The following is a 72,089-nucleotide window of genomic DNA, read 5'->3' as shown; positions in this document are numbered from 1 at the left end:
GTCAATGCCTTTAAGTTCCGGTATCGCACAGTCTGCAGTTAGTGCGGAGGATGAATGGGAATAGGGTGAACCAGTGAGAAAATAGCTGTAGCGGTTTCAATGGGCACATGTCACTCTAATTGCACATCAGGAAGAAGAATTAACCAAAGGCACAGCAAGGCGCCAAAGAAGAAGAATAGGGCCTGAAGAAATCCTGTGGATATGAGGAAGATCACAAAAATAAGAGCTGAAAAATGGAGGTAAGGGCCACTGCAATTCACAAACCTGCAGAGTTATAAAGGCCAACTATTTTCGAAAAGTATACTGAGGTAAGGCTATGAAGAGGCACTGACAGCAAGGCAGAATTGCAAGAAACCGATTTCAGGAGATAGACTGGAATTGCATTTAAAGCATAGGAAAATAGGCAGAATGTCCACAACGATGCACTTGGCCAAAAAGGGCGTATGCGTTTTTTCCTGAATTTATTCAGGAAATAACGCATACGCCCTTTTTGGCCAACCAAGCAAGCTTGCAAAGGAAATCTGCACTACAATGAAGTCTCACTGCCCCCCATCAAAAGGGCCATCTGAAAAAAGTGTAAAATCCAGAAAGGCAGGACAGTCCATGGAGAACTGGGAGCCTTGTTATGCTGATGGGCGGGATGTAAATTGCCAACAGCCACTCTGGAGAAGTGTATGGTGTTTCCTGAAACATCTAAAAAACAAAGCAAGAGAGCCTAGGGCACTTCCACTTATGGTCCTATAGCTTAGGGAAATTAAAATCAAAAAGACACAGCCACCCCAAAGTTTGGGACAGCTCTGTTTACAGGAACCTTGTATACGGTACAAGTTCAATATCGCAGAAAGCGAAAAATGGATAAAGAAGTTGTGGTACTTACGTACAATGCAATATCACTCAGCAATGAAATCTATGACATCAGGCCCATAGCAGCATAATGAGTGGATTCAGGTACGATGATTCTAAGTGAAATAAGTCACACAGAAAAAGGAACATCATAAGATATCACTACTACACGGAATGTAAACTTGGCTACACAGAAACTGAATTACAAAACAGAACAGGGTCTCAAATGTAGAAAACCAACTTATGCTTGCTTAAGGGGAATGGTGAGTTGGGGTGCTGCATGAAACCAGAGATTGAAATTGCCACAGATACCGTTGCATAAGCCAAATATGTAATAGACAAGAGCTACTCCTTGCTCAACGAAGAGGACACAACACGCCATATTAAATGCCTAAGAATAGACCTAACTAGTAAGAATCTTAAAACATATGGATTTATATGTCTCCGAAAGAGAATCAAGAATGTGTACAGTGGCATAAGCGTAGCATTGATAGGATTGGTGAGGTTCAGTGAGCAAATGCAGACCCTTTGAAGTCATACTGCATGGTACCCATTCCATGGGTCTCAACACTCCAGGTTTAAGGGATTCCTCCTTCAGCTAAAACATGCATGTGGAACCCAGAGTATGATCCAACGTGTGATCGGGAAACGTGTTCAAATGTGTCTCAGTTTTCGTCCCCTGGTACTCAGGTGCAACATTCCAGAAGCTTTACTAACACTCTCCCTACGTGGAGAGTCAGGGCCTTTAACCTCCTGTTTGGCACATTTTGCAATTTCTGCGGAAAATGAACAGGAATTGGGAGAACTAATGAGAGACTAGCTGGAGCTGTCTGGACGGGCAAATTTAACTCTCATTTCCCACCAGGAAGAGGAATTAACCAAAGGCTCAGCATGCCATGCCGGAACCACACTAGGGCCTGAGGCAATCCTGCGGTGTTGCGGCCAGCTCACAAGAAACCGAGTTGAAGAAAGGAGCTCCGGGGCCCTGTAATTCACAAACCTGCAGAGTTATAAATGACAGCTATCGTCCAAAAATATATTGAAGTAAGGCTGCCAAGAGGACTTGAAAGCGGGGCAGAATTGCAGGAAACCGTGTTCAGGAGGTAGACTGGAATTGCATGTAAAGCATAGGAAAAGAGGCAGAACGTCCACAATGATGCACTTGGCCAAACAGGGCGTATGAATTTTCCTGAATATATTCAGGAAAAAACGCATACGCACTTTTTGGCCAACCAAGCAAACTTGCAAAGGAAATCTGCACTACAATGAAGTCTCACTGCCCCCCGGTCAAAAGGGCCATCTGAAAAAAGTGTAAAATCCAGAAAGGCAGGACAGGCCATGGAGAACTGGGAGCCTTGTTATGCTGATGGGCTGGATGTAAATTGCCAACAGCCACTCTGGAGAAGTGTATGGTGTTTCCTGAAACATCTAAAAAACAAAGCAACAGAGCCTAGGGCACTTCCACTTATGGTCCTATAGTTTAGGGAAATTAAAATTAAAAAGTCACAGCCACCCCAAAGTTTGGCATGGCTCTGTTTACAAGAACCTCGTTTACGGTACAAGTTCAATATCACAGAAATCGAAAAATGGATAAATAAGTTGTGGTACTTACGTACAATGCAATATCACTCAGCAATGAAATCTATGTCATCAGGCCCGTAGCAGCATAATGAGTGGATTCAGGTACGATGATTCTAAGTGAAATAAGTCACACAGAAAAAGAAACATCATAAGATATCACTAATACACGGAATGTAAACTTGGCTACACAGGAACTGAATTACAAAACAGAACAAGGTCTCTAATGTAGAACCAACTTATTCTTTCTTAAGGAGAAAAGTGAGTTGGGGTGCTGCACAAAACCAGAGATTGTAATTGGCACAGATACCGTTCCATAAGCCAAATATGTAATAGACAAGAGCTACTCCTTGCTCAACGAAGTGGAATAAACACCCCATATTAAACGCCTAAGAATATACCTGACTAGTAAGAATCTTAAAACCTATGGATTTATATGTCTCCGAAAGAGAATCAAGCGTGTGTACAGCGGCATAAACGCAGCAGTGATCGGATTGGTGAGGATCGGTAAGCAAATGCAGACCCTTTGAAGTCATATTGCATGGTACCCATTCCATGGGTCTCAACTCTCCAGGTTTAAGGGATTCTTCCTTCAGCTAAAACATGCATGTGGAACCCAGAGTATGATCCAACGTGTGATCGGGAAACGTGTTCAAATGTGTCTCAGTTTTCGTCCCCTGGTACTCGGGTGCAACATTCCAGACGCTTTACTAACACTCTCCCCACTTGGAGAGTCAGTGCCTTTAACCTCCTGTTTGGCCCAGTTGGCAATTTCTGCGGAAAATGAACAGGAATAGGGAGAACCAATGAGAGACTAGCTGGAGGTGTCTGGACGGGCAAATTTAACTCTCATTTCCCACCAGGAAGAGGAATTAACCAAAGGCTCAGCGTGCCATGCCAGAACCACACTAGGGCCTGAAGCAATCCTGCGGTGTTGCGGCCAGCTCACAAGAAAGCGAGTTGAAGAAAGGAGCTCAGGGGCACTGTCATTCACAAACCTGCAGAGTTATAAATGACAGCTATCGTCCAAAAATATATTGAAGTAAGGCTGCCAAGAGGACTTGAAAGCGGGGCAGAATTGCAGGAAACCGATTTCAGGAGGTAGACTGGAATTGCATGTAAAGCATAGGAAAAGAGGCAGAACGTCCACAATGATGCACTTGGCCAAAAAGGGAGTATACGTTTTTTCCTGAATATATTCAGGAAAAAACGCATACGCCCTTTTTGGCTAATCGAGCAAGCTTGCAAAGGAAATCTGCACTACAATGAAGTCTCACTGCCCCCCGGTCAAAAGGGCCATCTGAAAAATGTGTAAAATCCAGAAAGGCAGGACAGGCCATGGAGAACTGGGAGCCTTCTTATGCTGATGGGCGGGATGTAAATTGCAAACAGCCACTCTGGAGAAGTGTATGGTGTTTCCTGAAACATCTAAAAAACAAAGGAACAGAGCCTAGGGCACTTCCACTTATGTTCCTATAGCTTAGGGAAATTAAAATGAAAAAGACACAGCCACCCCAAAGTTTGGGACGGCTCTGTATACAAGAACCTCGTTTACGGTACAAGTTCAATATCGCAGAAAGCGAAAAATGGATAAAGAAGTTGTGGTACTTACGTACAATGCAATATCACTCAGCAATGAAATCTATGTCATCAGGCCGGTAGCAGCATAATGAGTGGATTCAGGTACGATGATTCTAAGTGAAATAAGTCACACAGAAAAAGAAACATCATAAGTTATCACTAATACACGGAATGTAAACTTGGCTACACAGGAACTGAATTACAAAACAGAATAGGGTTTCAAATGTAGAAAACCAACTTATGCTTGCTTAAGGGGAAAGGTGAGTTGGGGTGCTGCCTAAAACCAGAGATTGAAATTAAAACAGATACCTTTCCTTAAGCCAAATATGTAATAGACAAGAGCTACTCCTTGCTCAACGAAGTGGACTCAACACCCCATATTAAACGCCTAAGAATATACCTGACTAGTAAGAATCTTAAAACCTATGGATTTATATGTCTCCGAAAGAGAATCAATCGTGTGTACAGCGGCATAAACGCAGTAGTGATAGGATTGGTGAGGTTCGGTAAGCAAATGCAGACCCTTTGAAGTCATATTGCATGGTACCCATTCCATGGGTCTCAACTCTCCAGGTTTAAGGGATTCTTCCTTCAGCTAAAACATGCATGTGGAACCCAGAGTATGATCCAACGTGTGATCGGGAAACGTGTTCAAATGTGTCTCAGTTTTCGTCCCCTGGTACTCGGGTGCAACATTCCAGACGCTTTACTAACACTCTCCCCACTTGGAGAGTCAGTGCCTTTAACCTCCTGTTTGGCCCAGTTTGCAATTTCTGCGGAAAATGAACAGGAATAGGGAGAACCAATGAGAGACTAGCTGGAGGTGTCTGGACGGGCAAATTTAACTCTCATTTCCCACCAGGAAGAGGAATTAACCAAAGGCTCAGCGTGCCATGCCGGAACCACACTAGGGCCTGAAGCAATCCTGCGGTGTTGCGGCCAGCTCACAAGAAAGCGAGTTGAAGAAAGGAGCTCATGGGCCCTGTAATTCACAAACCTGCAGAGTTATAAATGACAGCTATCGTCCAAAAATATATTGAAGTAAGGCTGCCAAGAGGACTTGAAAGCGGGGCAGAATTGCAGGAAACCGATTTCAGGAGGTAGACTGGAATTGCATGTAAAGCATAGGAAAAGAGGCAGAACGTCCACAATGATGCACTTGGCCAAAAAGGGCGTATGCGTTTTTTCCTGAATATATTCAGGAAAAAACGCATACGCCCTTTTTGGCCAACCAAGCAAGCTTGCAAAGGAAATCTGCACTACAATGAAGTCTCACTGCCACCCGCTCAAAAGGGTCATCTGAAAAAAGTGTATAATCCAGAAAGGCAGGACAGGCCATGGAGAACTGGGAGCCTTGTTATGCTGATGGGCGGGATGTAAATTGCCAACAGCCACTCTGGAGAAGTGTATGGTGTTTCCTGAAACATCTAAAAAACAAAGCAACAGAGCCTAGGGCACTTCCACTTATGGTCCTATAGATTAGGGAAATTAAAATCAAAAAGACACAGCCACCCCAAAGTTTGGGACGGCTCTGTTTACAAGAACCTCGTTTACAGTACAAGTTCAATATCGCAGAAAGCGAAAAATGGATAAAGAAGTTGTGGTACTTACGTACAATGCAATATCACTCAGCAATGAAATCTATGTCATCAGGCCTGTAGCAGCATAATGAGTGGATTCAGGTACGATGATTCTAAGTGAAATAAGTCACACAGAAAAAGAAACATCATAGGTTATCACTAATACATGGAATGTAAACTTCGCTACACAGGAACTGAATTACAAAACAGAATAGGGTCTCAAATGTAGAAAACCAACTTATGCTTTCTTAAGGGGAAAGGTGAGTTGGGGTGCTGCCTAAAACCAGAGATTGAAATTAACACAGATACCTTTCCATAAGCCAAATATGTAATAGACAAGAGCTACTCCTTGCTCAACGAAGTGGACTCAACACCCCATATTAAACGCCTAAGAATATACCTGACTAGTAAGAATCTTAAAACCTATGGATTTATATGTCTCCGAAAGAGAATCAAGCGTGTGTACAGCGGCATAAACGCAGCAGTGATAGGATAGGTGAGGTTCGGTGAGCAAATGCAGACCCTTTGAAGTCATATTGCATGGTACCCATTCCATGGGTCTCAACTCTCCAGGTTTAAGCGATTCTTCCTTCAGCTAAAACATGCATGTGGAACCCAGAGTATGATCCAACGTGTGATCGGGAAACGTGTTCAAATGTGTCTCAGTTTTTGTCCCCTGGTACTCGGGTGCAACATTCCAGACGCTTTACTAACACTCTCCCCACTTGGAGAGTCAGTGCCTTTAACCTCCTGTTTGGCCCAGTTTGCAATTTCTGCGGAAAATGAACAGGAATAGGGAGAACCAATGAGAGACTAGCTGGAGTTGTCTGGACGGGCAAATTTAACTCTCATTTCCCACCAGATAGAGGAATTAACCAAAGGCTCAGCTAGCCATGCCGGAACCACACTAGGGCCTGAAGCAATCCTGCGATGTTGCGGCCAGCTCACAAGAAAGCGAGTTGAAGAAAGGAGCTCAGGGGCCCTGTAATTCACAAACCTGCAGAGTTATAAATGCCAGCTATCGTCCAAAAATATATTGAAGTAAGGCTGCCAAGAGGACTTGAAAGCGGGGCAGAATTGCAGGAAACCGATTTCAGGAGGTAGACTGGAATTGCATGTAAAGCATAGGAAAAGAGGCAGAACGTCCACAATGATGCACTTGGCCAAAAAGGGCGTATGCGTTTTTTCCTGAATATATTCAGGAAAAAACGCATACGCCCTTTTTGGCCAACCAAGCAAGCTTGCAAAGGAAATCTGCACTACAATGAACTCTCACTGCCCCCCGGTCAAAAGGGCCATCTGAAAAAACTGTAAAATCCAGAAAGGCAGGACAGGCCATGGAGAACTGGGAGCCTTCTTATGCTGATGGGCGGGATGTAAATTGCCAACAGCCACTCTGGAGAAGTGTATGGTGTTTCCTGAAACATCTAAAAAACAAAGCAACAGAGCCTAGGGCACTTCCACTTATGGTCCTATAGCTCAGGGAAATTAAAATCAAAAAGACACAGCCACCCCAAAGTTTGGGACGGCTCTGTTTACAACAACCTCGTTTACGGTACAAGTTCAATATCGCAGAAAGCGAAAAATGGATAAAGAAGTTGTGGTACTTACGTACAATGCAATATCACTCAGCAATGAAATCTATGTCATCAGGCCGGTAGCAGCATAATGAGTGGATTCAGGTACGATGATTCTAAGTGAAATAAGTCACAAAGAAAAGAAACATCATAAGTTATCACTAATACATGGAATGTAAACTTGGCTACACAGGAACTGAATTACAAAAGAGAACAGGGTCTCAAATGTAGAAAACCAACTTATGCTTCCTTAAGGGGAATGGTGAGTTGGGATGCTGCATAAAACCAGAGATTGAAATTAGCACAGATACCGTTCCATAAGCCAAATATGTAATAGACAAGAGCTACTCCTTGCTCAACGAAGTGGACTCAACACCCCATATTAAACGCCTAAGAATATACCTGACTAGTAAGAATCTTAAAACCTATGGATTTATATGTCTCCAAAAGAGAATCAAGCGTGTGTACAGCGGCATAAACGCAGCAGTGATAGGATTGGTGAGGTTCGGTGAGCAAATGCAGACCCTTTGAAGTCATTTTGCATGGTACCCATTCCATGGTTCTCAACTCTCCAGGTTTAAGGGATTCTTCCTTCAGCTAAAACATGCATGTGGATCCCAGAGTATGATCCACTGTGTGATCGGGAAACGTGTTCAAATGTGTCTCAGTTTTCGTCCCCTGGTACTCGGGTGCAACATTCCAGACGCTTTACTAACACTCTCCCCACTTGGAGAGTCAGTGCCTTTAACCTCCTGTTTGGCCAAGTTGGCAATTTCTGCGGAAAATGAACAGGAATAGGGAGAACCAATGAGAGACTAGCTGGAGGTGTCTGGACGGGCAAATTTAACTCTCATTTCTCATCCGGCAGAGGAATTAACGAAAGGCTCAGCGAGCCATGCCGAAACCACACTAGGGCCTGAAGCAATCCTGCGGTGTTGCGGCCAGCTCACAAGAAAGCAAGTTGAAGAAAGGAGCTCAGGGACCCTGTAATTCACAAACCTGCAGAGTTATAAATGACAGCTATCGTCCAAAAATATATTGAAGTAAGGCTGCCAAGAGGACTTGAAAGCGGGGCAGAATTGCAGGAAACCGATTTCAGGAGGTAGACTGGAATTGCATGTAAAGCATAGGAAAAGAGGCAGAACGTCCACAATGATGCACTTGGCCAAAAAGGGCGTATGCGTTTTTTCCTGAATATATTCAGGAAAAAACGCATACGCCCTTTTTGGCCAACCAAGCAAGCTTGCAAAGGAAATCTGCACTACAATGAAGTCTCACTGCCCCCAGGTCAAAAGGGCCATCTGAAAAATGTGTAAAATCCAGAAAGGCAGGACAGGCCATGGAGAACTGGGAGCCTTGTTATGCTGATGGGCGGGATGTAAATTGCCAACAGCCACTCTGGAGAAGTGTATGGTGTTTCCTGAAAGATCTACAAAACAGAGCAACAGAGCCTAGGGCATTTCCACTTATGGTCCTATAGCTTAGAGAAATTAAAATCAAAAAGACACAGCCACCCCAAAGTTTGGGATGGCTCTGTTTACAAGAACCTCGTTTACGGTACAATTTCAATATCGCAGAAAGCGAAAAATGGATAAAGAAGTTGTGGTACTTACGTACAATGCAATATCACTCAGCAATGAAATCTATTTCATCAGGCCAGTAGCAGCATAATGAGGGGATTCAGGTACGATGATTCTAAGTGAAATAAGTCACACAGAAAAAGAAACAACATAAGATATCACTAATACACGGAATGTAAACTTGGCTATACAGGAACTGAATTACAAAGCAGAATAGGGTCTCAAATGTAGAGAACCAACTTATGCTTGCTTAAGGGGAAAGGTGAGTTGGGGTGCTGCATAAAACCAGAGATTGAAATTAACACAGATACCTTTCCATAAGCCAAATATGTAATAGACAAGAGCTACTGCTTGCTCAACGAAGTGGACTCAACACCCCATATTAAACGCCTAAGAATATACCTGACTAGTAAGAATCTTAAAACCTATGGATTTATACGTCTCTGAAAGAGAATCAAGCGTGTGTACAGCGACCTAAACGCAGCAGTGATAGGATTGGTGAGGTTCGGTGTGCAAATGCAGACCCTTTGAAGTCATATTGCATGGTACCCATTCCATGGTTCTCAACTCTCCAGGTTTAAGGGATTCTTCCTTCAGCTAAAACATGCATGTGGAACCCAGAGTATGATCCACTGTGTGATCGGGAAACGTGTTCAAATGTGTCTCAGTTTTCGTCCCCTGGTACTCGTGTGCAACATTCCAGACGCCTTACTAACACTCTCCCCACTTGGAGAGTCAGTGCCTTTAACCTCCTGTTTGGCCCAGTTGGCAATTTCTGCGGAAAATGAACAGGAATAGGGAGAACCAATGAGAGACTAGCTGGAGGTGTCTGGACGGGCAAATTTAACTCTCATTTCCCACCCGGCAGAGGAATTAACGAAAGGCTCAGCGAGCCATGCCGAAACCACACTAGGGCCTGAAGCAATCCTGCGGTGTTGCAGCCAGCTCACAAAAAAGCGAGTTGAGGAAAGGAGCTCAGGGGCACTGTAATTTAAAAACCTGCAGAGTTATAAATGACAGCTATCGTCCAAAAATATATTGAAGTAAGGCTGCCAAGAGGACTTGAAAGCGGGGCAGAATTGCAGGAAACCGATTACAGGAGGTAGACTGGAATTGCATGTAAAGCATAGGAAAACAGGCAGAACGTCCACAATGATGTACTTGGCCAAAAAGGTCGTATGCGTTTTTTCCTGAATATATTCAGGAAAAAACGCATACGCCCTTTTTGGCCAACCAAGCAAGCTTGCAAAGGAAATCTGCACTACAATGAAGTCTCACTGCCACCCAGTCAAAAGGGCAATCTGAAAAAAGTGTAAAATCCAGAAAGGCAGGACAGGCCATGGAGAACTGGGAGCATTGTTATGCTGAGGGGCAGGATGTAAATTGCCAACAGCCACTCTGGAGAAGTGTATGGTGTTTCCTGAAACATCTAAAAAACAAAGCAACAGAGCCTAGGGCACTTCCACTTATGATCCTATAGCTTAGGGAAATTAAAATCAAAAAGACACAGCCACCCCAAAGTTTGGGACGGCTCTGTTTACAAGAACCTCGTTTACAGTACAAGTTCAATATCGCAGAAAGCGAAAAATGGATAAAGAAGTTGTGGTACTTACGTACAATGCAATATCACTCAGCAATGAAATCTATGTCATCAGGCCAGTAGCAGCATAATGAGTGGATTCAAGTACGATGATTCTAAGTGAAATAAGTCACACAGAAAAAGAAACATCATAAGATATCACTAATACACGGAATATAAACTTGGCTACACAGGAACTGAATTACAAAACAGAATAGGGTCTCAAATGTAGAAAACCAACTTATGCTTGCTTAAGGGGAAAGGTGAGTTGGGGTGCTGCATAAAACCAGAGATTGAAGTTAGCACAGATACCTTTCCATAAGCCAAATATGTAATAGACAAGAGCTACTGCTTGCTCAACGAAGTGGACTCAACACCCCATATTAAACGCCTAAGAATATACCTGACTAGTAAGAATCTTAAAACCTATGGATTTATATGTCTCCGAAAGAGAATCAAGCGTGTGTACAGCGGCATAAACGCAGCAGTGATCGGATTGGTGAGGATCGGTGAGCAAATGCAGACCCTTTGAAGTCATATTGCATGGTACCCATTCCATGGGTCTCAACTCTCCAGGTTTAAGGGATTCTTCCTTCAGCTCAAACATGCATGTGGAACCCAGAGTATGATCCAACGTGTGATCGGGAAACGTGTTCAAATGTGTCTCAGTTTTCGTCCCCTGGTACTCGGGTGCAACATTCCAGACGCTTTACTAACACTCTCCCCACTTGGAGAGTCAGTGCCTTTAAACTCCTGTTTGGCCCAGTTTGCAATTTCTGCGGAAAATGAACAGGAATAGGGAGAACCAATGAGAGACTAGCTGGAGGTGTCTGGACGGGCAAATTTAACTCTCATTTCCCACCAGGAAGAGGAATTAACCAAAGGCTCAGCGAGCCATGCCGGAACCACACTAGGGCCTGAAGCAATCCTGCGGTGTTGTGGCCAGCTCACAAGAAAGTGAGTTGAACAAAGGTGCTCAGGGGCCCTGTAATTCACAAACCTGCAGAGTTATAAATGACAGCTATCGTCCAAAAATATATTGAAGTAAGGCTGCCAAGAGGACTTGAAAGCGGGGCAGAATTGCAGGAAACCGATTTCAGGAGGTAGACTGGAATTGCATGTAAAGCATAGGAAAAGAGGCAGAACGTCCACAATGATGCACTTGGCCAAAAAGGGCATATGCGTTTTTTCCTGAATATATTCATGAAAAAACGCATACGCCCTTTTTGGCCAAACAAGCAAGCTTGCAAAGGAAATCTGCACTACAATGAAGTCTCACTGCCCCCCGGTCAAAAGGGCCATCTAAAAAAAGTGTAAAATCCAGAAAAGCAGGACAGGCCATGGAGAACAGGGAGCCTTGTTATGCTGATGGGCGGGATGTAAATTGCCAACAGCCACTCTGGAGAAGTGTATGGTGTTTCCTGAAACATCTAAAAAACAAAGCAACAGAGCCTAGGGCACTTCCACTTATGGTCCTATAGATTAGGGAAATTAAAATCAAAAAGACACAGCCACCCCAAAGTTTGGGACGGCTCTGTTTACAACAACCTCGTTTACGGTACAAGTTCAATATCGCAGAAAGCGAAAAATGGATAAAGAAGTTGTGGTACTCACGTACAATGCAATATCACTCAGCAATGAAATCTATGTCATCAGGCCAGTAGCAGCATAATGAGTGGATTCAGGTACGATGATTCTAAGTGAAATAAGTCACACAGAAAAAGAAACATCATAAGATATCACTAATACACGGAATGTAAACTTGGCTACACAGGAACTGAATTACAAAACAGAATAGGGTCTCAAATGTAGAAAACCAACTTATGCTTGCTTAAGGGGAAAGGTGAGTTGGGGTGCTGCATAAAACCAGAGATTGAAATTAACACAGATACCTTTCCATAAGCCAAATATGTAATAGAAAAGAGCTACTGCTTCCTCAACGAAGTGGACTCAACACCCCATATTAAATGCCTAAGAATATACCTGACTAGTAAGAATCTTAAAACCTATGGATTTATATGTCTCCGAAAGAGAATCAAGTGTGTGTACAGCGGCATAAACGCAGCAGTGATAGGATTGGTGTGGTTCGGTGAGTAAATGCAGACCCCTTGAAGTCATATTTCATGGTACCCATTCCATGGTCCTCAACTCTCCAGGTTTAAGGGATTCTTCCTTCAGCTAAAACATGCATGCGGCACCCAGAGTATGATCCAACGTGTGATCGGGAAACGTGTTCAAATGTGTCTCAGTTTTCGTCCCCTGGTACGCGGGTGCAACATTCCAGACGCTTTACTAACACTCTCCCCACTTGGAGAGTCAGTGCCTTTAACCTCCTGTTTGGCCCAGTTGGCAATTTCTGCGGAAAATGAACAGGAATAGGGAGAACCAATGAGAGACTAGCTGGAGGTATCTGGACGGGCAAATTTAACTCTCATTTCCCACCAAGAAGAGGAATTAACCAAAGGCTCAGCGAGCCATGCCGGAACCACACTAGGGCCTGAAGCAATCCTGCGGTGTTGCGGCCAGCTCACAAGAAAGCGAGTTGAAGAAAGGAGTTCAGGGGCACTGTAATTCACAAATCTGCAGAGTTATAAATGACAGCTATCGTCCAAAAATATATTGAAGTAAGGCTGCCAAGAGGACTTGAAAGCGGGGCAGAATTGCAGGAAACCGATTTCAGGAGGTAGACTGGAATTGCATGTAAAGCATAGGAAAAGAGGCAGAAAGTCCACAATGATGCACTTGGCCAAAAAGGGCGTATGCGTTTTTTCCTGAATATATTCAGGAAAAAACGCATACGCCCTTTTTGGCCAAACAAGCAAGCTTGCAAATGAAATCTGCACTACAATGAAGGCTCACTGCCCCCCGGTCAAAAGTGCCATCTGAAAAAAGTGTAAAATCCAGAAAGGCAGGACAGGCCATGGAGAACTGGGAGCATTCTTATGCTGATGGGCGGGATGTAAATTGCAAACAGCCACTCTGGAGAAGTGTATGGTGTTTCCTGAAACATCTAAAAACAGAGCAACAGAGCCTAGGGTACTTCCACTTATGGTCCTATAGATTAGGGAAATTAAAATCAAAAAGACACAGCCACCCCAAAGTTTGGGATGGCTCTGTTTACAACAACCTCATTTACGGTACAAGTTCAATATCGCAGAAAGCGAAAAATGGATAAAGAAGTTGTGGTACTTACGTACAATGCAATATCACTCAGCAATGAAATCTATGTCATCAGGCCAGTAGCAGCATAATGAGTGGATTCAGGTACGATGATTCTAAGTGAAATAAGTCACACAGAAAAAGAAACATCATAAGATATCACTAATATATGGAATGTAAACTTGGCTACACAGGAACAGAATTACAAAACAGAATAGGGTCTCAAATGTAGAAAACCTACTTATGCTTGCTTAAGGGGAAAGGTGAGTTGGGGTGCTGCATAAAACCAGAGATTGAAATTAGCACAGATACCTTTCCATAAGCCAAATATGTAATAGACAAGAGCTACTGCTTCCTCAACGAAGTGGACTCAACACCCCATATTAAACGCCTAAGAATATACCTGTCTAGTAAGAATCTTAAAACCTATGGATTTATATGTCTCCGAAAGAGAATCAAGCGTGTGTACAGCGGCATGAACGCAGCAGTGATCGGATTGGTGAGGATCGGTGAGCAAATGCAGACCCTTTGAAGTCATATTGCATGGTACCCATTCCATGGGTCTCAACTCTCCAGGTTTAAGGGATTCTTCCTTCAGCTAAAACATGCATGTGGAACCCAGAGTATGATCCAACGTGAGATCGGGAAACGTGTTCAAATGTGTCTCAGTTTTCGTGCCCTGGTACACGGGTGCAACATTCCAGACGCTTTACTAACACTCTCCCCACTTGGAGAGTCAGTGCCTTTAACCTCCTGTTTGGCCCAGTTTGCAATTTCTGCGGAAAATGAACAGGAATAGGGAGAACCAATGAGAGACTAGCTGGAGGTGTCTGGACAGGCAAATTTAACTCTCATTTCCAACCAGGAAGAGGAATAAACCAAAGGCTCAGTGAGCCATGCCGAAAACACACTAGGGCGTGAAGCAATCCTGCGGTGTTGCGGCCAGCTCACAAGAAAGCGAGTTGAAGAAAGGAGCTCAGGGGCACTGTAATTCACAAACCTGCAGAGTTATAAATGACAGCTATCGTCCAAAAATATATTGAAGTAAGGCTGCCAAGAGGACTTGAAAGCGGGGCAGAATTGCAGGAAACCGATTTCAGGAGGTAGACTGGAATTGCATGTAAAGCATAGGAAAAGAGGCAGAACGTCCACAATGATGCACTTGGCCAAAAAGGGCGTATGCGTTTTTTCCAGAATAAATTCACGAAAAAACGCATACGCCCTTTTTGGCCAACCAAGCAAGCTTGCAAAGGAAATCTGCACTACAATGAAGTCTCACAGCCCCCCGGTCAAAAGGGCCATCTGAAAAAAGTGTAAAATCCAGAAAGGCAGGACAGGCCATGGAGAACTGGGAGCCTTGTTATGCTGATGGGCGGGATGTAAATTACCAACAGCCACTCTGGAGAAGTGTATGGTGTTTCCTGAAACATCTAAAAAACAAAGCAACTGAGCCTAGGGCACTTCCACTTATGGTCCTATAGATTAGGGAAATTAAAATCAAAAAGACACAGCCACCCGAAAGTTTGGGACGGCTCTCTTTACAAGAACCTCATTTATGGTACAAATTCAATATTGCAGAAAGCGAAAAATGGATAAAGAAGTTGTGGTACTTACGTACAATGCAATATCACTCAGCAATGAAATCTATGTCATCAGGCCAATAGCAGCATAATGAGTGGATTCAGGTACGATGATTCTAAGTGAAATAAGTCACACAGAAAAAGAAACGTCATAAGGTATCACTAATACACGGAATGTAAACTTGGCTACACAGGAACTGAATTACAAAACAGAATACGGTCTCAAATGTAGAACACCAACTTATGCTTGCTTAAGGGGAAAGGTGAGTTGGGGTGCTGCATAAAAGCAGAGATTGAAATTAACACAGATACCTTTCCATAAGCAAAATATGTAATAGAGAAGAGCTACTGCTTGCTCAACGAAGTGGACTCAACAATCCATATTAAACGCCTAAGAATATACCTGACTAGTAAGAATCTTAAAACCTATGGATTGATATGTCTCCAAAAGAGAATCCAGCGTGTGTACAGCGACATAAAAGCAGCAGTGATAGGATTGGTGAGGTTCGGTGAGCAAATGCAGACCCTTTGAAGTCATATTGCATGGTACCCATTCCATGGGTCTCAACTCTCCAGGTTTAAGGGATTCTTCCTTCAGCTAAAACATGCATGTGGAGCCCAGAGTATGATCCACCGTGTGATCGGGAAACGTGTTCAAATGTGTCTCAGTTTTCGTCCCCTGATACTCGGGTGCAACATTCCAGACGCTTTACTAACACTCTCCCCACTTGGAGACTCAGTGCCTTTAACCTCCTGTTTGGCCCAGTTTGCAATTTCTGCGGAAAAGGAACAGGAATAGGGAGAACCAATGAGAGAGTAGCTGGAGATGTCTGGACGGGCAAATTTAACTCTCATTTCTCAGCAGGATTTGGAATTAACCAAAGGCTCAGCATGCCATGCCGGAACCACACTAGGGCCTGAAGCAATCCTTCGGTGTTGCGGCCAGCTCACAAGAAAGCGAGTTGAAGAAAGGGGCACTGTAAGTCACAAACCTGCAGAGTTATAAATGACAGCAATTGTCCAAAAATATACTGAAGTAAGGCTGCTAAGAGGACTTGAAAGCGGGGCACAATTGCAGGAAACCGATTTCAGGAGGTAGACTGGAATTGCATGTAAAGCATAGGAAAAGAGGCAGAACGTCCACAATGATGCACTTGGCCAAAAAGTGCGTATGCGTTTTTTCCCGAATATATTCAGGAAAAAACGCATACGCACTTTTTGGCCAACCAAGCAAACTTGCAAAGGAAATCTGCACTACAATGAAGTCTCACTGCCCCCTGGTCAAAAGGGCCATCTGAAAAAAGTGTAAAATCCAGAAAGGCAGGACAGGCCATGGAGAACTGGGAGCCTTGTTATGCTGATAGGCGGGATGTAAATTGCCAAAGCCACTCTGGAGAAGTGTATGGTGTTTCCTGAAACATCTAAAAAACAAAGCAACAGAACCTAGGGCACTTCCACTTATGGTCCTATAGCTTAGGGAAATTAAAATCAAAAAGACACAGCCACCCCAAAGTTTGGGACGGCTCTGTTTACAAGAACCTCGTTTACGGTACAAGTTCAATATCGCAGAAAGCGTAAAATGGATGAAGAAGTTGTGGTACTTACGTACAATGCAATATCACTCAGCAATGAAATCTATGTCATCAGGCCAGTAGCAGCATAATGAGTGGATTCAGGTACGATGATTCTAAGTGAAATAAGTCACACAGAAAAAGAAACATCATAAGTTATCACTAATACATGGAATGTAAACTTGGCTACACAGGAACTGAATTACAAAACAGAACAGAGTCTCAAATGTAGAAAACCAACTTATGCTTGCTTAAAGGGAACGGTGAGTTGGGGTGCTGCATAAAACCAGAGATTGAAATTAGCACAGATACCGTTCCATAAGCCAAATATGTAATAGACAAGAGCTACTCCTTGCTCAACGAAGTGGACCCAACACTCCATATTAAACGCGTAAGAATATACCTGACTTGTAAGAATCTTAAAACCTATGGATTTATATGTCTCCGAAAGAGAACAAGCGTGTGTACAGCAGCATAAACGCAGCAGTGATTGGATTGTTGAGGATCGGTGAGCAAATGCAGACCCTTTGAAGTCATATTTCATGGTACCCATTCCATGGGTCTCAACTCTCCAGGTTTAAGGGATTCTTCTTTCAGCTAAAACATGCATGTGGAACCCAGAGTATGATCCACCGTGTGATCGGGAAACGTGTTCAAATGTGTCTCAGTTTTCGTCCCCTGGTACTCGGGTGCAACATTCCAGACGCTTTACTAACACTCTCCCCACTTGGAGAGTCAGTGCCTTTAACCTCCTGTTTGGCCCAGTTTGCAATTTCTGCGGAAAATGATCAGGAATAGGGAGAACCAATGAGAGAGTAGCTGGAGATGTCTGGACGGGCAAATTTAACTCTCATTTCCCAGCAGGATTTGGAATTAACCAAAGGCTCAGCATGCCATGCCGGAACCACACTAGGGCCTGAAGCAATCCTTCGGTGTTGCGGCCAGCTCACAAGAAAGCGAGTTGAAGAAAGGGGCACTGTAAGTCACAAACCTGCAGAGTTATAAATGACAGCAATTGTCCAAAAATATACTGAAGTAAGGCTGCTAAGAGGACTTGAAAGCGGGGCACAATTGCAGGAAACCGATTTCAGGAGGTATACTGGAATTGCATGTAAAGCATAGGAAAAGAGGCAGAACGTCCACAATGATGCACTTGGCCAAAAAAGGCGTATGCGTTTTTTCCCGAATATATTCAGGAAAAAACGCATACGCACTTTTTGGCCAACCAAGCAAACTTGCAAAGGAAATCTGCACTACAATGAAGTCTCACTGCCCCCTGGTCAAAAGGGCCATCTGAAAAAAGTGTAAAATCCAGAAAGGCAGGACAGGCCATGGAGAACTGGGAGCCTTGTTATGCTGATGGGCGGGATGTAAATTGCCAACAGCCACTCTGGAGAAGTGTATGGTGTTTCCTGAAACATCTAAAAAACAAAGCAACAGAACCTAGGGCACTTCCACTTATGGTCCTATAGCTTAGGGAAATTAAAATCAAAAAGACACAGCCACCCCAAAGTTTGGGACGGCTCTGTTTACAAGAACCTCGTTTACGGTACAAGTTCAATATCGCAGTAAGCGTAAAATGGATGAAGAAGTTGTGGTACTTACGTACAATGCAATATCACTCAGCAATGAAATCTATGTCATCAGGCCAGTAGCAGCATAATGAGTGGATTCAGGTACGATGATTCTAAGTGAAATAAGTCACACAGAAAAAGAAACATCATAAGTTATCACTAATACATGGAATGTAAACTTGGCTACACAGGAACTGAATTACAAAACAGAACAGAGTCTCAAATGTAGAAAACCAACTTATGCTTGCTTAAAGGGAACGGTGAGTTGGGGTGCTGCATAAAACCAGAGATTGAAATTAGCACAGATACCGTTCCATAAGCCAAATATGTAATAGACAAGAGCTACTCCTTGCTCAACGAAGTGGACCCAACACTCCATATTAAACGCGTAAGAATATACCTGACTTGTAAGAATCTTAAAACCTATGGATTTATATGTCTCCGAAAGAGAACAAGCGTGTGTACAGCAGCATAAACGCAGCAGTGATCGGATTGGTGAGGTTCGGTGAGCAAATGCAGACCCTTTGAAGTCATATTTCATGGTACCCATTCCATGGGTCTCAACTCTCCAGGTTTAAGGGATTCTTCTTTCAGCTAAAACATGCATGTGGAACCCAGAGTATGATCCACCGTGTGATCGGGAAACGTGTTCAAATGTGTCTCAGTTTTCGTCCCCTGGTACTCGGGTGCAACATTCCAGACGCTTTACTAACACTCTCCCCACTTGGAGAGTCAGTGCCTTTAACCTCCTGTTTGGCCCAGTTTGCAATTTCTGCGGAAAATGATCAGGAATAGGGAGAACCAATGAGAGAGTAGCTGGAGATGTCTGGACGGGCAAATTTAACTCTCATTTCCCAGCAGGATTTGGAATTAACCAAAGGCTCAGCATGCCATGCCGGAACCACACTAGGGCCTGAAGCAATCCTTCGGTGTTGCGGCCAGCTCACAAGAAAGCGAGTTGAAGAAAGGGGCACTGTAAGTCACAAACCTGCAGAGTTATAAATGACAGCAATTGTCCAAAAATATACTGAAGTAAGGCTGCTAAGAGGACTTGAAAGCGGGGCACAATTGCAGGAAACCGATTTCAGGAGGTAGACTGGAATTGCATGTAAAGCATAGGAAAAGAGGCAGAACGTCCACAATGATGCACTTGGCCAAAAAAGGCGTATTCGTTTTTTCCCGAATATATTCAGGAAAAAACGCATACGCACTTTTTGGCCAACCAAGCAAACTTGCAAAGGAAATCTGCACTACAATGAAGTCTCACTGCCCCCTGGTCAAAAGGGCCATCTGAAAAAAGTGTAAAATCCAGAAAGGCAGGACAGGCCATGGAGAACTGGGAGCCTTGTTATGCTGATGGGCGGGATGTAAATTGCCAACAGCCACTCTGGAGAAGTGTATGGTGTTTCCTGAAACATCTAAAAAACAAAGCAACAGAACCTAGGGCACTTCCACTTATGGTCCTATAGCTTAGGGAAATTAAAATCAAAAAGACACAGCCACCCCAAAGTTTGGGACGGCTCTGTTTACAAGAACCTCGTTTACGGTACAAGTTCAATATCGCAGAAAGCGTAAAATGGATGAAGAAGTTGTGGTACTTACGTACAATGCAATATCACTCAGCAATGAAATCTATGTCATCAGGCCAGTAGCAGCATAATGAGTGGATTCAGGTACGATGATTCTAAGTGAAATAAGTCACACAGAAAAAGAAACATCATAAGTTATCACTAATACATGGAATGTAAACTTGGCTACACAGGAACTGAATTACAAAACAGAACAGAGTCTCAAATGTAGAAAACCAACTTATGCTTGCTTAAAGGGAACGGTGAGTTGGGGTGCTGCATAAAACCAGAGATTGAAATTAGCACAGATACCGTTCCATAAGCCAAATATGTAATAGACAAGAGCTACTCCTTGCTCAACGAAGTGGACCCAACACTCCATATTAAACGCGTAAGAATATACCTGACTTGTAAGAATCTTAAAACCTATGGATTTATATGTCTCCGAAAGAGAACAAGCGTGTGTACAGCAGCATAAACGCAGCAGTGATTGGATTGGTGAGGATCGGTGAGCAAATGCAGACCCTTTGAAGTCATATTTCATGGTACCCATTCCATGGGTCTCAACTCTCCAGGTTTAAGGGATTCTTCTTTCAGCTAAAACATGCATGTGGAACCCAGAGTATGATCCACCGTGTGATCGGGAAACGTGTTCAAATGTGTCTCAGTTTTCGTCCCCTGGTACTCGGGTGCAACATTCCAGACGCTTTACTAACACTCTCCCCACTTGGAGAGTCAGTGCCTTTAACCTCCTGTTTGGCCCAGTTTGCAATTTCTGCGGAAAATGATCAGGAATAGGGAGAACCAATGAGAGAGTAGCTGGAGATGTCTGGACGGGCAAATTTAACTCTCATTTCCCAGCAGGATTTGGAATTAACCAAAGGCTCAGTATGCCATGCCGGAACCACACTAGGGCCTGAAGCAATCCTTCGGTGTTGCGGCCAGCTCACAAGAAAGCGAGTTGAAGAAAGGAGCTCAGGGGCACTGTAATTCACAAACCTGCAGAGTTATAAATGACAGCTATCGTCCAAAAATATATTGAACTAAGGCTGCCAAGAGGCCTTGAAAGCGGGGCAGAATTGCAGGAAACCGATTTCAGGAGGTAGACTGGAATTGCATGTAAAGCATAGGGAAAGAGGCAGAACGTCCACAATGATGCACTTGGCCAAAAAGGGCGTATGCGTTTTTTCCGGAATATATTCAGGAAAAAACTCATACGCCCTTTTTGGCCAACCAAGCAAGCTTGCAAAGGAAATCTGCACTACAATGAAGTCTCACTGCCCGCCGGTCAAAAGGGCCATCTGAAAAATGTGTAAAATCCAGAAAGGCAGGACAGGCCATGGAGAACTGGGAGCCTTCTTATGCTGATGGGCGGGATGTAAATTCCAAACAGCCACTCTGGAGAAGTGTATGGTGTTTCCTGAAACATCTAAAAAACAAAGCAACAGAGCCTAGGTTACTTCCACTTATGGTCCTATAGCTTAGGGAAATTAAAATCAAAAAGACACAGCCACCCCAAAGTTTGGGACGGCTCTGTTTACAAGAACGTCATTTACGGTACAAGTTCAATATCGCAGAAAGCGAGAAATGGATAAAGAAGTTGTGGTACTTACGTACAATGCAATATCACTCAGCAATGATATCTATGGCATCAGGCCAGTAGCAGCATAATGAGTGGATTCAGGTACGATGATTCTAAGTGAAATAAGTCACACAGAAAAAGAAACATCATAAGTTATCACTAATACATGGAATGTAAACTTGGCTACACAGGAACTGTATTACAAAACAGAACAGGGTCTCAAATGTAGAAAACCAACTTATGCTTGCTTAAAGGGAACGGTGAGTTGGGGTGCTGCATAAAACCAGAGATTGAAATTAGCACAGATACCGTTCCATAAGCCAAATATGTAATAGACAAGAGCTACTCCTTGCTCAACGAAGTGGACCCAACACCCCATATTAAACGCGTAAGAATATACCTGACTTGTAAGAATCTTAAAACCTATGGATTTATATGTCTCCGAAAGAGAATCAAGCGTGTGTACAGCGGCATAAACGCAGCAGTGATCGGATTGGTGAGGATCGGTGAGCAAATGCAGACCCTTTGAAGTCATATTGCATGGTACCCATTCCATGGGTCTCAACTCTCCAGGTTTAAGGGATTCTTCCTTAACCTAAAACATGCATGTGGAACCCAGAGTATGATCCACCGTGTGATCGGGAAACGTGTTCAAATGTGTCTCAGTTTTCGTCCCCTGGTACTCGGGTGCAACATTCCAGACGCTTTACTAACACTCTCCCCACTTGGAGAGTCAGTGCCTTTAACCTCCTGTTTGGCCCAGTTTTGCAATTTCTGCGGAAAATGAACAGAAATAGGGAGAACCAATGAGAGACTAGCTGGAGGTGTCTGGACGGGCAAATTTAACTCTCATTTCCCACCAGGAAGAGGAATTAACCAAAGGCTCAGCGTGCCATGCCGAAACCACACTAGGGCCTGAAGCAATCCTGCGGTGTCGCGGCCAGCTCACAAGAAAGCGAGTTGAAGAAAGGAGCTCAGGGGCACTGTAATTCACAAACCTGCAGAGTTATAAATGACAGCTATCGTCCAAAAATATATTGAACTAAGGCTGCCAAGAGGCCTTGAAAGCGGGGCAGAATTGCAGGAAACCGATTTCAGGAGGTAGACTGGAATTGCATGTAAAGCATAGGGAAAGAGGCAGAACGTCCACAATGATGCACTTGGCCAAAAAGGGCGTATGCGTTTTTTCCTGAATATATTCAGGAAAAACGCATACGCCCTTTTTGGCCAACCAAGCAAGCTTGCAAAGGAAATCTGCACTACAATGAAGTCTCACTGCCCCCCCGGTCAAAAGGGCCATCTGAAAAATGTGTAAAATCCAGAAAGGCAGGACAGGCCATGGAGAACTGGGAGCCTTCTTATGCTGATGGGCGGGATGTAAATTCCAAACAGCCACTCTGGAGAAGTGTATGGTGTTTCCTGAAACATCTAAAAAACAAAGCAACAGAGCCTAGGGCACTTCCACTTATGGTCCTATAGCTTAGGGAAATTAAAATCAAAAAGACACAGCCACCCCAAAGTTTGGGACGGCTCTGTTTACAAGAACCTCGTTTACGGTACAAGTTCAATATCGCAGAAAGCGAAAAATAGATAAAGAAGTTGTGGTACTTACGTACAATGCAATATCACTCAGCAATGATATCTATGGCATCAGGCCAGTAGCAGCATAATGAGTGGATTCAGGTACGATGATTCTAAGTGAAATAAGTCACACAGAAAAAGAAACATCATAAGTTATCACTAATACATGGAATGTAAACTTGGCTACACAGGAACTGTATTACAAAACAGAACAGGGTCTCAAATGTAGAAAACCAACTTATGCTTGCTTAAAGGGAACGGTGAGTTGGGGTGCTGCATAAAACCAGAGATTGAAATTAGCACAGATACCGTTCCATAAGCCAAATATGTAATAGACAAGAGCTACTCCTTGCTCAACGAAGTGGACCCAACACCCCATATTAAACGCGTAAGAATATACCTGACTTGTAAGAATCTTAAAACCTATGGATTTATATGTCTCCGAAAGAGAATCAAGCGTGTGTACAGCGGCATAAACGCAGCAGTGATCGGATTGGTGAGGATCGGTGAGCAAATGCAGACCCTTTGAAGTCATATTGCATGGTACCCATTCCATGGGTCTCAACTCTCCAGGTTTAAGGGATTCTTCCTTAACCTAAAACATGCATGTGGAACCCAGAGTATGATCCACCGTGTGATCGGGAAACGTGTTCAAATGTGTCTCAGTTTTCGTCCCCTGGTACTCGGGTGCAACATTCCAGACGCTTTACTAACACTCTCCCCACTTGGAGAGTCAGTGCCTTTAACCTCCTGTTTGGCCCAGTTTTGCAATTTCTGCGGAAAATGAACAGAAATAGGGAGAACCAATGAGAGACTAGCTGGAGGTGTCTGGACGGGCAAATTTAACTCTCATTTCCCACCAGGAAGAGGAATTAACCAAAGGCTCAGCGTGCCATGCCGAAACCACACTAGGGCCTGAAGCAATCCTGCGGTGTCGCGGCCAGCTCACAAGAAAGCGAGTTGAAGAAAGGAGCTCAGGGGCACTGTAATTCACAAACCTGCAGAGTTATAAATGACAGCTATCGTCCAAAAATATATTGAACTAAGGCTGCCAAGAGGCCTTGAAAGCGGGGCAGAATTGCAGGAAACCGATTTCAGGAGGTAGACTGGAATTGCATGTAAAGCATAGGGAAAGAGGCAGAACGTCCACAATGATGCACTTGGCCAAAAAGGGCGTATGCGTTTTTTCCTGAATATATTCAGGAAAAACGCATACGCCCTTTTTGGCCAACCAAGCAAGCTTGCAAAGGAAATCTGCACTACAATGAAGTCTCACTGCCCCCCCGGTCAAAAGGGCCATCTGAAAAATGTGTAAAATCCAGAAAGGCAGGACAGGCCATGGAGAACTGGGAGCCTTCTTATGCTGATGGGCGGGATGTAAATTCCAAACAGCCACTCTGGAGAAGTGTATGGTGTTTCCTGAAACATCTAAAAAACAAAGCAACAGAGCCTAGGGCACTTCCACTTATGGTCCTATAGCTTAGGGAAATTAAAATCAAAAAGACACAGCCACCCCAAAGTTTGGGACGGCTCTGTTTACAAGAACCTCGTTTACGGTACAAGTTCAATATCGCAGAAAGCGAAAAATAGATAAAGAAGTTGTGGTACTTACGTACAATGCAATATCACTCAGCAATGATATCTATGGCATCAGGCCAGTAGCAGCATAATGAGTGGATTCAGGTACGATGATTCTAAGTGAAATAAGTCACACAGAAAAAGAAACATCATAAGTTATCACTAATACATGGAATGTAAACTTGGCTACACAGGAACTGTATTACAAAACAGAACAGGGTCTCAAATGTAGAAAACCAACTTATGCTTGCTTAAAGGGAACGGTGAGTTGGGGTGCTGCATAAAACCAGAGATTGAAATTAGCACAGATACCGTTCCATAAGCCAAATATGTAATAGACAAGAGCTACTCCTTGCTCAACGAAGTGGACCCAACACCCCATATTAAACGCGTAAGAATATACCTGACTTGTAAGAATCTTAAAACCTATGGATTTATATGTCTCCGAAAGAGAATCAAGCGTGTGTACAGCGGCATAAACGCAGCAGTGATCGGATTGGTGAGGATCGGTGAGCAAATGCAGACCCTTTGAAGTCATATTGCATGGTACCCATTCCATGGGTCTCAACTCTCCAGGTTTAAGGGATTCTTCCTTAACCTAAAACATGCATGTGGAACCCAGAGTATGATCCACCGTGTGATCAGGAAACGTGTTCAAATGTGTCTCAGTTTTCGTCCCCTGGTACTCGGGTGCAACATTCCAGACGCTTTACTAACACTCTCCCCACTTGGAGAGTCAGTGCCTTTAACCTCCTGTTTGGCCCAGTTTTGCAATTTCTGCGGAAAATGAACAGAAATAGGGAGAACCAATGAGAGACTAGCTGGAGGTGTCTGGACGGGCAAATTTAACTCTCATTTCCCACCAGGAAGAGGAATTAACCAAAGGCTCAGCGTGCCATGCCGAAACCACACTAGGGCCTGAAGCAATCCTGCATTGTCGCGGCCAGCTCACAAGAAAGCGAGTTGAAGAAAGGAGCTCAGGGGCACTGTAATTCACAAACCTGCAGAGTTATAAATGACAGCTATCGTCCAAAAATATATTGAACTAAGCCTGCCAAGAGGCCTTGAAAGTGGGGCAGAATTGCAGGAAACCGATTTCAGGAGGTAGACTGGAATTGCATGTAAAGCATAGGGAAAGAGGCAGAACGTCCACAATGATGCACTTGGCCAAAAAGGGAGTATACGTTTTTTCCTGAATATATTCAGGAAAAAACGCATACGCCCTTTTTGGCCAACCAAGCAAGCTTGCAAAGGAAATCTGCACTACAATGAAGTCTCACTGCCCCCCGGTCAAAAGGGCCATCTGAAAAAAGTGTAAAATACAGAAAGGCAGGACAGGCCATGGAGAACTGGGAGCCTTGTTATGCTGATGGGTGGGATGTAAATTGCCAACAGCCACTCTGGAGAAGTGTATGGTGTTTCCTGAAACATCTAAAAAACAAAGCAACTGAGCCTAGGGCACTTCCACTTATGGTCCTATAGATTAGGGAAATTAAAATCAAAAAGACACAGCCACCCCAAAGTTTGGGACGGCTCTGTTTACAAGAACCTCGTTTACGATACAAATTCAATATCGCAGGAAGCGAAAAATGGATAAAGAAGTTTTGGGACTTACGTACAATGCAATATCACTCAGCAATGAAATCTATGTCATCAGGCCAGTAGCAGCATAATGAGTGGATTCAGGTACGATGATTCTAAGTGAAATAAGTCACACAGAAAAAGAAACATCATAAGATATCACTAATACACGGAATGTAAACTTGGCTACACAGGAACTGAATTACAAAACAGAATAGGGTCTCAAATGTAGAAAAACAACTTATGCTTGCTTAAGGGGAAAGGTGAGTTGGGGTGCTGCATAAAACCAGAGATTGAAATTAGCACAGGTACCGTTCCATAAGCCAAATATATAATAGACAATAGCTACTCCTTGCTCAACGAAGTGGACTCAACACCCCATATTAAACGCCTAAGAATATACCTGACTAGTAAGAATCTTAAAACCTATGGATTTATATGTCTCCAAAAGAGAATCAAGCGTGTGTACAGTGGCATAAACGCAGCAGTGATAGGATTAGTGAGGTTCGGTGAGCAAATGCAGACCCTTTGAAGTCATATTACATGGTACACTTTCCATGGTTCTCAACTCTCCAGGTTTAAGGGATTCTTCCTTCACCTAAAACATGCATGTGGAACCCAGAGTATGATCCACTGTGTGATCGGGAAACGTGTTCAAATGTGTCTCAGTTTTCGTCCCCTGGTACTCGGGTGCAACATTCCAGACGCTTTACTAACACTCTCCCCACTTGGAGAGTCAGTGCCTTTAACCTCCTGTTTGGCCCAGTTTGCAATTTCTGCGGAAAATGAACAGGAATAGGGAGAACTAATGAGAGACTAGCTGGAGGTGTCTGGACGGGCAAATTTAACTCTCATTTCCCACCAGGAAGAGGAATTAACCAAAGGCTCAGCATGCCATGCCGGAACCACACTAGGGCCTGAAGCAATCCTGCGGTGTCGTGGCCAGCTCAAAAGAAAGCGAGTTGAAGAAAGGAGCTCAGGGGCACTGTAATTCACAAACCTGCAGAGTTATAAATGACAGCTATCGTCCAAAATTATATTGAAGTAAGGCTGCCAAGAGGACTTGAAAGCGGGGCAGAATTGCAGGAAACCGATTTCAGGAGGTAGACTGGAATTGCATGTAAAGCATAGGAAAAGAGGCAGAACGTCCACAATGATGCACTTGGCCAAAAAGGGCGTATGCGTTTTTTCCTGAATAAATTCACGAAAAAACGCATACGCCCATTTTGGCCAACCAAGCAAGCTTGCAAAGGAAATCTGATCTACAATGAAGTCTCACTGCCCCCCGGTCAAAAGGGCCATCTGAAAAAAGTGTAAAATCCAGAAAGGCAGGACAGGCCATGGAGAACTGGGAGCCTTCTTATGCTGATGGGCGGGATGTAGATTACCAACAGCCACTCTGGAGAAGTGTATGGTGTTTCCTGAAACATCTAAAAAACAAAGCAACTGAGCCTAGGGCACTTCCACTTATGGTCCTATAGATTAGGGAAATTAAAATCAAAAAGACACAGCCACCCCAAAGTTTGGGACGGCTCTGTTTACAAGAACCTCATTTATGGTACAAATTCAATATCGCAGAAAGCGAGAAATGGATAAAGAAGTTGTGGTACTTACGTACAATGCAATATCACTCAGCAATGAAATCTATGTCATCAGGCCAATAGCAGCATAATGAGTGGATTCAGGTACGATGATTCTAAGTGAAATAAATCACACAGAAAAAGAAACATCATAAGATATCACTAATACACGGAATGTAAACTTGGCTACACAGGAACTGAATTACAAAACAGAATACGGTCTCAAATGTAGAACACCAACTTATGCTTGCTTAAGGGGAAAGGTGAGTTGGGGTGCTGCATAAAAGCAGAGATTGAAATTAACACAGATACCTTTCCATAAGCAAAATATGTAATAGAGAAGAGCTACTGCTTGTTCAACGAAGTGGACTCAACAACACATACTAAACGCCTAAGAATATACATGACTAGTAAGAATCTTAAAACCTATGGATTTATATGTCTCCAAAAGAGAATCCAGCGTGTGTACAGCGACATAAAAGCAGCAGTGATAGGATTGGTGAGGTTCGGTGAGCAAATGCAGACCCTTTGAATTCATATTGCATGGTACCCATTCCATGGGTCTCAACTCTCCAGGTTTAAGGGATTCTTCCTTGAGCTAAAACATGCATGTGGAGCCCAGAGTATGATCCACCGTGTGATCGGGAAACGTGTTCAAATGTGTCTCAGTTTTCGTCCCCTGATACTCGGGTGCAACATTCCAGACGCTTTACTAACACTCTCCCCACTTGGAGACTCAGTGCCTTTAACCTCCTGTTTGGCCCAGTTTGCAATTTCTGCGGAAAAGGAACAGGAATAGGGAGAACCAATGAGAGAGTAGCTGGAGATGTCTGGACGGGCAAATTTAACTCTCATTTCCCAGCAGGATTTGGAATTAACCAAAGGCTCAGCATGCCATGCCGGAAACACACTAGGGCCTGAAGCAATCCTTCGGTGTTGCGGCCAGCTCACAAGAAAGCGAGTTGAAGAAAGGGGCACTGTAAGTCACAAACCTGCAGAGTTATAAATGACAGCAATTGTCCAAAAATATACTGAAGTAAGGCTGCTAAGAGGACTTGAAAGCGGGGCACAATTGCAGGAAACCGATTTCAGGAGGTAGACTGGAATTGCATGTAAAGCATAGGAAAAGAGGCAGAACGTCCACAATGATGCACTTGGCCAAAAAGGGCGTATGCGTTTTTTCCCGAATATATTCAGGAAAAAACGCATACGCACTTTTTGGCCAACCAAGCAAACTTGCAAAGGAAATCTGCACTACAATGAAGTCTCACTGCCCCCTGGTCAAAAGGGCCATCTGAAAAAAGTGTAAAATCCAGAAAGGCAGGACAGGCCATGGAGAACTGGGAGCCTTCTTATGCTGATGGGCGGGATGTAAATTGCCAACAGCCACTCTGGAGAAGTGTATGGTGTTTCCTGAAACATCTAAAAAACAAAGCAACAGAACCTAGGGCACTTCCACTTATGGTCCTATAGCTTAGGGAAATTAAAATCAAAAAGACACAGCCACCCCAATGTTTGGGACGGCTGTGTTTACAAGAACCTCGTTTACGGTACAAGTTCAATATCGCAGAAAGCGAAAAATAGATAAAGAAGTTGTGGTACTTACGTACAATGCAATATCACTCAGCAATGATATCTATGTCATCAGGCCAGTAGCAGCATAATGAGTGGATTCAGGTACGATGATTCTAAGTGAAATAAGTCACACAGAAAAAGAAACATCATAAGTTATCACTAATACATGGAATGTAAACTTGGCTACACAGGAACTGTATTACAAAACAGAACAGGGTCTCAAATGTAGAAAACCAACTTATGCTTGCTTAAAGGGAACGGTGAGTTGGGGTGCTGCATAAAACCAGAGATTGAAATTAGCAGAGATACCGTTCCATAAGCCAAATATGTAATAAACAAGAGCTACTCCTTGCTCAACGAAGTGGACCCAACAGCCCATATTAAACGCGTAAGAATATACCTGACTTGTAAGAATCTTAAAACCTATGGATTTATATGTCTCCGAAAGAGAATCAAGCGTGTGTACAGCGGCATAAACGCAGCAGTGATCGGATTGGTGAGGATCGGTGAGCAAATGCAGACCCTTTGAAGTCATATTGCATGGTACCCATTCCATGGGTCTCAACTCTCCAGGTTTAAGGGATTCTGCCTTAACCTAAAACATGCATGTGGAACCCAGAGTATGATCCACCGTGTGATCGGGAAACGTGTTCAAATGTGTCTCAGTTTTCGTGCCCTGGTACTCGGGTGCAACATTCCAGACGCTTTATTAACACTCTCCCCACTTGGAGAGTCAGTGCCTTTAACCTCCTGTTTGGCCCAGTTTGCAATTTCTGCGGAAAATGAACAGGAATAGGGAGAACCAATGAGAGACTAGCTGGAGGTGTCTGGACGGGCAAATTTAACTCTCATTTCCCACCAGGAAGAGGAATTAACCAAAGGCTCAGCATGCCATGCCGGAACCACACTAGGGCCTGAAGCAATCCTGCGGTATTGCGGCCAGCTCACAAGAAAGCGAGTTGAAGATAGGAGCTCAGGGGCACTGTAATTCACAAACCTGCAGAGTTATAAATGACAGCTATCGTCCAAAAATATATTGAAGTAAGGCTGCCAAGAGGACTTGAAAGCGGGGCAGAATTGCAGGAAACCGATTTCAGGAGGTAGACTGGAATTGCATGTAAAGCATAGGAAAAGAGGCAGAACGTCCACAATGATGCACTTGGCCAAAAAGGGCGCATGTGTTTTTTCCTTAATATATTCAGGAAAAAACGCATACACACTTTTTGGCCAATCAAGCAAGCTTGCAAAGGAAATCTGCACTACAATGAAGTCTCACTGCCCCCCGGTCAAAAGGGCCATCTGAAAAAAGTGTAAAATCCAGAAAGGCAGGACAGGCCATGGAGAACTGGGAGCCTTCTTATGCTGATGGACGGGATGTAAATTGCCAACAGCCACTCTGGAGAAGTGTATGGTGTTTCCTGAAAGATCTACAAAACAGAGCAACAGAGCCTAGGGCACTTCCACTTATGGTCCTATAGCTTAGGGAAATTAAAATCAAAAAGACACAGCCACCCCAAAGTTTGGGACGGCTCTGTTTACAAGAACCTCGTATACGGTACAAGTTCAATATCGCAGAAAGTGAAAAATGGATAAAGAAGTTGTGGTACTTACATACAATGCAATATCACTCAGCAATGAAATCTATGTCATCAGGCCAGTAGCAGCATAATGAGTGGATTCAGGTACGATGATTCTAAGTGAAATAAGTCACACAGAAAAAGAAACATCATAAGGTATCACTAATACACGGAATGTAAACTTGGCTACACAGGAACTGAATTACAAAACAGAACAGGGTCTCAAATGTAGAAAACCAACTTATGCTTGCTTAAGGGGAAAGGTGAGTTGGGGTGCTGCATAAAACCAGAGATTGAAATTAACACAGATACCTTTCCATAAGACAAATATGTAATAGACAAGAGCTACTCTTTGCTCAACGAAATGGACACAACACCGCATATTAAACGCCTAAGAATATACCTGACTAGTAAGAATCTTAAAACCTATGGATTTATATGTCTCCGAAAGAGAATCAAGCGTATGTACAGCGGCATAAACGCAGCAGTGATCGGATTGGTGAGGTTCGGTGAGCAAATGCAGACCCTTTGAAGTCATATTGCATGGTACCCATTGCATGGGTCTCAACTCTCTAGGTTTAAGGGATTCTTCCTTCAGCTAAAACATGCAATGGGGAACCCACAGTATGATCCACCGTGTGATCGGGAAACGTGTTCAAATGTGTCTCAGTTTTCGTCCCCTGGTACTCGGGTGCAACCTTCCAGACGCTTTACTAACACGCTCCCCACTTGGAGAGTCAGTGCCTTTAACCTCCTGTTTGGCCCAGTTTTGCAATTTCTGCGGAAAATGAACAGAAATAGGGAGAACCAATGAGAGACTAGCTGGAGGTGTCTGGACGGGCAAATTTAACTCTCATTTCCCACCAGGAAGAGGAATTAACCAAAGGCTCAGCGTGCCATGCCGAAACCACACTAGGGCCTGAAGCAATCCTGCGGTGTTGCGGCCAGCTCACAAGAAAGCGAGTTGAAGAAAGGAGCTCAGGGGCACTGTAATTCACAAACCTGCAGAGTTATAAATGACAGCTATCGTCCAAAATATATTGAACTAAGGCTGCCAAGAGGCCTTGAAAGCGGGGCAGAATTGCAGGAAACCGATTTCAGGAGGTAGACTGGAATTGCATGTAAAGCATAGGGAAAGAGGCAGAACGTCCACAATGATGCACTTGGCCAAAAAGGGCGTATGCGTTTTTTCCTGAATATATTCAGGAAAAAACTCATACGCCCTTTTTGGCCAACCAAGCAAGCTTGCAAAGGAAATCTGCACTACAATGAAGTCTCACTGCCCCCCGGTCAAAAGGGCCATCTGAAAAATGTGTAAAATCCAGAAAGGCAGGACAGGCCATGGAGAACTGGGAGCCCTGTTATGCTGATGGGTGGGATGTAAATTGCTAACAGCCACTCTGGAGAAGTGTATGGTGTTTCCTGAAACATCTAAAAAACAAAGCAACTGAGCCTAGGGCACTTCCACTTATGGTCCTATAGATTAGGGAAATTAAAATCAAAAAGACACAGCCACCCCAAAGTTTGGGACGGCTCTGTTTACAAGAACCTCGTTTACGATACAAATTCAATATCGCAGGAAGCGAAAAATGGATAAAGAAGTTTTGGTACTTACGTACAATGCAATATCACTCAGCAATGAAATCTATATCATCAGGCCAGTAGCAGCATAATGAGTGGATTCAGGTACGATGATTCTAAGTGAAATAAGTCACACAGAAAAAGAAACATCATAAGATATCACTAATACACGGAATGTAAACTTGGCTACACAGGAACTGAATTACAAAACAGAATAGGGTCTCAAATGTAGAAAACCAACTTATGCTTGCTTAAGGGGAAAGGTGAGTTGGGGTGCTGCATAAAACCAGAGATTGAAATTAGCACAGGTACCGTTCCATAAGCCAAATATATAATAGACAATAGCTACTCCTTGCTCAACGAAGTGGACTCAACACCCCATATTAAACGCCTAAGAATATACCTGACTAGTAAGAATCTTAAAACCTATGGATTTATATGTCTCCAAAAGAGAATCAAGCGTGTGTACAGCGGCATAAACGCAGCAGTGATAGGATTGGTGAGGTTCGGTGAGCAAATGCAGACCCTTTGAAGTCATTTTGCATGGTACCCATTCCATGGTTCTCAACTCTCCAGGTTTAAGGGATTCTTCCTTCAGCTAAAACATGCATGTGGAACCCAGAGTATGATCCAACGTGAGATCGGGAAACGTGTTCAAATGTGTCTCAGTTTTCGTGCCCTGGTACTCGGGTGCAACATTCCAGACGCTTTATTAACACTCTCCCCACTTGGAGAGTCAGTGCCTTTAACCTCCTGTTTGGCCCAGTTTGCAATTTCTGCGGAAAATGAACAGGAATAGGGAGAACCAATGAGAGACTAGCTGGAGGTGTCTGGACGGGCAAATTTAACTCTCATTTCCCACCAGGAAGAGGAATTAACCAAAGGCTCAGCATGCCATGCCGGAACCACACTAGGGCCTGAAGCAATCCTGCGGTATTGCGGCCAGCTCACAAGAAAGCGAGTTGAAGATAGGAGCTCAGGGGCCCTGTAATTCACAAACCTGCAGAGTTATAAATGACAGCTCTCGTCCAAAAATATATTGAAGTAAGGCTGCCAAGAGGACTTGAAAGCGGGGCAGAATTGCAGGAAACCGATTTCAGGAGGTAGACTGGAATTGCATGTAAAGCATAGGAAAAGAGGCAGAACGTCCACAATGATGCACTTGGCCAAAAAGGGCGCATGTGTTTTTTCCTTAATATATTCAGGAAAAAACGCATACACACTTTTTGGCCAATCAAGCAAGCTTGCAAAGGAAATCTGCACTACAATGAAGTCTCACTGCCCCCCGGTCAAAAGGGCCATCTGAAAAAAGTGTAAAATCCAGAAAGGCAGGACAGGCCATGGAGAACTGGGAGCCTTCTTATGCTGATGGACGGGATGTAAATTGCCAACAGCCACTCTGGAGAAGTGTATGGTGTTTCCTGAAACATCTAAAAAACAAAGCAACAGAGCCTAGGGCACTTCCACTTATGGTCCTATAGCTTAGGGAAATTAAAATCAAAAAGACACAGCCACCCCAAAGTTTGGGACGGCTCTGTTTACAAGAACCTCGTATACGGTACAAGTTCAATATCGCAGAAAGTGAAAAATGGATAAAGAAGTTGTGGTACTTACATACAATGCAATATCACTCAGCAATGAAATCTATGTCATCAGGCCAGTAGCAGCATAATGAGTGGATTCAGGTACGATGATTCTAAGTGAAATAAGTCACACAGAAAAAGAAACATCATAAGGTATCACTAATACACGGAATGTAAACTTGGCTACACAGGAACTGAATTACAAAACAGAACAGGGTCTCAAATGTAGAAAACCAACTTATGCTTGCTTAAGGGGAAAGGTGAGTTGGGGTGCTGCATAAAACCAGAGATTGAAATTAACACAGATACCTTTCCATAAGACAAATATGTAATAGACAAGAGCTACTCTTTGCTCAACGAAATGGACACAACACCGCATATTAAACGCCTAAGAATATACCTGACTAGTAAGAATCTTAAAACCTATGGATTTATATGTCTCCGAAAGAGAATCAAGCGTATGTACAGCGGCATAAACGCAGCAGTGATCGGATTGGTGAGGTTCGGTGAGCAAATGCAGACCCTTTGAAGTCATATTGCATGGTACCCATTGCATGGGTCTCAACTCTCTAGGTTTAAGGGATTCTTCCTTCAGCTAAAACATGCAATGGGGAACCCACAGTATGATCCACCGTGTGATCGGGAAACGTGTTCAAATGTGTCTCAGTTTTCGTCCCCTGGTACTCGGGTGCAACCTTCCAGACGCTTTACTAACACGCTCCCCACTTGGAGAGTCAGTGCCTTTAACCTCCTGTTTGGCCCAGTTTTGCAATTTCTGCGGAAAATGAACAGAAATAGGGAGAACCAATGAGAGACTAGCTGGAGGTGTCTGGACGGGCAAATTTAACTCTCATTTCCCACCAGGAAGAGGAATTAACCAAAGGCTCAGCGTGCCATGCCGAAACCACACTAGGGCCTGAAGCAATCCTGCGGTGTTGCGGCCAGCTCACAAGAAAGCGAGTTGAAGAAAGGAGCTCAGGGGCACTGTAATTCACAAACCTGCAGAGTTATAAATGACAGCTATCGTCCAAAATATATTGAACTAAGGCTGCCAAGAGGCCTTGAAAGCGGGGCAGAATTGCAGGAAACCGATTTCAGGAGGTAGACTGGAATTGCATGTAAAGCATAGGGAAAGAGGCAGAACGTCCACAATGATGCACTTGGCCAAAAAGGGCGTATGCGTTTTTTCCTGAATATATTCAGGAAAAAACCCATATGCCCCTTTTGGCCAACCAAGCAAGCTTGCAAAGGAAATCTGCACTACAATGAAGTCTCACTGCCCCCCGGTCAAAAGGGCCATCTGAAAAAAGTATAAAATCCAGAAAGGCAGGACAGGCCATGGAGAACTGGGAGCCCTGTTATGCTGATGGGTGGGATGTAAATTGCTAACAGCCACTCTGGAGAAGTGTATGGTGTTTCCTGAAACATCTAAAAAACAAAGCAACTGAGCCTAGGGCACTTCCACTTATGGTCCTATAGATTAGGGAAATTAAAATCAAAAAGACACAGCCACCCCAAAGTTTGGGACGGCTCTGTTTACAAGAACCTCGTTTACGATACAAATTCAATATCGCAGGAAGCGAAAAATGGATAAAGAAGTTTTGGTACTTACGTACAATGCAATATCACTCAGCAATGAAATCTATATCATCAGGCCAGTAGCAGCATAATGAGTGGATTCAGGTACGATGATTCTAAGTGAAATAAGTCACACAGAAAAAGAAACATCATAAGATATCACTAATACACGGAATGTAAACTTGGCTACACAGGAACTGAATTACAAAACAGAATAGGGTCTCAAATGTAGAAAACCAACTTATGCTTGCTTAAGGGGAAAGGTGAGTTGGGGTGCTGCATAAAACCAGAGATTGAAATTAGCACAGGTACCGTTCCATAAGCCAAATATATAATAGACAATAGCTACTCCTTGCTCAACGAAGTGGACTCAACACCCCATATTAAACGCCTAAGAATATACCTGACTAGTAAGAATCTTAAAACCTATGGATTTATATGTCTCCAAAAGAGAATCAAGCGTGTGTACAGCGGCATAAACGCAGCAGTGATAGGATTGGTGAGGTTCGGTGAGCAAATGCAGACCCTTTGAAGTCATATTGCATGGTACCCATTGCATGGGTCTCAACTCTCTAGGTTTAAGGGATTCTTCCTTCAGCTAAAACATGCATGGGGAACCCACAGTATGATCCACCGTGTGATCGGGAAACGTGTTCAAATGTGTCTCAGTTTTCGTCCCCTGGTACTCGGGTGCAACCTTCCAGATGCTTTACTAACACGCTCCCCACTTGGAGAGTCAGTGCCTTTAACCTCCTGTTTGGCCCAGTTTGCAATTTCTGCGGAAAATGAACAGGAATAGGGAGAACCAATGAGATTCTAGCTGGAGGTGTCTGGACGGGCAAATTTAACTCTCATTTCCCACCAGGAAGAGGAATTAACCAAAGGCTCAGCGAGCCATGCCGAAACCACACTAGGGTCTGAAGCAATCCTGCGGTGTTGCGGCCAGCTCACAAGAAAGCGAGTTGAAGAAAGGAGCTCAGGGGCACTGTAATTCACAAACCTGCAGAGGTATAAATGACAGCTATCATCCAAAAATATACTGAAGTAAGGCTGCCAAGAGGACTTGAAAGCGGGGCAGAATTGCAGGAAACCGATTTCAGGAGGTAGACTGGAATTGCATGTAAAGCATAGGAAAAGAGGCAGAACGTCCACAATGATGCACTTGGCCAAAAAGGGCGTATGCGTTTTTTCCTGAATATATTCAGGAAAAAACGCATACACACTTTTTGGCCAACCAAGCAAGCTTGCAAAGGAAATCTGCACTACAATGAAGTCTCACTGCCCCCCGGTCAAAAAGGCCATCTGAAAAAAGTGTATAATCCAGAAAGGCAGGACAGGCCATGGAGAAATGGGAGCCTTGTTATGCTAATGGGCGGGATGTAAATTGCCAACAGCCACTCTGGAGAAGTGTATGGTGTTTCCTGAAACATCTAAAAAACAAAGCAACAGAGCCTAGGGCACTTCCACTTATGGTCCTATAGCTTAGGGAAATTAAAATCAAAAAGACACAGCCACCCCAAAGTTTGGGACGGCTCTGTTTACAAGAACCTCGTTTACGGTACAAGTTCAATATCGCAGAAAGGGAAAAATGGATAAAGAAGTTGCGGTACTTACGTACAATGCAATATCACTCAGCAATGAAATCTATGTCATCAGGTCAGTAGCAGCATAATGAGTGGATTCAGGTACGATGATTCTAAGTGAAATAAGTCACACAGAAAAAGAAACATCATAAGGTATCACTAATACACGGAATGTAAACTTGGCTACACAGGAACTGAATTACAAAACCGAATAGGGTCTAAAATGTAGAAAACCAACTTATGCTTGCTTAAGGGGAAAGGTGAGTTGGGGTGCTGCATGAAACATGAGATTCAAATTAGCACAGATACCTTTCCATAAGCTAAATATGTAATAGACAAGAGCTACTGCTTGCTCAACGAAGTGGACTCAACACCCCATATTAAACGCCTAAGAATATACCTGACTACTAAGAATCTTAAAACCTATGGATTTATATGTCTCCAAAGAGAATCAAGCATGTGTACAGCGGCATAAACGCAGCAGTGATAGGATTGGTGAGGTTCGGTGAGCAAATGCAGACCCTTTGAAGTCATATTGCATGGTACCCATTCCATGGGTCTCAACTATCCAGGTTTAAGGGATTCTTCCTTCAGTAAAAACATGCATGTGGAACCCAGAGTATGATCCACCGTGTGATCGGGAAACGTGTTCAAATGTGTCTCAGTTTTCGTCCCCTGGTACTCGGGTGCAACATTCCAGACGCTTTACTAACACTCTCCCCACTTGGAGAGTCAGTGCCTTTAACCTCCTGTTTGGCCCAGTTTGCAATTTCTGCGGAAAATGAACAGGAATAGGGAGAACCAATGAGAGACTAGCTGGAGGTGTCTGGACAGGCAAATTTAACTCTCATTTCCCACCAGGAAGAGGAATTAACCAAAGGCTCAGCGAGCCATGCCGGAACCACACTAGGGCCTGAAGCAATCCTGCGGTGTTGCGGCCAGCTCACAAGAAAGCGAGTTGAAGAAAGGAGCTCAGGGGTACTGTAATTCAAAAACCTGCAGAGTTATAAATGACAGCTATCGTCCAAAAATATATTGAAGTAAGGCTGCCAAGAGGACTTGAAAGCGGGGCAGAATTGCAGGAAACCGATTTCAGGAGGTAGACTGGAATTGCATGTAAAGCATAGGAAAAGAGGCAGAACGTCCACAATGATGCACTTGGCCAAAAAGGGCATATGCGTTTTTTCCTGAATATATTCAGGAAAAAACGCATACGCCCTTTTTGGCCAACCAAGCAAGCTTGCAAAGGAAATCTGCACTACAATGAAGTCTCACTGCCCCCCGGTCAAAAGGGCCATCTGAAAAAAGTGTAAAATCCAGAAAGGCAGGACAGGCCATGGAGAACTGAGACCCTTCTTATGCTGATGGGCGGGATGTAAATTGCCAACAGCCACTCTGGAGAAGTGTATGGTGTTTCCTGAATCATCTAAAAAACAAAGCAACAGAGCCTAGGGCACTTCCACTTATGGTCTTATAGATTAAGGAAATTAAAATCAAAAAGACACAGCCACCCCAAAGTTTGGGAGGGCTCTGTTTACGAGAACATCATTTACGGTACAAGTTCAATATCGCAGAAAGCGAGAAATGGATAAAGAAGTTGAGGTACTTACGTACAATACAATATAACTCAGCAATGAAATCTATGTCATCAGGCCAGCAGCAGCATAATGAGTGGATTCATGTACGATGATTCTAAGTGAAATAAGTCACACAGAAAAAGAAACATCATAAGATATCACTAATACACGGAATGTAAACGAGCCTACACAGGAACTGAATTACAAAACAGAATAGGGTCTCAAATGTAGAAAACCAACTTATGCTTGCTTAATGGGAAAGGTGAGTTGGGGTGCTGCATAAAACCAGAGATTGAAATTAGCACAGATACCTTTCCATAAGCCAAATATGTAATAGACAAGACCTACTGCTTGCTCAACGAAGTGGACTCAACACCCCATATTAAACGCCTAAGAATATACCTGACTAGTAAGAATCTTAAAACCTATGGATTTATATGTCTCCGAAAGAGAATCAAGCGTGTGTACAGCGGCATAAACGCAGCAGTGGTAGGATTGGTGAGGTTCGGTGAGCAAATGCAGACCCTTTGAAGTCATATTGCATGATACCCATTCCAAGGGTCTCAACTCTCCAGGTTTAAGGGATTCTTCCATCAGCTAAAACAGGCATGTGGAACCCAGAGTATGATCCACCGTGTGATCGGGAAACGTGTTCAAATGTGTCTCAGTTTTCGTCCCCTGGTACTTGGGTGCAACATTCCAGACGCTTTACTAACACTCTCCCCTCTTGGAGAGTCAGTGCCTTTAACCTCCTGTTTGGCACAGTTTGCAATTTCTGCAGAAAATGAACAGGAATAGGGAGAACCAATGAGAGACTAGCTGGAGGTTTCTGGACGGGCAAATTTAACTCTCATTTCCCACCAGGAAGAGGAATTAACCAAAGGCACAACGAGCCATGCCGGAAACACACTAGGGCCTGAAGCATTCCTGCGGTGTTGCGGCCAGCTCACAAGAAAGTGAGTTGAAGAAAGGAGCTCAGGGGCACTGTAATTCACAAACCTGCAGAGTTATAAATGACAGCTATCGTCCAAAAATATATTGAAGTAAGGCTGCCAAGAGGACTTGAAAGCGGGGCAGAATTGCAGGAAACCGATTTCAGGAGGTAGACTGGAATTGCATGTAAAGCATAGGAAAAGAGGCAGAACGTCCACAATGATGCACTTGGCCAAAAAGGGCGCATGTGTTTTTTCCTTAATATATTCAGGAAAAAACGCATACACACTTTTTGGCCAATCAAGCAAGCTTGCAAAGGAAATCTGCACTACAATGAAGTCTCACTGCCCCCCGGTCAAAAGGGCCATCTGAAAAAAGTGTAAAATCCAGAAAGGCAGGACAGGCCATGGAGAACTGGGAGCCTTCTTATGCTGATGGGCGGGATGTAAATTGCCAACAGCCACTCTGGAGAAGTGTATGGTGTTTCCTGAAACATCTAAAAAACAAAGCAACAGAGCCTAGGGCACTTACACTTACGGTCCCATAGATTAGAGAAATTAAAATCAAAAAGACACAGCCACCCCAAAGTTTGGGACGGCTCTGTTTACAAGAACCTCGTTTACGGTACAAGTTCAATATCGCAGAGGGCGAAAAATGGATAAAGAAGTTGTGGTACTTACGTATAATGCAATATCACTCAGCAATGAAATCTATGTCATCAGGCCAGTAGCAGCATAATGAGTGGATTCAGGTACGATGATTCTAAGTGAAATAAGTCACACAGAAAAAGAAACATCATAAGGTATCACTAATACACGGAATGTAAACTTGGCTACACAGGAACTGAATTACAAAACAGAATAGGGTCTCAAATGTAGAAAACCAACTTATGCTTGCTTAAGGGGAAAGGTGAGTTGGGGTGCTGCATAAAACCAGAGATTGAAATTAACACAGATACCTTTCCATAAGACAAATATGTAATAGACAAGAGCTACTCTTTGCTCAACGAAATGGACACAACACCGCATATTAAACGCCTAAGAATATACCTGACTAGTAAGAATCTTAAAACCTATGGATTTATATGTCTCCGAAAGAGAATCAAGCGTATGTACAGCGGCATAAACGCAGCAGTGATCGGATTGGTGAGGTTCGGTGAGCAAATGCAGACCCTTTGAAGTCATATTGCATGGTACCCATTGCATGGGTCTCAACTCTCTAGGTTTAAGGGATTCTTCCTTCAGCTAAAACATGCAATGGGGAACCCACAGTATGATCCACCGTGTGATCGGGAAACGTGTTCAAATGTGTCTCAGTTTTCGTCCCCTGGTACTCGGGTGCAACCTTCCAGACGCTTTACTAACACGCTCCCCACTTGGAGAGTCAGTGCCTTTAACCTCCTGTTTGGCCCAGTTTTGCAATTTCTGCGGAAAATGAACAGAAATAGGGAGAACCAATGAGAGACTAGCTGGAGGTGTCTGGACGGGCAAATTTAACTCTCATTTCCCACCAGGAAGAGGAATTAACCAAAGGCTCAGCGTGCCATGCCGAAACCACACTAGGGCCTGAAGCAATCCTGCGGTGTTGCGGCCAGCTCACAAGAAAGCGAGTTGAAGAAAGGAGCTCAGGGGCACTGTAATTCACAAACCTGCAGAGTTATAAATGACAGCTATCGTCCAAAATATATTGAACTAAGGCTGCCAAGAGGCCTTGAAAGCGGGGCAGAATTGCAGGAAACCGATTTCAGGAGGTAGACTGGAATTGCATGTAAAGCATAGGGAAAGAGGCAGAACGTCCACAATGATGCACTTGGCCAAAAAGGGCGTATGCGTTTTTTCCTGAATATATTCAGGAAAAAACGCATACGCCCTTTTTGGCCAACCAAGCAAGCTTGCAAAGGAAATCTGCACTACAATGAAGTCTCACTGCCCCCCGGTCAAAAAGGCCATCTGAAAAAAGTGTATAATCCAGAAAGGCAGGACAGGCCATGGAGAAATGGGAGCCTTGTTATGCTAATGGGCGGGATGTAAATTGCCAACAGCCACTCTGGAGAAGTGTATGGTGTTTCCTGAAACATCTAAAAAACAAAGCAACAGAGCCTAGGGCACTTCCACTTATGGTCCTATAGCTTAGGGAAATTAAAATCAAAAAGACACAGCCACCCCAAAGTTTGGGACGGCTCTGTTTACAAGAACCTCGTTTACGGTACAAGTTCAATATCGCAGAAAGGGAAAAATGGATAAAGAAGTTGCGATACTTACGTACAATGCAATATCACTCAGCAATGAAATCTATGTCATCAGGTCAGTAGCAGCATAATGAGTGGATTCAGGTACGATGATTCTAAGTGAAATAAGTCACACAGAAAAAGAAACATCATAAGGTATCACTAATACACGGAATGTAAACTTGGCTACACAGGAACTGAATTACAAAACCGAATAGGGTCTAAAATGTAGAAAACCAACTTATGCTTGCTTAAGGGGAAAGGTGAGTTGGGGTGCTGCATGAAACATGAGATTCAAATTAGCACAGATACCTTTCCATAAGCTAAATATGTAATAGACAAGAGCTACTGCTTGCTCAACGAAGTGGACTCAACACCCCATATTAAACGCCTAAGAATATACCTGACTACTAAGAATCTTAAAACCTATGGATTTATATGTCTCCAAAGAGAATCAAGCATGTGTACAGCGGCATAAACGCAGCAGTGATAGGATTGGTGAGGTTCGGTGAGCAAATGCAGACCCTTTGAAGTCATATTGCATGGTACCCATTCCATGGGTCTCAACTATCCAGGTTTAAGGGATTCTTCCTTCAGTAAAAACATGCATGTGGAACCCAGAGTATGATCCACCGTGTGATCGGGAAACGTGTTCAAATGTGTCTCAGTTTTCGTCCCCTGGTACTCGGGTGCAACATTCCAGACGCTTTACTAACACTCTCCCCACTTGGAGAGTCAGTGCCTTTAACCTCCTGTTTGGCCCAGTTTGCAATTTCTGCGGAAAATGAACAGGAATAGGGAGAACCAATGAGAGACTAGCTGGAGGTGTCTGGACAGGCAAATTTAACTCTCATTTCCCACCAGGAAGAGGAATTAACCAAAGGCTCAGCGAGCCATGCCGGAACCACACTAGGGCCTGAAGCAATCCTGCGGTGTTGCGGCCAGCTCACAAGAAAGCGAGTTGAAGAAAGGAGCTCAGGGGTACTGTAATTCAAAAACCTGCAGAGTTATAAATGACAGCTATCGTCCAAAAATATATTGAAGTAAGGCTGCCAAGAGGACTTGAAAGCGGGGCAGAATTGCAGGAAACCGATTTCAGGAGGTAGACTGGAATTGCATGTAAAGCATAGGAAAAGAGGCAGAACGTCCACAATGATGCACTTGGCCAAAAAGGGCATATGCGTTTTTTCCTGAATATATTCAGGAAAAAACGCATACGCCCTTTTTGGCCAACCAAGCAAGCTTGCAAAGGAAATCTGCACTACAATGAAGTCTCACTGCCCCCTCAGTCAAAAGGTCCACCTGAAAAAAGTGTAAAATCCAGAAAGGGAAGACAGGTCATGGAGAACTGGGAGCCTTCTTATGCTGATGGACGGGATGTAAATTGCCAACAGCCACTCTGGAGAAGTGTATGGTGTTTCCTGAAACATCCAAAAAACAAAGCAACAGAGCCTAGGGCACTTCCACTTATGGTCCTATTGCTTAGGGAAATTAAAATCAAAAAGACACAGCCACCCCAAAGTTTGGGACGGCTCTGTTTACAAGAACCTCATTTACGGTACAATTTCAATATCGCAGAAAGCGAAAAATGGATAAAGAAGTTGTGGTACTTACGTACAATGCAATATCACTCAGCAATGAAATCTATGTCATCAGGTCAGTAGCAGCATAATGAGTGGATTTAGGTACGATGCTTCTAAGTGAAATAAGTCACACAGAAAAAGAAACATCATAAGATATCACTAATACACAGAATGTAAACTTGGCTACACAGGAACTGAATTACAAAACAGAATCGGGTCTCAAATGTAGAAAGCCAACTTATGCTTGCTTAAGGGGAAAGGTGAGTTGGGGTGCTGCATAAAACCTGAGATTGAAATTAGCACAGATACCGTTCCATAAGCCAAATATGTAATAACAAGAGCTACTCCTTGCTCAACGAAGTGGACTCAACACCCCATATTAAACGCCTAAGAATATACCTGACTAGTAAGAATCTTAAAACCTATGGATTTATATGTCTCCGAAAGAGAATCAAGCATGTGTAGAGCGGCATAAACGCAGCAGTGATAGGATTGGTGAGGTTCGGTGAGCAAAGGCAGACACTTTGAAGTCATATTGCATGGTACCCATTCCATGGGTCTCAACTCTCCAGGTTTAAGGGATTCTTCCTTCAGCTAAAACATGCATGTGGAACCCAGAGTATGATCCACCGTGTGATCGGGAAATGTGTTCAAATGTGTCTCAGTTTTCGTCCCCTGGTACTCGGGTGCAACATTCCAGACGCTTTACTAACACTCTCCCCACTTGGAGAGTCAGTGCCTTTAACCTCCTGTTTGGCCCAGTTTGCAATTTCTTCGAAAAATGAACAGGAATAGGGAGAACCAATGAGAGACTAGCTGGAGCTGTCTGGACGGGCAAATTTAACTCTCATTTCCTACCAGGAAGAGGAATTAACCAAAGGCTCAGTGTGCCGTGCCGGAACCACACTAGGGCCTGAAGCAATCCTGCAGTGTTGTGGCCAGCTCACAAGAAAGCGATTTGAATAAAGGAGCTCAGGGGCCCTGTAATTCACAAACCTGCAGAGTTATAAATGACAGATAACGTCCAAAAATATATTGAAGTAAGGCTGCGAAGAGGACTTGAAAGCGGGGCAGAATTTCAGGAAACCGATTTCAGGAGGTAGACTGGATTTGCATGTAAAGCATAGGAAAAGAGGCAGAACATCAACAATGATGCACTTGGCAAAAAAGGGCGTATGAGTTTGTTCCTGAATATATTCAGGAAAAAGCACATACGCCCTTTTTGGCAAACCAAGCAAGCTTGCAATGGAAATCCGAACTACTATGAAGTGTCACTTCCCCCCGGTCTAAAGGGCCATCTGAAAAAAGTGTAAAATCCAGAAAGGCAAGACAGGCCATGGGGAAAAATGAGCCTTGTTATGCTGATGGGTGGGATGTAAATTGACAACAGCCACTCTGGAGAAGTGTATGGTGTTTCCTGATACATCTGAAAAACAAAGCAACAGAGTCTAGGGCATTTCCACTTATGGTCCTATAGCTTAGGGAAATTAAAATCAAAAAGACACAGCCACCCCAAAGTTTGGGATGGCTCTGTTTATAAGAACCTCTTTTACGGTACAAGTTCGATATCGCAGAAAGCGAAAAATGGTTAAAGAAGTTGTGGGACCTACGTACAATGCAATATCACTCAGCAATGAAATCTATGTCATCAGGCCCGTAACAGCATAATGAGTGGATTCAGTTACAATGATTCTAAGAGATTTAAGTCACACAGAGAAAGAAACATCATAAGATATCACTAATACACGGAATGAAAACTTGGCTACACAGGAACTGAATTACAAAACAAAACAGGGTCGCAAATTGATAAAACCAACTTATGCTTGCTTAAGAGGAAAGGTGAGTTGGGCTGCTGCATAAAACCAGAGACTGAAATTAGCACAGATACGGTTCCATAAGCCTAACCCTAACCCGAAGACTTATACTAACCCGTCCCCAATCCTAAACCATCCCCTAACACGTACTGTAATACTAAACCTCTCTCGTACCCTAACCTGGGGGCTCAACAGTCCCCATTCCCAAGCCTAACCATTACCTGAACCTTACACTAACACGTCCCCAATCCTAACCCGTACCCTAACATATACTCTAACCCTAAACCTCTGTGGTACCCTAACCTGGACCATCAACTGTCCCCGTTCCTAAGCGTAACACGTCTGCAATCTAACCCGTCCCCTAACACGTACTCTAACCCTGAACCTCTCTCGTACCCTAACTTGGACCCTCAACAGTCCCCATTACTAAGCCTAACCCTTACCCGAAGCCTTACACTAACCGATCCCCAATCCATTCCCATCCCCTAACATGTACTCTAACCCTAAACCTCTGTCGTACCCTAACATGGACGCTCAAGAGTCCCCGTTCCTAAGCCGAACCCGTCCCCAATCCTAACCCATCCCCTAACACGTACTCTAAACCTAAACCTCTGTTGTACCCTAACCTGGACACTCAAAAATCCCCGTTCTTAAGCCTAACCCATCCCCAATTCTAAAGAGTCCCCTAACACGTACGCTAACCCTAAACTTCTGTCTTACCCTAACCTGGACCCTCAACACTCCTCGTTCCTAAGACTAACCATTTCCCGAAGACTTGCACTAACCTGCCCCAATAGTAACACATCCCCTAACACGTACTCTAACACTAAACCTCTGTCGTAACCTAACCTGAACCCTCAACAGTCCCTGTTCCTAAGCCTAACCCTTACCCACAGCATTACACTAACCCGTCCCCAATCCTAACCCATCCCCTAACACGTACTATAACCTTAAATCTCTGTCGTACCCTAACCTGGACACACAAAAGTCCCCGTTCATAAGCCTAACCATTCTCCTAACACGTACTCTAACCCTAAACCTCTGTCGTATCCTAACCTCGACGCTAAACTGTCCTCATTTCTAAGCCTATCACTTACCAGCAGCCTTACACTAACCCGTCCTCAATCCTAACCCGTCCCCTAACACGTACTCTAACCCTAAACTTCTGTCATACCCTAACCTGGACTCTCAAAAGTCCCCGTTCCTAAGCCTAACCTGTCCCCTAACACGTACTCTAACCTTAAACCACTGTCGTACCCTAAACTGGTTCCTCAACAGTCCCAGTTCCTAAGCCTAACCCTTACCCGAAGCCTTAGAGTAACCCGTCCCCAATCCAATCCTGTCCCCTAACACGTACTCTAACCCTAATCCTCTGTCGTGCCCTATGCTGGACCCACAACAGTCCCCGTTCCTAAGCCTATCCCATCCCCAATCCTAACCCGACCCCTAACATGTACTCTAACCCTACACCTCTGTTGTACCCTAACCTGGACTGTCAACAGTCCCCGTTTTAAGCCTAACCTTTACAAAAAGTCTTGCACTAAGCCATCCCCAATCCTAACCCATCCCCTAACACGTACTCTAACCATAAACCTCTGTCATACCCTAACTTGGAACCTCAACAGTCCCCGTTACTAAGCCTAACCCTTACCGCAGCCTTACACGAACCCATCCCCAAACCTAATCCATTCCCTAACACGTATTCTAACCCTAAACCTCTGTCGTACCCTAACATGGACCATCAGCAGTCCCCGTTCTAAGCATAACCCATCCCCAATACGTACTCTAACTATAAACCTCTGTCGTACCCTAACCTGGACACTCAACAGTCCCCGATCTTAAGCCTAACCCTTACCAGAAGCCTTACACTAACCCGTCCCCAATCCCATCCCGTCCCCTAACACGTACTCTAACACTAAACCTTTGTCGTACCCCAAAATGGACCCTCAACAGTCCCCGTTCCTAAGCCTAACCCTTACCCAAAGCATTACACTAACCCCACCCCAATCCTAACCCGTCCCCTAACACGTACTCTATCCCTAAACTTCTGTCGTACTATAACCTGGATCCTCAACAGTCCCCGATCCAAAGCCTAATGCGTACCCATACTCACCCGTCCCCTAAAATGTACTCTAACACGAAACCTCTGTCGTACCCTAACATGCACACTCAACAGACTCCTTTCCTAAGCCAAGCCCATCCTCAATCCTAACCCGTCCCCTAACAGGTACTCTAAACCTAAACCTCTGTCGTACCCTAACCTGGACCCTCAACAGTCCCCGTTCCTAAGCCTAACCCTTCCCCAATAATAAACAGTCCCCTAACACGTACGCTAAACCTAAACCTCTGTCTTACCCTAACCTGGACCCTCAACAGTCCACGTTCTTAAGCCTAACCCTTACCCGAAGACTTGCACTACCCGGCCCCAATAGTAACACATCCCCTAACACGTACTCTAACACTAAACCTCTGTCGTACCCTAACGTGAACCTTCAACAGTCCCCGTTCCTAATCCTAACCCGTCCCCTAACATGTACTCTAACCTTAAACCTCTGTCGTACCCCATCCTGGACCCTCAACACTCCCCGTTCCTAAGCATAGCCCATCCCCAATCCTAAACCGACCCCTAACACGAACTGTAACACTACACCTCTGTCATACCCTAACCTGGACACTCAACAGTCCCCGTTCCTAAGCCTAACCCTTACACGAAGCCTTGCACTAACCCGTTCCCAATCCTAACCCGTCCCATAACATGTACTCTAACCCTAAACCTCTGTTGTACCCTAACCTGGACCCTCAACAGTCCCCGTTCCTAAGCCTAACCAATCCCCAAACACGTACTCTAACACTAAACCTCTGTTGTACCCTAATCTGGACCCTCAGCAGTCCCCTTCCCTAAGCTTAACCCTTACCCAAGCCTTAAACTAACCCGTCCCCAATCCTAACCCGTCCCCTAACAGGTACTCTAACACTAAAACTCTGTTGTACCCTAACCTGGACCCTCAACAGTCGCCGTTCCTAAGCCGAACCCGTACCCAATCCTAACCCGTCCCCCAACACGTACTCTAACCTAAACCTCTGTCGTACCCTAACCTGGACCCTCAACAGTCCCCGTTCCTAATCCTAACCCGTCCCCTAAGACGTACGCTAACCCTAAACCTCTGTCGTTCCCCATCCTGGACCATCAACAGTCCCCTTTCCTAAGCTTAGCCAATCCCCAATCCTAACCCGACCCCTAACACGAACTGTAACCCTACACCGCTGTCGTACCCTAACCTGGACCCTCAAGAGTCCCCGTTCCTAAGCCTAACCCTTACACAAAGCCTTGCACTAACCCGTTCCCAATCTTAACCCGTCCCCTAACATGTACTCTAACCCTAAACCTCTGTCGTACCCTGACCTGGACCCTCAACAGTCCCCGTTTCTAGGCCTAACCCGTCCCCAAACACGTACTCTAACACTAAACCTCTGTCATGCCCTAATCTGGACTCTCAGCAGTCCCCTTCCCTAGGCCTAACCCTTACCCAAGCCTTAAACTAACCTGTCCCCAATCATAACCCCTCCCCTAACACGAACTCTAACACTAAACCTCTGTCGTACCCTAACCTGGACCATCAACCGTCCCCGTTCCTAAGCCTAACACGTCCCCAATCCTAACCCGTCCCCTAACACGTACTCTAACCCTGAACCTCTGTCGTACCCTAACCTGGACCTTCAACAGTCCCCGTTCCTAAGCCTAACTCTTACCCGAAGCCTTACACTAACCCATCCCCAATCCTTACCAGTCCCCTAACACGTACTCTAACCCTAAACCTCTGTCGTACCCTAACCTGGACCCTCAAGAGTCCCCGTTCCTAAGCTGAACCCGTCCCCAATCCTAACCCGTCCCCTAACACGTACTCTAAACCTAAACCTCTGTTGTACCCTAACCTGGACACTCAACAGTCCCCGTTCATAAGCCTAACCAGTCCCCAATCCTAAACAGTCCCCTAACACGTACTCAAACCCTAAACTTCTGTCGTACCCTAAACTGATTACTCAACAGTCCCCGTTCCTAAGCCTAACCCTTACCCGAAGCTTTACACTAACCTGTCTCCATACTAACCCGTGTCCTAACATGTACTCTAACCATAAACTTCTGTCGTATCCCAACCTGGACACTCAGCAGTCCCTGTTCTTAAGCCAAGCCTGTCCCCAATCCTAACCCGACCCCTAACACGTACTCTAAACATAAACGAATGTCGTACCCTAACCTGGACCCTCAACAGTACCCGTTCCTAAGCCTAACCAGTCACCAATCCTAACCCGTCCCCTAACACGTACTCTAACCCTAAACCTCTGTGGTACCCTAACCTCGACCCTCAAGAGTCCCCGATCCTAAGCCTAACCCTTACCCGGAGCCTTACACTAACACTTTCCCAATCCTATCCCGTCCATAACCACATACTCTAACTCTAAACCTCTGTCGTACCCTAACCTGGAACCTCAACAGTCCCCGTTCTGAAGCCAACCCGTCCCCAATCCTAACCCATGCCCTAACACGTACTCTTAACCTAAACCTCTGTCATATCCTAACATGGACCCTCAACAGTCCCCGTTCCTAAGCCTTACCCTTACCCGAAGCCTCACACTAACCTGTCCCCAATCCTACCCCATCCCAAAACACGTACTCTAACCCTAAACCTCTGTCATACCCTAACTTGGACCCGCAACACTCCCCGTTCCTAAGCCTAACCCGACGCCAATCCTAACTCATCTCCTGACACGTACTCAACCCTAAACCTCTGTGGTACCCTAAACTGGACCCTCAACAGTCCCCGTTCCGAAGCCTAACACGTGCCAATCCTAACCCATCCCCGAACAATAACTCGAAACTTAAACCTCTCTCGTACCCTAACCTGGACACTCAAAAGTGTCCGTTCCTAAGCCTAAACCTTACACGAAGCCTTGCACTAATCCGCCCCAATCCTAACCCATCCCCTAACACATACTCTAACACTAAACCTCTGTCATACCCTAAACTGAACCCTCAATATTCCCCATTCCTAAGCCTAACCCTTACCCGCAGCTTTACAATAACCTGTCCCCAATCCTAACCCATCCCCTAACACGTATTCTAACCCTAAACATCTGTCATACCCTAACGTGGACACTCAACAGTCCCCGTTCCTAAGCCTAACCCGTCCCCAACCCTCACCCGTCCCCTAACACGTAGTCTAACCCTAAACATCTGTCATACCCTAACGTGGACACTCAACAGTCCCCATTCCTAACCCTAACCCGTCCCCAATCCTAACCCGTCCTCTGACACGAACTCTAAACCGCAACCTCTGCCTACCCTAACCTGGACACTGAACAGTCCCCATTCCCAAGCCTAAGCCGTCCCCTAACATGTACTCTAACCCTAAACCTCTGTCATACTGTAACCTGGACTCTCAACAGTCCCCGTTCCTGAGCCTATCCCAGCCCCTAACACGTACTGTAACCCTAAACCTCTGTCGTACCCTAATCCAGACACTCAACAGTCCCCGTTCTTAAGCCTAACCCTTACCCGAAGCTTTACACTAACCCGTCCCCAATCCTAACCCGTCCCCTAACATGTACTCTAACCCTAAACCTCTGTCGTACCCTAACCTGGACACTCAACAGTAACCGTTCCTAAGGCTAAAGCCTCCCCAATCCTAACCCGTCACCTAACACGTACTGTAACCGTAAACCACTGTTGTACCCTAACCTAAACCCTCTACAGTCCCCATTCCTAAGCCTAACCCTTACCCGAAGCCTTACACTAACCCATCCGCAATGTAACCCGACCCCGAACACCTACTCTAAACCTAAACCTCTGTCGTACACTAACCTGGACCCTCAACAGTCCCCGTTCCTAAACCTAACCCGTCCCAAATCCTGACCCGGCCCCGACCACGTACTCTAACCCTACACATCTGTCGTACCCTAACCTGGACCCTCATCAGTTCCCATTCCTAAGCATAACCCGTCCTGAAACATGTACTCTAACACTAAACCTGTGTCGGATCCTATCCTAGACCCTCAACACTCCCCATTCCTAAGCCTAACCCTTACCTGAAGCCGTATACTAAACCGTCCCCAAACCTAATGTGTTCCGTAACACGTACTCTAACACTAAACCTCTGTCATACACTAACTTGGACCGTCAATAGTCCCCGTTCCTAAGCCTAACCCGTCCCCAATCCTAACCCGTCCCCTAGCACGTACTTTAAGCCTAAACCAATGTCATAACCAAACCTGGACCCTCAAAAGTCCCCGTTCCTTAGCCTAACCTTTACCCGAAGCCTTACACTAACCCGTACCCAATGTTAACCCATCCCTTAACACGTACTCTAACCCTAAATATCTGTCATACCCTAACCTGGACCCGCAACAGTCTCCGCTCCTAAGCCTACTCCGTCCACAATCCTAATCCATCCCCTAACACGTACTTTAACCCTAAACCTCTGTCGTGCCCTAACCTGGACACTCAACAGTCCCAGTTCCTAAGCCGAACCCGTCCCCAATCCTAACCTGTCCCCTAACACGTACTCTAACCCTAAACCTCTGTCGTACTGTAACCTAGACCCTCAACAGTCCGCATTCCTGAGCCTATCCTGGACCCTAACACGTACTCTAACCCTAAGCCTCTGTCGTACCCTAACCTGGACACTCAACATTCCCCATTCCTAAGCGTAACCTGTCCCGTAACACGTACTCTAACACTAAACCTGTGTCGGATCCTAACCTAGACCCTCAACAATCCCCGTTCCTAAGCCTAACCCTTACCTGAAGCCTTACACTAAAACGTCCCCAATCCTAACCTGTCCCGTAACACGTACTCTAACACTAAACCTCTATCATACACTAACTTGGACCGTCAACAGTCCCCAATCCTAAGCCAACCCGTCCCCAATTCTAACCCATCCCCTAACATGTAATCAAACCCTAAACCTCTGTCGTACCCTAACCTAGACCCTCAACAGTACGCGTTCCTAAGCCTAACCCTTACCCGAGCCTTACACTAACCCGTCCGCACTCCTAATCCGTTCCCTAAAACGTACTCTAACACTAAACCTCATACATACCCTAAACTGGGCACTCAACAGTTCACGTTCTGAAGTTTAACCCGTCCCCAATCCTAACCCATCCCCTAACACGTACTCTAAACCTAAACCTCTGTCGTACCCTAACCTGGACACTCAACATTCCCCATTCCTAAGCCTAACCTGTCCCCAATCATAACCCATCCCCTAACACGTGCTTTAAGCCTAAACCAATGTCATACCCAAACCTGGACCCTCAACAGTTCCCGTTCCTAAGCCTAACCCTTACGCAAAGCCTTACACTAACACGTCCGCAATCCTAACCCATCCCGAAACACGTACTCTAACCCTAAACCTCTGTCGTACCCTAACCTGTATCCGATACAGGCCACGTTCCTAAGCCTAACCCTTACCCGAAGCCTTACACTAACCTGTCCCCAATCCTAACCCGTCCCCTAACACGTACTCCACCCCTAACCCTCTGTCGTACCCTAACCTGGACACTCAAAAGTCCCCATTCCTAAGCCTAACCCGTCCCCAATCCTTACCCATCCCCTAACAAGTACTCTAGACTTAAATCTCTCTTGTACTCTAACCTGGACGCTCAACAGTGTCCGATCCTAAGCCTAATCCTTACACGAAGGCTTGCTCTAACTCGCCCCAATCCTAACCCATCGCCTTACACGTACTCTAACCCTGAACCTCTGTCATACCCTAACCTGAACCCTCAACAGTCCCCGTTCCTAAGCCTAACCCATCCTCAATCTAACCCGTCCCCTAACACGTACTCTAACCCTAACCCTCTGTCGTACCCTAATCTGGACAAACAACAGTCCCGTTCCGAAGCCTAACCTGTCCCAAATCCTAACCCGTCCCCTGACACAGACTCTACTCCTAAACCTCTGTCTTAATCTAAGGTAGAAACTCACCAGTCCCCGTTCCTACGCCTATACCGTCCCCAATCGTAACCTGTCCCCTAACACGTACTCTAACCCTAAACCTCTGTCTTACCCTAAACTGGACCCTCAACAGTCCCCATTCCTAAGCCTAACCCTTACCCGAAGCCTTACACTAACCCATCCCCACTTGTAACCCGTCACCTAACACGTACCCTAACCCTAAATCTCTGTCATATCCTAACCTGGACCCCCAACAGATTCCATTCCTAAGCCTAACCCTTACCCGAAGCCTTACACTAATCCATCCCCTATCCTAACCCATCCCCTAACACGTACTCTAACAACAAAACTCTGTCGTACACTAAACTGGACACTGAACTGGCCCCGTTCCCAAGCCTGACCCATCCCCAATCATAACCCGTCCCCTAACACGTATTCTAACCCTAAACCTCAGTCGTACCCTAACCTGGACCCTCAACAGTCCCCGTTCCTAAGCCTAACACTTACCCAAAGGCTTACACTAACCCGTCCCCAATCCTAACCCATCCCCTAACACGTACTTTAAGCCTAAACCAATGTCATACCCAAACCTGGACCCTCAACAGTCCCCGTTCCTAAGGCTAACCCTTACCCGAAGCCATACACTAACACATTCCCAATCCTAACCCATCCACTAACACGTACTCTAACCCTAAACCTCTGTCGTACCCTTACCTGGACCCTCAACAGTCCCCGTTCCTAAGCCTAACCCATCCCAAATCCTAACCCATCCCCTAACAACTACTCTAATCCTAAATCTCTCTTGTACCCAAACCTGGACCCTCAACAGTATCCGTTCCTAAGAATAACCCTTACACGAAGCCTTGCACTAACCCGCCCCAATCCGAACCATTCCCCTAACACGTACTCTAACCCTAAACCTCTGTCGTACCCTAACCTGGACCCTCAACAGTCTCCGTTCCTAAGCCTAACCCGTCCACCATCCTAACCCTTCCCCTAACACGTACTCTAACCCTAAACCTCTGTCATACCCTAACCTGCACCCTCAACAGTCCCCGTTCCTAACCGTAACCCGTCCGCAATCCTAAACCGTCCCCTAACACATACTCTACTCCTAAACCTCTTACTCTAAGCTAGGCCATCAACAGTCCCCGATCCTAATCCTAACCCGTCCCCAATCCTAACCTGTCCCCTAACACGTACTATAACCATAAACCTCTGTCGTACCCTAACCTGGACCCTCAACAGTCCCCGTTCCTAAGCCTAACCCATCCCCTAACACGTACTCTAAACCTAAACCTCTGTCGTACCCTAAACATGACCCTCTAAAATCCCGTTTCTAAGCCTAACCTGTCTCCAATCCTAACTCATCCCCTAACACGTACTCTAACCATAAACCTCTGTCGTACCCTATCCTGGACACTCAACAGTCCTCGTTCCTCAGCCTAACCCATCACCTAACACGAACTATAACCCTAAACCTCTGTCGTACCCTAACCTGAACCCTCAACACTCCCCATTCCTAAGGCTAACCCTTACCTGAAGCCTTACACTAAGCAGTCGCCAATCCTAACCCATCCCCTAACACGGACTCTAACTCTAAACCTCAGTCGTACCGTAACCCGGACCCTCAACATTCACCGATCCTAAGGCTAACCCATACCCGAAGCCATACACTAACCCGTTCCCAATCCTAACCCATCCACTAACACGTACTCTAACCCTAAACCTCTGTCGTACCCTAACCTGGACCCTCAACAGTCCCCGTTCTTAAGCCTAACCCGTCCCCAATCCTAACCCGTCCCCTAACAACTACTCTAAACCTAAATCTCTCTCGAACCCAAACCTGGACCCTCAACAGTGTCCGTTCCTAAGCCTAACCCTTACACGAACCTTGCACTAAACCGCCCCAATCCTAACCTTTCCCCTAACACGTACTCTAACCCTAAACCTCTGTCATACCCTAACCTGGACCCTCAACAGTCTCCGTTCCTAAGCCTAAACCGTCCCCAATCCTAACCCTTCCCCTAACACGTACTCTAACCCTAAACCTCTGTCGTACCCTACCTGGACCCTCAACAGTCCCCGTTCCTAAGCCTAACCCGTCTCAAATCCTAACCCATCCCCTAACAACTACTCTAACCCTAAATCTCTCTCGTACCCAAACCTGGACCCTCAGCAGTGTCCGTTCCTAAGCCTAACCCTTACACGAAGCCTTGCACTAACCCGCCCCAATCCTAACCATCCCCTAACACGTACTCTAATCCTAAACCTCTGTCGTGCCCTAACCTGGACCATCAACAGTCTCCGTTCCTAAACCTAACCCGTCCCCTATCCTAACCCTTCCCCTAACACGTACTCTAACCCTAAACCTCTGTCGTACCCTAACCTGGACCCTCAGCAGTCCCCGTTCCTAAGCCTAACCCGTCCACAATCCTAAACCATCCCCTAAAACATACTCGAACCCTAAACCTCTTACTCTAAGCTAGGCCTTCAACAGTCTCCGATCCTAATCCTAACCCGTCCCCAATCCTAACCTGTCCCCTAACACGTACTCTAACCATAAACCTCTGTCGTACCCTAACCTGGACCCTCAAGAGTCCCCGTTCCTAAGCATAACCCATCCCCTAACACGTACTCTAAACCTAAAACTCTGTCATACCCGAAACATGACCCTCTAAAATCCCCGTTCCTAAGCCTAACCTGTCTCCAATCCTAACTCATCCCCTAACACGTACTCTAACCATAAACCTCTGTCGTACCCTAACCTGGACTCTCAAAGGTCCCCGTTCCTAAGCCTAACCATTACCAAAGCCTTACACTAACCAGTCCCCAATCCAAACCCGTCCCCTAACACGTACTGTAACCCTAATCCTCGGTCGTGCCCTATCCTGGAACCACAACAGTCCCCGTTCCTAAGCCTAGCCCATCCCCAATCCTAACCCGACCCCTAACATGTACTCTAACCCTAAACCTCTGTCATACCCTAACCTGGACCGTCAACAGTCCCCGTTCCTAAGCCTAACCCTTACCGCAGCCTTACACGAACCCGTCCCCAAAGCTAACACATTCCCTAACACGTATTCTAACCCTAAACCTCTGTCGTACCCTAACCTGGACCATCAGCAGTCCCCGTTCTAAGCCTAACCCATCCCCAATACGTACTCTAACTATAAACCTCAGTCGTACCCTAAACTGGACACTCAACAGTCCCCGATCCTAAGTCTAACCCTTACCAGAATCCTTACACTAACCTGTCCCCAATCCCATCCCGTCCCCTAACACGTACTCTAACACTAAACCTTTGTCGTACCCTAAAATGGACCCTCAACAGTCCCCGTTCCTAAGCCAGCCCTTACCTGAAGCATTACACTAACACGTCCCCAATCCTAACACGTCCCCTAACACGTACTCTATCCCTAAACTTCTGTCGTACTATAACCTGGATCCTCAACAGTCCCCGATCCAAAGCCTAATGCGTACCCAATACTCACCCGTCCCCTAAAATGTACTCTAACACGAAACCTCTGTCGTACCCTAACATGCACACTCAACAGTCCCTGTTCCTAAGCCTAACCCTTACCCGAAGACTTGCACTAAACCGCCCCAATAGTAACACATCCCCTAACACATACTCTAACACTAAACCTCTGTCATACCCTAACCTGGACCATCAACCATCCCCGATCATAAGCCAACCCGTCCCCAGTTCTAACCCAACCCATAGCATGTACTCGAACCCTAAACCTCTATCGTACCCTAACCTAGACCCTCAAGAGTCCCCGTTCCTAAGCCTAACCCTTACCCGAAGCCTTACACTAACCCGTCCCCACTCCTAACCCGTCTCCTAAGACGTACTATAACACTAAACCTCTGTCGTACCCTAACCTGGACACTCAACAGTCCCCGTTCCGAAGCCTAAACCGTCCCCAATCCTAACCCATCCCCTAACAGGTACTATAAACCTAAACCTCTGTCGTACCCTAACCTGGACACTCAACAGTCCCAGTTCCTAAGCCTAACCCGTCCCCAATCCTAACCCGTCCCCTAACAAGTACTTTAAACCTAAACCAATGTCATACCCAAACCTGGACCCTCAACAGTCCCCGTTCCTAAGCCTAATCCTTACGCGAAGCCTTGCACTAACCCGCCCCAATCCTAACACTTCTCCTAACACGTACTCTAACCCTAAACCTCTCATACCCTAACCTGGACCCTCAACAGTCTCCGTTCCTAAGCCTAACCCGACCCCAATCCTAACCCTTCCCATAACACGTATTCTAACTCTAAACCTCTGTCGTACCCTAACCTGGACCCTCAACAGTCCCCATTCCTAAGCCTAACCCTTACCTGAAGTCTTACACTAACCCGTCCAGAGTCCTATCCCATCTTCTAAAACGTACTCTAACCATAAACCTCTGTCGTACCCTAACATGGATCCTCAACAGTCCCCGTTCCTAAGCCTAACCAATCCCCTAACACGTACTATAAACCTAAACCTCTGTCGTACCCTAACCAAGACTCTCTGAAATCCTCGTTCCTAAGCCTAACCTGTCTCCAATCCTAACCCATCCCCTAACACGTACTCTAACCATAAACCTCTGTCGTACCCTAACCTGGACCCCCAAAAGTTTCCATTCCTAAGCCTAACCTTTACCTGAAGCCTTACACTAATCCGTCCCCAATCCTAACCTGTCCCCTAACACGTACTCTAACCCTAAACCTCTCTCATACCCTAACCTGGACCCTCAACAGTCCCCGTTCCAAAGCCTGACCCGTCCCCAATCCTAACCCATCCCCTAACACGTAGTCTATCCCTAAACCTCTGTCGTACCCTATCCTGGAACCTCAACAGTCCCTGTTCCGAAGCCTAAACCTTCCCAATCCTAACCCGTCCCATAACACGTACTCTAACCCTAAACCTCTGTCATACCGTAACCTGGACCCCCAACAGTTTCCATTCGTAAGCCTAACCCTTACCCGAAGCCTTACACTAACCCGTCCCCAATCCTAAACGATCACTAATACATACTCTACCCCTAAACCTCTGTCATAGTCTAAGCTAGACCCTCAAGATTCCCCATTCCTAAGCCTAACCATTACCCGAAGCCTTACACTAACCCGTCCCCAAAACTATCCCATCCTCTAACACGTACTGTAACCATAAACCTCTGTCGTACCCTATCCTGGACCCTCAACAGTCCCCGTTCCTAAGCCTAACCCTTACCTGAAACCTTAAAAAAACCAGTCCCCAATGCTAACTGGTCCCCTAACAAGTACACTAAAACTAAACCTCTGTCATACCCTAACCTGGACTCTCAACAGTCCCCATTCCTAAGCCTACCCCTTACCAAAGCCTTACACTAATGCGTCCCCAATTCTATCCCATCCCTTAACGCGTATTCTAACCCTAAACCTCTGTCGTACCCTAACCTGGACACACAACAGTCCCCGATCCTAAGCCTAACCCGTCCACACTCCTAACCCATCACCTAAAACGTACTCTAACCCTAAACCTCTGTCATACCCTAAACTGGACCCCCCAACAGTTTCCATTCCTAAGCCTAAGCCTTACCCGAAGACTTACACTAATCCGTCCCCAATCCTAACCCGACCCCTAACACGTACTCTGACACTAAAACTCTGTCGTACCCTAACCTGGACCCTTAACTGGCCCCGTTCCCAAGCCTGACCCATCCCCAATCTTAACCCGTCCCCTAACACGTATTCTAACCATAAACCTCAGTCGTACCCTAACCTGGACCCTCAACAGTCCCCGTTCCTAAGCATAACACTTACCCGAAGCCTTACAGTAACCCGTCCCCAATCCTAACCCGTACCCTAACACGTACTCTAACCCTAAATCTCTGTCGTACACTAACCTGGACACTCACAGTCCCCGTTCCTAAGCCTAACCCGTCCCCAATCCTAACCCGTCCCCTAACACGTACTTTAAGCCTAAACCAATGTCATATCCAAACCTGGACCCTCAACAGTCCCAATTCCTAAGGCTAACCCTTACCCGAATACTTACACTAACCCGTCCCCAATCCTAATCCATCCAGAAACACATACTCTAACCCTAAACCTCTGTCGTACCCTAACTGGGACCCGCAACAGTCCCCGTTCCTAAGCCTAACCCTTACCCGAAGCTTTACACTAACCCGTCCCCAATGTTAACCCATCCCTTAACACGTACTCTAACCCTAAACATCTGTCATATCCTAACCTGGACCCGCAACAGTCTCCGTTCCTAAGCCTACTCCGTCCCCAATCCTAACCCGCCCCCTAACACGTACTCTAACCCTAAAACTCTGTCGTGCCCTAACCTGGACACTCAACAGTCCCAGTATCTAAGCAGAACCCGTCCCCAATCCTAACCCTTCCCCTAACACGTACTCTAACCCTAAACCTCTGTCATACTGTAACCTAGACCCTCAACAGTCCGCATTCATGAGCGTATACTGAACCCTAACACGTACCCTAACCCTAAACCTCTGTCGTACCCTAACCTGGACCTTCAAAAGTCCCCGTTCCTAAGCATAACCCTTACCCAAAGCTTTACACTAACCCGTCCCCAATCCTAACACGTCCCCTAACACGTACTCTAACCCTAAACTTCTGTCGTACCCTAACCTGAACCCTCAACAGTCCCCATTCCTAAGCGTAACCCGTCCCGTAACACGTACTCTAACACAAAACCTGTGTCGGATTCTAAACTAGACCCTCAGCAATCCCAGTTCCTAAGCCTAACCCTTACCTGAAGCTTTACACTAAACCGTCCCCAATCCTAACCTGTCCCGTAACACGTACTCTAACACTAATCCTCTGTCATACACTAACCTGGACTGTCAACAGTCCCCGATCCTAAGCCAACCAGTCCCCAATTCTAACCCATCCCCTAACATGTACTCGAACCCTAAACCTCTGTCGTACCCTAAACTAGACCCTCAACAGTCCGTGTTCCTAAGCCTAACCCATACCCGAAGCCTTACACTAACCCGTCCACACTCCTAACCCGTTCCCTAACACGTACTTTAACACTAAACCTCTTACGTACCCTAAACTGGACACTCAACAGTCCCCGTTCTGAAGCCTAACCCGTCCCCAATCCTAACCCATCCCCTAACACGTACTCAAACCCTAAACCTCTGTCATACCCTAACCTGGACACTTAACAGTCCCCGTTCATAAGCCTAACCCGTCCCCAATCCTAACCCGTCCCCTAACACGTACATTAAGCCTAAACCAATGTCATACCCAAACCTGGACCCTAAACAGTCCCCGTTCCTAAGCCTAACCCTTACCTGAATCCTTACACTAACCCGTCCCCAATCCTAACCCATCCCGAAACACATACTCTAACCCTAAACCTCTGTCGTACCCTAACCAGGACCCGCAACAGTCCCCGTTCCTAAGCATAACCCTTACCCGAAGCTTTACACTAACCCATCCCCAATGTTAACCCATCCCTTAACACGTACTCTTACCCTAAACATCTGTCGTATCCTAACCTGGACCCGCAACAGTCTCTGTTCCTAAGGCTAATCCGTCCCCAATACTAACCCGTCCCCTAACACGTACTCTAACCCTACACTTCTGTCGTACCCTCACCTGGACACTCAACAGTCCCCGTTCCTAAGCCGAACCCGTCCCCAATCCTAACCCATCCCCTAACACGTACTCTAACCCTAAACCTCAGTCGTACCCTAAGCCGGACCCTCAACAGTCACCGATCTTAAGGCTAACCCTTACCCGAAGCCATACACTAACCCGTTCCCAATCCTAACCCATCCACTAACACGTACTCTAACTCTAAACCTCTGTCGTACCCTAACCTGGACACTCAACAGTCTCCGTTCCTAAGCCTAACCCGTCCCCAATCCGAACCCGTCCCCTAACAACTACTGTAACCCTAAATCTCTCTCGTACCCAAACCTGGACCCTCAACAGTGTCCGTTCCTAAGCCTAACCCTTACACGAAGCCTTGCACTAAACCACCCCAATCCTAACCTTTCCCCTAACACGTACTCTAACACTAAACCTCTGTCGTACCCTATCCTGGACACTCAACAGTCTCCGTTCCTAAACCTAACCCGTTCCCAATCCTAACCCTTCCCCTAACACGTACTCTAACCCTAAACCTCTGTCGTACCCTACCTGGACCCTCAACAGTCCCCGTTCCTAAGCCTAACCCGTCTCCAATCCTAACCCATCACCTAACAACTACTCTAACCATAAATCTCTCTCGTACCCAAACCTGGACCCTCAACACTGTCCGTTCCTAAGCCTAACCCTTACACGAAGCCTTGCACTAACCCGCCCCAATCCTAACCATCCTCTAACACGTACTCTTACCCTAAACCTCTGTCGTACCCTAACCTGGACCCTCAACGGTCTCCGTTCCTAAGCCTAACCCGTCCCCAATCCTAACCCTTCCCCTAACACGTACTCTAACCCTAAACCTCTGTCGTACCCTAACCTGGACCCTCAAGAGTCCCCGTTCCTAAGCCTAACCCGTCCGCAATCCTAAACCATCCCCTAACACATACTCTACCCCTAAACCTCTTACTCTAAGCTAGGCCCTCAACAGTCTCTGATCCTAATCCTAACCCGTCCCCAATCCTAACCTGTCCCCTAACATGTACTCTAACCATAAACCTCTGTCGTACCCTAACCGGGACCCTGAAGAGTCCCCGTTCCTAAGCCTAACCCATACTGTAACACATACTCTAAACCTAAACCTCTGTCGTACCCTAAACATGACCCTCTAAAATCCCCGTTCCTAACCCTAACCTGTCTCCAATACTAACACATCCCCTAACACGTACTCTAACCATAAACCTCTGTTGTACCCTAATCTAGACACTCAACAGTCCTCGTTCCTAACCCTAACCAATCACCTAACACGAACTATAACCCTAAACCTCTGTCGTACCCTGACCTGGACCCTCAACACTCCCCATTCCTAAGCCTAACCCTTACCTGAAACCTTAAAAAAACCAGTCCCCAATGCTAACTGGTCCCCTAACAAGTACTCTAAAACTAAACCTCTGTCATACCCTAACCTGGACTCTCAACAGTCCCCGTTCCTAAGCCTACCCCTTACCAAAGCCTTACACTAATGCGTCCCCAATTCTATCCCATCCCTTAACGCGTATTCTAACCCTAAACCTCTGTCGTACCCTAACCTGGACACACAACAGTCCCCGATCCTAAGCCTAACCCGTCCGCACTCCTAACCCGTCACCTAAAATGTACTCTAACCCTAAACCTCTGTCATACCCTAAACTGGACCCCCAACAGTTTCCATTCCTAAGCCTAAGCCTTATCCGAAGACTTACACTAATCCGTCCCCAATCCTAACCTGACCCCTAACACATACTCTGACACTAAAACTCTGTCGTACCCTAACCTGGACCCTTAACTGGCCCCGTTCCCAAGCCTGACCCATCCCCAATCTTAACCCGTCCCCTAACACGTATTCTAACCATAAACCTCAGTCGTACCCTAACCTGGACCCTCAACAGTCCCCGTTCCTAAGCATAACACTTACCCGAAGCCTTACAGTAACCCGTCCCCAATCCTAACCCGTACCCTAACACGTACTCTAACCCTAAATCTCTGTCGTACACTAACCTGGACACTCACAGTCTCTGTTCCTAAGCCTAACCCGTCCCCAATCCTAACCCGTCCCCTAACACGTACTTTAAGCCTAAACCAATGTCATATCAAAACCTGGACCCTCAACAGTCCCCGTTCCTAAGCCTAATCCTTACGCGAAGCCTTGCACTAACCCGCCCCAATCCTAACACTTCTCCTAACACGTACTCTAACCCTAAACCTCTCATACCCTAACCTGGACCCTCAACAGTCTCCGTTCCTAAGCCTAACCCGACCCCAATCCTAACCCTTCCCATAACACGTATTCTAACTCTAAACCTCTGTCGTACCCTAACCTGGACCCTCAACAGTCCCCATTCCTAAGCCTAACCCTTACCTGAAGTCTTACACTAACCCGTCCAGAGTCCTATCCCATCTTCTAAAACGTACTCTAACCATAAACCTCTGTCGTACCCTAACATGGATCCTCAACAGTCCCCGTTCCTAAGCCTAACCAATCCCCTAACACGTACTATAAACCTAAACCTCTGTCGTACCCTAACCAAGACTCTCTGAAATCCTCGTTCCTAAGCCTAACCTGTCTCCAATCCTAACCCATCCCCTAACACGTACTCTAACCATAAACCTCTGTCGTACCCTAACCTGGACCCCCAAAAGTTTCCATTCCTAAGCCTAACCTTTACCTGAAGCCTTACACTAATCCGTCCCCAATCCTAACCTGTCCCCTAACACGTACTCTAACCCTAAACCTCTCTCATACCCTAACCTGGACCCTCAACAGTCCCCGTTCCAAAGCCTGACCCGTCCCCAATCCTAACCCATCCCCTAACACGTAGTCTATCCCTAAACCTCTGTCGTACCCTATCCTGGAACCTCAACAGTCCCTGTTCCGAAGCCTAAACCTTCCCAATCCTAACCCGTCCCATAACACGTACTCTAACCCTAAACCTCTGTCATACCGTAACCTGGACCCCCAACAGTTTCCATTCGTAAGCCTAACCCTTACCCGAAGCCTTACACTAACCCGTCCCCAATCCTAAACGATCACTAATACATACTCTACCCCTAAACCTCTGTCATAGTCTAAGCTAGACCCTCAAGATTCCCCATTCCTAAGCCTAACCATTACCCGAAGCCTTACACTAACCCGTCCCCAAAACTATCCCATCCTCTAACACGTACTGTAACCATAAACCTCTGTCGTACCCTATCCTGGACCCTCAACAGTCCCCGTTCCTAAGCCTAACCCTTACCTGAAACCTTAAAAAAACCAGTCCCCAATGCTAACTGGTCCCCTAACAAGTACACTAAAACTAAACCTCTGTCATACCCTAACCTGGACTCTCAACAGTCCCCGTTCCTAAGCCTACCCCTTACCAAAGCCTTACACTAATGCGTCCCCAATTCTATCCCATCCCTTAACGCGTATTCTAACCCTAAACCTCTGTCGTACCCTAACCTGGACACACAACAGTCCCCGATCCTAAGCCTAACCCGTCCACACTCCTAACCCATCACCTAAAACGTACTCTAACCCTAAACCTCTGTCATACCCTAAACTGGACCCCCCAACAGTTTCCATTCCTAAGCCTAAGCCTTACCCGAAGACTTACACTAATCCGTCCCCAATCCTAACCCGACCCCTAACACGTACTCTGACACTAAAACTCTGTCGTACCCTAACCTGGACCCTTAACTGGCCCCGTTCCCAAGCCTGACCCATCCCCAATCTTAACCCGTCCCCTAACACGTATTCTAACCATAAACCTCAGTCGTACCCTAACCTGGACCCTCAACAGTCCCCGTTCCTAAGCATAACACTTACCCGAAGCCTTACAGTAACCCGTCCCCAATCCTAACCCGTACCCTAACACGTACTCTAACCCTAAATCTCTGTCGTACACTAACCTGGACACTCACAGTCCCCGTTCCTAAGCCTAACCCGTCCCCAATCCTAACCCGTCCCCTAACACGTACTTTAAGCCTAAACCAATGTCATATCCAAACCTGGACCCTCAACAGTCCCAATTCCTAAGGCTAACCCTTACCCGAATACTTACACTAACCCGTCCCCAATCCTAATCCATCCAGAAACACATACTCTAACCCTAAACCTCTGTCGTACCCTAACTGGGACCCGCAACAGTCCCCGTTCCTAAGCCTAACCCTTACCCGAAGCTTTACACTAACCCGTCCCCAATGTTAACCCATCCCTTAACACGTACTCTAACCCTAAACATCTGTCATATCCTAACCTGGACCCGCAACAGTCTCCGTTCCTAAGCCTACTCCGTCCCCAATCCTAACCCGCCCCCTAACACGTACTCTAACCCTAAAACTCTGTCGTGCCCTAACCTGGACACTCAACAGTCCCAGTATCTAAGCAGAACCCGTCCCCAATCCTAACCCTTCCCCTAACACGTACTCTAACCCTAAACCTCTGTCATACTGTAACCTAGACCCTCAACAGTCCGCATTCATGAGCGTATACTGAACCCTAACACGTACCCTAACCCTAAACCTCTGTCGTACCCTAACCTGGACCTTCAAAAGTCCCCGTTCCTAAGCATAACCCTTACCCAAAGCTTTACACTAACCCGTCCCCAATCCTAACACGTCCCCTAACACGTACTCTAACCCTAAACTTCTGTCGTACCCTAACCTGAACCCTCAACAGTCCCCATTCCTAAGCGTAACCCGTCCCGTAACACGTACTCTAACACAAAACTTGTGTCGGATTCTAAACTAGACCCTCAGCAATCCCAGTTCCTAAGCCTAACCCTTACCTGAAGCTTTACACTAAACCGTCCCCAATCCTAACCTGTCCCGTAACACGTACTCTAACACTAATCCTCTGTCATACACTAACCTGGACTGTCAACAGTCCCCGATCCTAAGCCAACCAGTCCCCAATTCTAACCCATCCCCTAACATGTACTCGAACCCTAAACCTCTGTCGTACCCTAAACTAGACCCTCAACAGTCCGTGTTCCTAAGCCTAACCCATACCCGAAGCCTTACACTAACCCGTCCACACTCCTAACCCGTTCCCTAACACGTACTTTAACACTAAACCTCTTACGTACCCTAAACTGGACACTCAACAGTCCCCGTTCTGAAGCCTAACCCGTCCCCAATCCTAACCCATCCCCTAACACGTACTCAAACCCTAAACCTCTGTCATACCCTAACCTGGACACTTAACAGTCCCCGTTCATAAGCCTAACCCGTCCCCAATCCTAACCCGTCCCCTAACACGTACATTAAGCCTAAACCAATGTCATACCCAAACCTGGACCCTAAACAGTCCCCGTTCCTAAGCCTAACCCTTACCTGAATCCTTACACTAACCCGTCCCCAATCCTAACCCATCCCGAAACACATACTCTAACCCTAAACCTCTGTCGTACCCTAACCAGGACCCGCAACAGTCCCCGTTCCTAAGCATAACCCTTACCCGAAGCTTTACACTAACCCATCCCCAATGTTAACCCATCCCTTAACACGTACTCTTACCCTAAACATCTGTCGTATCCTAACCTGGACCCGCAACAGTCTCTGTTCCTAAGGCTAATCCGTCCCCAATACTAACCCGTCCCCTAACACGTACTCTAACCCTACACTTCTGTCGTACCCTCACCTGGACACTCAACAGTCCCCGTTCCTAAGCCGAACCCGTCCCCAATCCTAACCCATCCCCTAACACGTACTCTAACCCTAAACCTCAGTCGTACCCTAAGCCGGACCCTCAACAGTCACCGATCTTAAGGCTAACCCTTACCCGAAGCCATACACTAACCCGTTCCCAATCCTAACCCATCCACTAACACGTACTCTAACTCTAAACCTCTGTCGTACCCTAACCTGGACACTCAACAGTCTCCGTTCCTAAGCCTAACCCGTCCCCAATCCGAACCCGTCCCCTAACAACTACTGTAACCCTAAATCTCTCTCGTACCCAAACCTGGACCCTCAACAGTGTCCGTTCCTAAGCCTAACCCTTACACGAAGCCTTGCACTAAACCACCCCAATCCTAACCTTTCCCCTAACACGTACTCTAACACTAAACCTCTGTCGTACCCTATCCTGGACACTCAACAGTCTCCGTTCCTAAACCTAACCCGTTCCCAATCCTAACCCTTCCCCTAACACGTACTCTAACCCTAAACCTCTGTCGTACCCTACCTGGACCCTCAACAGTCCCCGTTCCTAAGCCTAACCCGTCTCCAATCCTAACCCATCACCTAACAACTACTCTAACCATAAATCTCTCTCGTACCCAAACCTGGACCCTCAACACTGTCCGTTCCTAAGCCTAACCCTTACACGAAGCCTTGCACTAACCCGCCCCAATCCTAACCATCCTCTAACACGTACTCTTACCCTAAACCTCTGTCGTACCCTAACCTGGACCCTCAACGGTCTCCGTTCCTAAGCCTAACCCGTCCCCAATCCTAACCCTTCCCCTAACACGTACTCTAACCCTAAACCTCTGTCGTACCCTAACCTGGACCCTCAAGAGTCCCCGTTCCTAAGCCTAACCCGTCCGCAATCCTAAACCATCCCCTAACACATACTCTACCCCTAAACCTCTTACTCTAAGCTAGGCCCTCAACAGTCTCTGATCCTAATCCTAACCCGTCCCCAATCCTAACCTGTCCCCTAACATGTACTCTAACCATAAACCTCTGTCGTACCCTAACCGGGACCCTGAAGAGTCCCCGTTCCTAAGCCTAACCCATACTGTAACACATACTCTAAACCTAAACCTCTGTCGTACCCTAAACATGACCCTCTAAAATCCCCGTTCCTAACCCTAACCTGTCTCCAATACTAACACATCCCCTAACACGTACTCTAACCATAAACCTCTGTTGTACCCTAATCTAGACACTCAACAGTCCTCGTTCCTAACCCTAACCAATCACCTAACACGAACTATAACCCTAAACCTCTGTCGTACCCTGACCTGGACCCTCAACACTCCCCATTCCTAAGCCTAACCCTTACCTGAAACCTTAAAAAAACCAGTCCCCAATGCTAACTGGTCCCCTAACAAGTACTCTAAAACTAAACCTCTGTCATACCCTAACCTGGACTCTCAACAGTCCCCGTTCCTAAGCCTACCCCTTACCAAAGCCTTACACTAATGCGTCCCCAATTCTATCCCATCCCTTAACGCGTATTCTAACCCTAAACCTCTGTCGTACCCTAACCTGGACACACAACAGTCCCCGATCCTAAGCCTAACCCGTCCGCACTCCTAACCCGTCACCTAAAATGTACTCTAACCCTAAACCTCTGTCATACCCTAAACTGGACCCCCAACAGTTTCCATTCCTAAGCCTAAGCCTTATCCGAAGACTTACACTAATCCGTCCCCAATCCTAACCTGACCCCTAACACATACTCTGACACTAAAACTCTGTCGTACCCTAACCTGGACCCTTAACTGGCCCCGTTCCCAAGCCTGACCCATCCCCAATCTTAACCCGTCCCCTAACACGTATTCTAACCATAAACCTCAGTCGTACCCTAACCTGGACCCTCAACAGTCCCCGTTCCTAAGCATAACACTTACCCGAAGCCTTACAGTAACCCGTCCCCAATCCTAACCCGTACCCTAACACGTACTCTAACCCTAAATCTCTGTCGTACACTAACCTGGACACTCACAGTCTCTGTTCCTAAGCCTAACCCGTCCCCAATCCTAACCCGTCCCCTAACACGTACTTTAAGCCTAAACCAATGTCATATCAAAACCTGGACCCTCAACAGTCCCAATTCCTAAGGCTAACCCTTACCCGAATACTTACACTAACCCGTCCCCTATCCTAATCCATCCAGAAACACATACTCTAACCCTAAACCTCTGTCGTACCCTAACTGGGACCCGCAACAGTCCCCGTTCCTAAGCCTAACCCTTACCCGAAGCTTTACACTAACCCGTCCCCAATGTTAACCCATCGCTTAACACGTACTCTAACCCTAAACATCTGTCATATCCTAACCTGGACCCGCAACAGTCTCCGTTCCTAAGCCTACTCCGTCCCCAATCCTAACCCGCCCCCTAACACGTACTCTAACCCTAAAACTCTGTCGTGCCCTAACCTGGACACTCAACAGTCCCAGTATCTAAGCAGAACCCGTCCCCAATCCTAACCCTTCCCCTAACACGTACTCTAACCCTAAACCTCTGTCATACTGTAACCTAGACCCTCAACAGTCCGCATTCATGAGCGTATACTGAACCCTAACACGTACCCTAACCCTAAACCTCTGTCGTACCCTAACCTGGACCTTCAAAAGTCCCCGTTCCTAAGCATAACCCTTACCCAAAGCTTTACACTAACCCGTCCCCAATCCTAACACGTCCCCTAACACGTACTCTAACCCTAAACTTCTGTCGTACCCTAACCTGAACCCTCAACAGTCCCCATTCCTAAGCGTAACCCGTCCCGTAACACGTACTCTAACACAAAACCTGTGTCGGATTCTAAACTAGACCCTCAGCAATCCCAGTTCCTAAGCCTAACCCTTACCTGAAGCCTTACACTAAACCGTCCCCAATCCTAACCTGTCCCGTAACACGTACTCTAACACTAATCCTCTGTCATACACTAACCTGGACTGTCAACAGTCCCCGATCCTAAGCCAACCAGTCCCCAATTCTAACCCATCCCCTAACATGTACTCGAACCCTAAACCTCTGTCGTACCCTAAACTAGACCCTCAACAGTCCGTGTTCCTAAGCCTAACCCTTACCCGAAGCCTTACACTAACCCGTCCACACTCCTAACCCGTTCCCTAACACGTACTTTAACACTAAACCTCTTACGTACCCTAAACTGGACACTCAACAGTCCCCGTTCTGAAGCCTAACCCGTCCCCAATCCTAACCCGTCCCCTAACACGTACATTAAGCCTAAACCAATGTCATACCCAAACCTGGACCCTAAACAGTCCCCGTTCCTAAGCCTAACCCTTACCTGAATCCTTACACTAACCCGTCCCCAATCCTAACCCATCCCGAAACACACACTCTAACCCTAAACCTCTGTCGTACCCTAACCAGGACCCGCAACAGTCCCCGTTCCTAAGCATAACCCTTACCCGAAGCTTTACACTAACCCATCCCCAATGTTAACCCATCCCTTAACACGTACTCTTACCCTAAACATCTGTCATATCCTAACCTGGACCCGCAACAGTCTCTGTTTCTAAGGCTAATCCGTCCCCAATACTAACCCGTCCCCTAACACGTACTCTAACCCTACACTTCTGTCGTACCCTCACCTGGACACTCAACAGTCCCCGTTCCTAAGCCGAACCCGTCCCCAATCCTAACCCGTCCCCTAACACGTACTCTAACCCTAAACCTCAGTTGTACCCTAAGCCGGACCCTCAACAGTCACTGATCTTAAGGCTAACCCTTACCCGAAGCCATACACTAACCCGTTCCCAATCCTAACCCATCCACTAACACGTACTCTAACTCTAAACCTCTGTCGTACCCTAACCTGGACACTCAACAGTCTCCGTTCCTAAGCCTAACCCGTCCCCAATCCAAACCCGTCCCCTAACAACTACTCTAACCCTAAATCTCTGTCGTACCCAAACCTGGACCCTCAACAGTGTCCGTTCCTAAGCCTAACCCTTACACGAAGCCTTGCACTAAACCACCCCAATCCTAACCTTTCCCCTAACACGTACTCTAACACTAAACCTCTGTCGTACCCTATCCTGGACACTCAACAGTCTCCGTTCCTAAACCTAACCCGTTCCCAATCCTAACCCTTCCCCTAACACGTACTCTAACCCTAAACCTCTGTCGTACCCTACCTGGACCCTCAACAGTCCCCGTTCCTAAGCCTAACCCGTCTCCAATCCTAACCCATCACCTAACAACTACTCTAACCATAAATCTCTCTCGTACCCAAACCTGGACCCTCAACACTGTCCGTTCCTAAGCCTAACCCTTACACGAAGCCTTGCACTAACCCGCCCCAATCCTAACCATCCTCTAACACGTACTCTTACCCTAAACCTCTGTCGTACCCTAACCTGGACCCTCAACGGTCTCCGTTCCTAAGCCTAACCCGTCCCCAATCCTAACCCTTCCCCTAACACGTACTCTAACCCTAAACCTCTGTCGTACCCTAACCTGGACCCTCAAGAGTCCCCGTTCCTAAGCCTAACCCGTCCGCAATCCTAAACCATCCCCTAACACATACTCTACCCCTAAACCTCTTACTCTAAGCTAGGCCCTCAACAGTCTCTGATCCTAATCCTAACCCGTCCCCAATCCTAACCTGTCCCCTAACATGTACTCTAACCATAAACCTCTGTCGTACCCTAACCGGGACCCTGAAGAGTCCCCGTTCCTAAGCCTAACCCATACCGTAACACGTACTCTAAACCTAAACCTCTGTCGTACCCTAAACATGACCCTCTAAAATCCCCGTTCCTAACCCTAACCTGTCTCCAATACTAACACATCCCCTAACACGTACTCTAACCATAAACCTCTGTTGTACCCTAATCTAGACACTCAACAGTCCTCGTTCCTAAGCCTAACCCATCACCTAACACGAACTATAACCCTAAACCTCTGTCGTACCCTGACCTGGACCCTCAACACTCCCCATTCCTAAGCCTAACCCTTACCTGAAGCCTTACACTAACCCGACCCCAATCCTATCCCTTCCCCTAACACGTACTCTAACCCTAAACCTCTGTCGTACCCTAACCTGGACCCTCAACAGTCCCCGTTTTTAAGCTTAACCCTTACCCGAAGCCTTACACTAACCCGTACCCAATGCTAACCCATCACTTAATACGTACTCTAACCCTAAACTTCTGTCGTACCATAACCTTGAGCCCCAACAGTCCCCGTTCAGAAGCCTGACCCGTCCCCAATCCTAGCCCATCCCCTAAAACGTACTCTAACTCTAAACCTCTGTCGTACTCTATCCTGGTCCCTCAACAGTCCCCGTTCTGAAGCCTAAACCGGCCCAATCCTAACCCATCCCCTAACACGTACTCTAAACCTAAACCTCTGTCGTACCCTAACCTGGACACTCAACAGTCCCCGTTCCTAAGCCTAACCCGTCCCCAATCCTAACCCGTCCCCTAGCACGTACTTTAAGCCTAAACCAATGTCATAACCAAACCTGGACCCTCAACAGTCCCCGTTCCTAAGCCTAACCCTTACCCGAAGCTTTACA

Source organism: Grampus griseus (genome assembly GCF_964374135.1).
Source record: "Grampus griseus genome assembly, chromosome: 2".
Taxonomy (NCBI): domain Eukaryota; kingdom Metazoa; phylum Chordata; class Mammalia; order Artiodactyla; family Delphinidae; genus Grampus; species Grampus griseus.
The sequence above is the reverse complement of the archived record's forward strand: the minus strand, read 5'-3'. Positions refer to the sequence as shown.